Source organism: Zingiber officinale, chromosome 10B (assembly GCF_018446385.1).
Source record: "Zingiber officinale cultivar Zhangliang chromosome 10B, Zo_v1.1, whole genome shotgun sequence".
Classification (NCBI taxonomy): domain Eukaryota; kingdom Viridiplantae; phylum Streptophyta; class Magnoliopsida; order Zingiberales; family Zingiberaceae; genus Zingiber; species Zingiber officinale.
Window position 1 is genome coordinate 25,056,549 of NC_056005.1, and position 72,089 is coordinate 25,128,637.

The 72,089-nt window shown below is 36.6% G+C and overlaps 2 protein-coding genes and 1 long non-coding RNA gene across 10 annotated transcripts; 1 reads left to right on the forward strand and 2 right to left on the reverse strand.

The window, feature by feature from the left end:
* Positions 1-11,832: 11,832 nt before the first annotated feature.
* LOC122029779 lies at positions 11,833-36,662 on the reverse strand. Of its 8 annotated transcripts, none has more exons than XR_006125185.1 (10): positions 35,975-36,662; positions 35,793-35,902; positions 35,406-35,473; positions 13,621-13,769; positions 13,278-13,535; positions 12,691-13,153; positions 12,435-12,542; positions 12,288-12,351; positions 12,099-12,197; positions 11,833-12,017 (listed from the first exon to the last, which is right to left on the reverse strand). It is a non-coding gene; the product is annotated as an uncharacterized LOC122029779 (long non-coding RNA). The 8 variants fall into 8 exon arrangements; XR_006125182.1 differs by having other exon boundaries at positions 12,691-13,187; XR_006125184.1 differs by having other exon boundaries at positions 12,691-12,785; positions 12,924-13,535.
* A 3,449-nt stretch (positions 36,663-40,111) lies between these two features.
* Positions 40,112-41,496, reverse strand: LOC122029020 (pentatricopeptide repeat-containing protein At2g29760, chloroplastic-like). Its single transcript, XM_042587983.1, has 3 exons — positions 40,571-41,496; positions 40,364-40,471; positions 40,112-40,133 (listed from the first exon to the last, which is right to left on the reverse strand). The coding sequence occupies exons 1-3, from the start codon at positions 41,494-41,496 to the stop codon at positions 40,112-40,114; spliced, it is 1,056 nt and encodes a 351-aa protein (XP_042443917.1).
* A 15,417-nt stretch (positions 41,497-56,913) lies between these two features.
* Positions 56,914-59,059, forward strand: LOC122028689 (pentatricopeptide repeat-containing protein At5g66520-like). The gene has a single exon (XM_042587535.1). It carries the CDS (start codon positions 57,050-57,052, stop codon positions 58,997-58,999), a length of 1,950 nt encoding a protein of 649 aa, XP_042443469.1. The 5' UTR covers positions 56,914-57,049; the 3' UTR covers positions 59,000-59,059.
* Positions 59,060-72,089: the final 13,030 nt, after the last annotated feature.

The following is a 72,089-nucleotide window of genomic DNA, read 5'->3' on the forward strand; positions in this document are numbered from 1 at the left end:
CTGCAAATGCCTCTTTGCTATAAACACCAAGGAGACGAAGGGGCGCCCTTTCCCTTTCGTCTTCCTCAACCTTCCTATAAAAGGAGCACCCAAGCAATGAAAAAAATGCAGCAGAAGGTGATGCGAAGGTGATCAAAGAGGGGCAAGCGAAGTTGTGAGGTGATTTGGTCGAGCAAAGGAGAACGACCAGAGGCTGGGATTCGTGAACCTTGAAACACTTTCCGGTTACTCGTGATCGTGTTTCCGACAGCAGCGACGTCCGTCGGTTTTCTGCGATTTCTTCGGGAGATCACTGTGAGTGGTTACCGCTTTGTTTGTTTCTATTTCATTCTCTCAAAAATACAACAATGGTATCAGAGCATAGTTTTGAAAGCATGAAAATCCCTACGGCTGAGAAATCAAGATCGCTTATAAAGAAATCGCGAAGTTGCGATTTCTGGGATCTGCTAGATCTCGTTTTTGCGATTTCCACCCGGAATCGCGTAGTCCACAACGACATTGAGTCTCGGCAGAGGAGTGCCGACGACCGTGTTTTAGTACTGGTGAAAATCGGCGTGAGAAAATCTTGCATTTTTTTTGTCGCGAAGAAGATGAACAGTGAGCATTGTTCATCAATTAAATCGATTAACCAATCGATTCAATTGAATTGAATCGATTGAAGTTTCATTTGAATCGATTCGATCGATTGAAGAGAAATTCAAAAACACAAATAGTGTAGTTTTTGACGAAACATAGTGAATCAAAGTTACGTTTTTTTTCTTACATGCGAAACAAAAAACGTGAACAGTTGTTAAAATTTAATTAATAATACATTTTTTTTCTTGCATGCGGGGAAAAAATGTGAAATTTTGTTAAAATTTAATTAAATATATTTATTAATTAATTAAATACATAATGAAATGTATTATTAATTAATAAATAAATATTTAATTAATTTATGGTTCAATTTACTGAAAATGGAACCATACCAACTTGTCCGATCAAACTCAGGTCTGGTTTAAATTATTAATTGATTTAAGTAGACCAGTTTGATTCAATGATACCTAGATCTGGTTCAAATTATTTGTTGGTTTAACCAATTTGATTTATTATTTAATCAATTGGGGTGATTTTGATCACAGAAGTTGGGTTGATCAAATATGATCAGATTAGTTCTATTGTGTCAGATTTGATAATAAAGATTAGATTTGTTCTAATCAGTCAAACTTAATCCAATGGGTAATTGGACGAATCAAACGGACCTAAATTTGATAAATAAGTCTGAGATTGACTCAAATAGGCTTAAACAATAATAGAACATAGGTTAGAAATCCCTATCCAATTAGATTAGTTCTAACGAGGACGATAGACTAAGTTTAAGATCCGGACTCCTGATTGATCGGTCCAATGGGTCAGTCGACTTAAACTCCTGAAAATCAAGAAGATTTATTTTTCTTGATTTATAATGATGGTTTTATGCTTGTATAAATTGAATTAAACTGGTTTTGTACTGGTTAGTCGGTTTTGTACTGACTTATTTAAATTCAATTTTTCAGATGGAACGAACTACTACCACATTGACTCATCGCGAAGTGCGGCGAAACTAGCTCCGAGAGGAGATTCAGGAGATAGAGTATAAGTTTGCTTATGGAGTCGACGGACATGTTAGATGGCTTGATAGACTATTTTGGAATCTTGAGCAAGAAGAGTTTCCAGTCCTGGATAGTTATAGGATATGGGAATTGATGCATTCATTGCCAGAGTATCCTAGGGTAATAGCAGACTATGTATGGGGACGTCATGAAGGGCACGCCACATATTCAGAATTGTGTTAGGAACTGCTTCACCATATGGGTGAAGAAGAGCCTGAAGAGGACCAGGAAATATTTAAGAAAGATCTAGAAATGGATCCGATGGAGAATCCTGAAGCTGCCCCATCTGAGATTATCCCAAATGAGTCAGGTTAATAGGGATAATGTTGGCCGCTACACTAGTATTTGTCCTAGTGGGAGCAGTATTGACCTATCTAGTTTATTAGTGTTTTGTTTACTATCATTATGGATGAACTGTGTTAACTCATTTAGTGTTTGAGTCATGTAATAATTTCTGTCGTTATGTACGAATAGAATTATATAATGAAAAGTTATGTTATATGTTAACAAACTTGGAAATGATTAGTTCATTTCATGATATGATTAGTTCATATATATATGATTCGTTTATATTAATTGATTCGTTCATTAGATGGGATGTGTAATAAAAATTGATCAATGTTGATTAGATTAGAACATACAAATAATGAGTAAAAATAAAGTTATCACTTGATTTTGTAAAATAATTCTAATTTACACTAAGTCAATAATTAATTGTACATATATGAATTACACTGAAATAATAAATAATGTGTTTATTTATGTAGATCATGGCAACTAAAAACATCATAGCTGAACTCAATAAGGATGAGAAATTATATGTGGATAACTACAAAATCTAGCACCTCAAGATACAATACGTTCTTGAGGAACAAGAAGTTCTAGAAGCTATAAATCAAATCATGGAAGAACCAGCTGATGGTTCTACAGCACAACACAGACGTGACCTTGATGCCTATAAGGCATGGAAAAGGAAGGACTCCATTGCTAAGGGAATATTGATTAGTTCAATGGTGGATGACCTGGTATTTGAGTATGAGCCATTACCATTGGCTCATGCTGTCTGGGTAGCCCTTAGAGAAAAGTACAGTGGAGTTAGTCTCAGTAAGCTCCGTTAGCTAATAATTAAGTTTGATAGCTATAAAAAAATGCTCGAATGTTACCATGGCCCAACATCTCAGGGAGATGGGTAACATGAGTCGAGAGCTTAAGACTGCTGGTCATGCGTTGACCGATGAACAACAGGTTCAAGCAGTCATCCATTCCCTTCCCGATTCTTGGGAAAAGATGAAACACAATCTGACCCACAGTGAGAGTATCAAGATTTTCACCGATGTCTCATGCCATGTTGAACTTGAGGCGGAGAGGATTTAATCCGTAAGGATTTCTGGTCAAGCTTTTGTAGCTGAAGGTTCTAGTTCCAAGAATAAGAAAATATGGTTTAAGAAAGGAAAGGGAAAAGGAAAGGAGGCTAGTGTTGTTGCTGTTAAAAACCAAATCAAGAAGAAAGGAAAGAGATATGGACAGAGACCTATGAGCAAGTTGACTTGTTTCAACTGTGGCAAGAAGGACCATTTTGCTCGGGATTGTACTGAACCTAAAAAGGTAGATCCACTGTTATCCTCTTTCCATGAGCAATATGTTGCAAGTACAGTGTTGTTAGCTGATTCATATCCTTTATGGATTGTAGATTCAGGAGCAACGAACCATGTAGCACGTGATCGAGCTACATATGTGGAGTATTGTCGGGTACCAGGTGGCAACAAATGGATATATGTAGGAAACAATGCAAGAATTGAATTCAAAGGAATTGACACTTGCAAGCTCAACCTACATGGTGGGCGTACCTTGTTTTTGCATGATGTCCTGTATGCTCCTGAGATTCGACAGAATCTGGTTTTCGTCATTTGTCTTCTTGATTTAGGTTATAATGTAAATATTTATAGTTGTTGTGTGGAACTTCGAATTAACTCCGTGTTAATTGGGTATGGTTATGTAACAAATGGTTTTACGGTTCTTGATGTAGAACCAAATAATAATTATGATTGTTTTTCAAACATTGCTCTTACTAATAATGCTGATGTTAATGATGAAATTTGACATACTAGGCTAGGACATATAGGACAAGAACGAATGAATAGATTAGCTAAGGAGGGCCTTTTAGGCACTCATGCTAAGATTAACTTGTCTATATGTGAGCATTGTCTTGCTGGAAAGACGAGTAGAAAACCATTTGGTAAGGTTATTAGGGCTGAATCACCATTGCAATTAATTCATTCAAATATTTGTGGTCTGATGAATATGAAGACTAGAAATGGGAGTTCTTATTTCATTACATTTATTGATGACTTCACACGTTTTGGTCATGTGTATTTGATTTCTCACAAATATGAAGCATTGGATTGCTTTATTCGTTACTTGAACAAAGTTGAGAATCAATTGGAACATAAGGTTAAAACCGTGCGCACTGACCATGAAGGTGAATATTTGTCTGATTAGTTCAAGACAATATGTTATGAGAAAGGGATTATTAGACAGCTAACTATCCCTAGAACTCCACAACAAAATGGGGTTGCTGAAAGAAGAAATAGGACTCTTCTTGAAATGGTTAGGTCTATGATGACGCAGGCTAATTTGCTAATCTCTTATTGGAGAGATGCATTATCAGTTGCAGCCTATATACTTAACAAAGTGCCTTCAAAGTCAGTTCCATCTACCTCACATGAATGTTAGACTAGCAGAAAGTCAGATTTGAGTAATCTAAGACCTTGGGGGTCAACTGCCTACGTTCATGATAAGACTCACGAATATGGAAAATTAGGATCCAGAGATAAGAAGTGTATCTTTATAAGGTATTCTAAGAATTCTAAGGGATAAGTTTTTATTGGTGAGCGACAAGATGGAACCATCTCTGAAATAGAGTCAAGAGATGCTACTTTTCTTGAAACTGAGTTCCCAACATGAGGTGAAGTTGATAAGACAATTCCTCTATATGAGATATAGGAGGAGGATAATGTTCCTTTATCAACAAATCAAGAGATGCCTGAATCTAGTCAACCTAGTGGGAGTAATTTGTTACTGAATGAGTCAGTTTCTCTACAGTCTAACCTTCAAAGAAGTAGTCGTCAGATTATTCCTCGAAGAAGGTTTGATATTGAGAATGAGGCATTGATGATTCTCCTAGTTGATGATGAGGAATCTCGAATAGTTGAGGAAGCTTTGAGAAGCTCAGTTAGAAAAGAATGGAAAATTACAATGGATGAAGAAATGGAGTCAATGAGAAAGAATCAAGTTTGGGATTTAGTCGATCTTCCTCCGGGCCGAAGGACTATTGGGAATAAGTGGATTCTCAAAGTAAAGAGGAAAGCAGATGGATTGATTAATCGATACAAAGCTCGATTAGTTGCAAAAGGATATACCCAAATGGAGGGTATTGACTTTGAAGAGACATTCTCCCCAATTGTGAAGTTTGTGTCAATATGTGTCATCCTAGCTATAGTAGCACAATTTGACATGGAATTACATCAGATGGATGTAAAAACGACTTTCCTTAATGGTAATCTTGACGAAGAAATCTATATGGTACAACCAGAAGGTTATGTTGTTGAAGGCCAAGAAAAAAGAGTATGTAGACTTAGGAAGTCTATATATGGGCTAAGTAAGCGTCAAGACAATGGAACATAAGATTCAATGAAGTCATTTTGTTTTATAGTTTCGAAATGATCAATGAGGATCATTGTGTTACCTAAGAAAGGAAAAAAGGAAAGTTTATCATTTTATCATTATATGTTGATGATATGCTAATAGATGGAAGCAACATAAAGTGTGCGATAGAAGTCAAAAGTTGGTTTTCATCACAATTTGACATAATAGATATGGGAGAAGCAGAGTACATCTTAGGAGTGAAGATCGTTAGAGACCGATTAAAAAGGCTTTTGGGTTTGTCTCAAGAAGCTTATATCACTAAGATGCTACAATACTTCAATATGTCATATTGCAACATTGAACAGACGCCTATAGTGAAAGGTACTGTTTTGAGCAAAAGTATGTATCCCAAGACTCTTGAGGAAATAGCCGAAATGAAGAAGAAACCATATACCAGTGCTATTAGTAGTTTGATGTACACTATGTTGTGTACTCGTCCTGATATAAGATATGTTGTTGGCTTAGTCGTTTCCAGTCAAACCTAAGATCGAGACACTGGAAAGCGGTGAAGAGGATATTCAGATATCTCAAAGGAACATCGGATTATTGCCTTTGCTTCCAAGGATCAAATATGAGTCTAAGTGGCTACACAGATGCAGATTGGGCAGGGGACCTTGATGATAGAAAATCCACATCTAGCTATGCCTTCTTGCTGAATGGTGGCGCTATCTCATGGAACAGTAAGAAGCAGGCTTGTGTATCCTTGTCGACAATGGAAGCTGAGTATGTGGCGTGTGTAATGGTTATGCAAGAGATTGTCTAGCTAAGAAGGTTCCTGAAGCATCTGAAGATTGCTGATGACAGTGGGAATCATGTTACAGTGTACTGTGACAGTCAAGCTGCAATAGCTTTTTCTAAGGATCTCAAATATCACAACAAAGACAAGCATATAGAAATTAAGTGTAATTTTGTAAGGGAAATTGTTGACAAGAAAAAGGTGATTCTTGAGTACATCCCTACACGAAATATGCTTGCTAATCCTTTTACTAAGCCATTGACTAAAGAATCATTTCATGGACATGTGAAGTCTTTGGGACTTCGAAGAATGTAACTAATTGTAAAGACATTTTGATAAATGAAAAATGCTATGATCTATTAAGTGTATATGTCTTTGTTACATTCGAATAAAAGTCTCGATAAGCATGTTGGTAGATTGAGATTGGTCCACTCACATAGACAATCATCTCTATTTGTTAAGTACAAATAGAGGTAAGACTGTTGCTTATGGGACAACTTATGTAGCTGTGAATAGAGACATACTCATAAGTTAAGGTCACCTTGATAAGTGTGTCAAGATGAGATCATTTGTGTAATGATTAGAGTAAATGCACCCACCATTTACTGAATCTGCTTAAAGGCCAGATTAGTCCCCTCGGGGCGGTGCGATGGTTAAGGTATGGGGTGTTGCCACATGAGGTCTTGGGGGTCGAAACTCGGCGTGACCGATCATAACCTCCCCCATGTCTTGGTCATTTGCACTAATGGCTAGTAGCCACCCATGATTTACCTCCTCCGTGTTGGCCTAGGGACGGGTTGGCGGGGGCGCTGGGGGCGAGCGAATCACCTTTTTTTTTGCCACATGCTTAAAGGCTAGATTAGAATTCATATATTGAATTCAGGATTAGACATTAGGTATGTCTAGATCAAAATCTGTACGATGTTAAATTTGGGGAAAACATGTGCTCTTTTTAGTAAAGAGAATAACATCGTAGCATGTGATTCATACCACACGTGCTATGGCGACAAGAAGGGTAGTAGAAGAAAGGATCCCTGCTTCTCTACTATGTGAGACCCTTGAGATTATAAGTTAATCTTGATCTTACCCTAAGTGACTATTTAGCTGCCTACTTGAAGTTATGATCAGTGCCCGCTACTTTAGCATGTTTCCTATTGGCTTTGGATGATTCGGTCTATGAAACATAACTAGGAAAGCGACTGATTAGAATGAATATATTCTAGCTAAAAAGGAAGATTAAGATTGATTTACATCTGTGACATTTATTCACTGGTATCAGTTACATTTTTAGTTCAGTACATAAAATGTAATTGTGAATAATTTATTTGATTGGAGATGTTGAACATGCTCTTGACATATAGTCAATATGAGGGATTAGATATGTTCATAATGATGTAAAAAATTTAATCTGGGGTAAAGGAAAGTATTTATGTCCCTGATTCTTTCTATAGACATTTATGTCTCTGATTCGTTCTATGGAGTAGCTAAGTAAGATGTGACAATCTTCTTAGCAGTTGAATGCTCAATGTGCTTACTGTCGCAAGAACTATTTTCCCTAATGTATGGAATGAATGTTCTTACTTGGTCTTTGTGACTAATTAATTTTACTTTGGTCTTCGTGACTTGATCCTCATAAAGTCTACGTGACTTATTTGATCTTTGTGACTAATTTTGCTCTGGTCTTTGTGACATGATCACCTTGAAGTGTATGTGACTGACATGATCTATATGACCTTATGGATTGACTTGGACGAGTGGGAGATGTTGGGCATTACAGGAGACGAAGGGGTTCGTCTCTCTCGTTGCTGCAAATACCTCTTTGCTGCAAACGCCAAGGAGACAAAGGGGTGTCCTTTCCCTTTCTTCTTCCTCAACCTTCCTATAAAAGGAGCGTCCAAGCAATGAAAAAAACGTAGTAGAAGGTGATGTGAAGGTGATCAAAGAGGGGCAAGAGAAGCTGTGAGGTGATTTGGTCGAGCAAAGGAGAACGCCCAAAGGCTGGGATTTGGCTCGTGAACCTTGAAACACTTTCCGATTACTCGTGATTATGTTTCCGACAGCAGCAACGCCCAGTGGTTCTTCTATGATTTTTTCGAGAGATCATTGTGAGTGGTTACCGCTTTGTTTTGTTTATGTTTCATGCTCTCAAAAATACAACAGTGCCGACAAGTTGTATCTCTAATCTTCTGTCGGTATATTTTTATTAGCTTGCATTGTACTTATAATTTACTTGTAAGATAGTAAGTTGTTACTATCTTACTCATCTATTTGTATGCACTACTTCTTTCCGAGAATTTTGGAAAGAATAGTTATAGTGAATTGCCCAACGGTGTGATCAAGGATCGCGAGTCTTAGAGTAGGAGTCAACGTAGGCTCCGAACCAAGTAACCACTTGAGTCTTTTGTATTGTTTTCCGCTGTCACTTTGTTACTTGTTTTACGACCGTTACAAAAAGAAAAAAGTTTTTAAAATAGCGATATTTACTCTCTCCCTCTCTATCGTACTCTTTCGATCCTACATTACCAAGTCCAATTTATAAATTTGAGATACTAATTTACATATATTTATGTATTATATTACACATGACGTGTGTCCGTGATGATTAGTTTAAATTATAAACAAAGTGTATTTTGATATAAAAATATAAATAAATTTTAGTAATTTAATTAAAATCAATTTAAATCATATTGACTATTATATATTATAGGGTAAAAATGAGCATTTTTTTATCATCCTTCTAATTGTTTTATGAAATGGCGTCTTATTCCACATTAGCTCCTCGTATAAATTTCTCCTGTCACAAATATTGAATCCATCGGTTCAATTTAACTGGTTCAATAATATGTAAATTGTAGCTGTTATGTCTTTAGAGTTGCTACAATTAATATGGTAGCCGTTACAATTTTATAATTATTATAATACAGAATTATCTCATTCAATAATTATGAATTATAATTCTTATAATTACATATGAAAACCTAACTAATATAATATTATAATAATTATGATTTAGTAGTTACTTCATATAATTGAAGATAATAATGATAAATAATATACATGAGGGTAAGGGTCGTACGGGACGTTCTTTTATGAAAATTAAAAAATAAAAGATGATCAGCGTTCAAGTCCTCTTTTAAATTTTGCCTTCCATTGTATCAGTTAAATTGACTAATAAATATTATATATTATATATATATTGTTGGATGCGACATGGAACAGATTCACTGGTTAAAGTGAAGTTGTGGCAGGAATCCCATTTTTAAAAGCTTCGATCGCATGTATACAAAGGATAATTCTTCTCAACTTCCTATGATTTTACCTCCCGACGCGCATGATCACCAGTAACTATGGCTCGATGAACAAACAGAATTACAGCTTAATCGATTACAATCAACTGCAACTTAATTACTTAAAGTGGCGCTCCCTGAATCGCAATGTGCATTATTATGAGCCCGGAGAGCACCATCCCAGCACAACTCCGGTGAGCATTCGATGGGTAGAACGCTGGGCCATATGAGTACAAGTTATTCGCCAGCGTGCCTTTTACGAAAAAGAATGGCGCCGGGGGCAAAGGATAGTATGGCTTAGGTGGGGCGGTGACAGAGGCGGTGGGCTATGCACACACCCGCATAGATTGCAGTCGCACTTGATTTGAGAAACGTCGACAAGAGGTGACATGTACAACGGCCAAGCGGCGTTAACATATGCCGGTGCTATAGAAGCTGCCAGTAGCAGCATAAAAGAACAGATCTGATCAGTAATCACAGAAGAATCTTTTTTTATGCCTTAATTATCAGTGTTGTATGGTCTTAAGGTCCATCTCTAAAACATGAAATACAGAAATAAAATATGCTAAATACTATGGCAGATTTAACATTCTTCATGCTTATTATCAGAAGAGCATGCACTTACAAGTTCGAAGAGCCCTTCAAATTTCCACAAGTCAAATTCTTTGTCGTGAACTTGAATGTTCTTCTACTATAAAATTTTCATCAACCTCTTTTTCTTTATTTGAACGTCAGAATATATATCGATGAAGGTTGCACGTAGCAACGGTTGTGGGCAATCTTCGTATACAGTTGCAAGGCAACTACAAGCCCCGTGCACGCCTTGCGCATGCCCCATGCATGCCCTATGCACGCTCCACTACTAGTATCTTTCACTTGTCCAAGTCAGTTCAAAAGATCAAATTAGAATTAGGTCACAAAGATCATATCATAACATCCAATCCATATTTAAGGAAAAATAATTTGTGCGATAACAAGCTGTTGACGGGTGACTCATATTTGGATGAGGTCAACGCGATGGATATTATGAAAGAAAAATTTGTTAAAAATTTTCGTAATAAAATTCTGTTACGATTTTATATAACAGAATTTTGTTACGAGTTTTCATAACAGAATTCTGTTGTGATTTTTTATAGCAAAATTCTGTTATGATTTTACTGGGTCTGGAATTTATGCATTATTTATAGGGATTATTGTAAATCTATTATACAACAATAATCATAAGAATCATGTAATGTAATTCTCATATGTAGAGAGAATTTTAATAAAGTTTCAGCCGTTTTTGTGGAGTAGGCACACTGCCGAACTACGATAACTCTTCTTCTTTCTCTTATTCTCCTTCCTCGTGTTTGCTCTCCTTTTGTGAGTCTTTGTCTTGTTGCTCCGCGCGATCTTTTCTCTCTTTCTCTTCTTCCACGTTTTAGAGATTGAGAGGTGTTGCCCTCTCTTTGCGTAACAATTGATATCAGAACTACAGATTTTTGGTGGATTTCTTCAACATGTCGGGGACGACTTCTACAAAGTTTGATATGGTGAAGTTTGACGGAACCGGAAACTTTGGATTATGGCAGAGAAGGGTCAAGGACTTGTTGGTGCAACAAGGCATAGTGAAGGCGCTAGGAGAAAGAAAATCAGAAAACATTGAGAGATTAGATTGGGAAGAACTTCAGACGAAGGTAGTAGCAACAATCAGACTTTATCTTATGGATGACGTGATATACCATGTCATGGACGAGGAGTCACCGGTGGCAGTTTAGCAAAAGCTAGAAAGCCGGTACATGGACTATGTGAAAATCGATAATAGACTTCGGATATTATCCGAAGTAATATGTAGCTAATTACCGAAGTAGACGCATGTGAAGTAAAAGAGTCAAATTTTTACTTCGCCATAAGATTACTGAAGTCTATCACCGGTTCAAAACCGGTTCAAAATCGAACCGTTTTTGAAGTAAAAAAGCTCTATTACTTCATCGAGACCAGTAGAAATACCGAAGTAGTTGATGATTTATTACTTCATAGATTATGTTGTTTGACGAAGTAAAATATTTATATGACTTCACAATTTTTGAATTTTGATGTAGTAAATGTTTAATTTTACTTTTGCATATTTGGTTTGGTCGATGTATTTATTATTGTATTATTTCATCGCAGTATAGAAGTAATAGAACATATTTTATTACAACAAAAAATTTAATGTAGCGAAGTAATTAATACGATCTACTTCACAAATTTGATCATTAGTAAAGTAAATAATTTCTTTAACTACATCACTATTTAAATTTATCGAAGTATTTTGTGTTGTATTACTCCATCATTTATTTATAGTGTCGAAGTAATTGACCATATTTTACTACAATACAATTTTAATTGACAAAAATATATATTATAATATTTTCCTACAACACAATAATTTTCACCATCAAAATTGAACAAATATATCATAAATATGTATCAAATACAATCCAGAAGTGTATTAATAAAAGACATATTTAATCATAACCAAAAAGATTTTGTATCTGTAAATCTTTAAATACAATCCAAAATTTATATCACATGCACTTAAGCAACTATATAGAAGTAGACGAATTCGCTCCATTCACTTTTGACTTCATCATACTGAGATTGATTGTAATATGTTTTATTCTTTGATATTGCAAACTGAAACATTAACAGAAGTTTGAGGGTCAGTGCAAAATAACTCAATATTTCATAAAATAAATATTTCATAAAGAAATTCACCTTCATCTCCAATTGTGAATATTCATCCAAGACTATCTTTTTCATGTACCGCATTACATGATATCTACGTTCAACACTACCATTTTGTTTTAGATTACCCTAATGAAATTGAAAATGTCATGCAATAAGTTATAATTCAAATAATAAGAATTATTAATTAATGTCTAAATACATAGTCATAGTACATACCGTCAATTGTTTAAAACCAGGTCATTTTGAAATACCTCTTGATGCATTGTATACTTTAACCCCACTACATTGTAAAAAATAGAAAGTTATTTTTTTCAACCTCTAATGAATTGAATGCATTCACAATCAACATAATCTACTACTTACTTGGTCACAATAGTTTGCCAAGCATGATCTCAGTTCCTATTAGTCAAAGAATCCAATAAATATATCATATTCTTATCTTCATTAATTATAGTCAGGATCTAATGGTACCTGCACAAATGAAAATATAATATTGACTAATATGTAGCAGAAATTGATAAATAATTAAATTCTTATCCATTGTTGTATGGGATGAAGCAGATACTATCTCTGTTCGATGCTCTCAACTGAGCAGCAATATATTGTGACAATTTACTACCTTCTTCGCCCATACCACATGTAGGTATGTGACTAGGATCCCCAAATGAGACATACTCAGCTCTATTTTCTTTCTTCTAATATTTGTAAAGGTAACTGCATGGTAATTGCAAAGTAATGACAAAGTAATGATAAATCTAAATATACCCGATGTAAACCAAAGTGAAAACATGAACAAATATTGCAAACAAATCATACCATTTGAACAAATATTATATTTAAGACATAACATACCCCATGTAAACCAAAATTTGCCTAGCACCCATCTCTTTCATCTCCATAAAATGTAAGATATCTTCTCTTAGCAACTATGTACTTTTAAGACATCCAAACATAGCTTCATCAAATTTTGTGTATGCTCTCATCTTTAGACATCAATCTCACAACATAAGAATAGATATATTTGCATGCCATCGGCAATGTTTTTTCAATTTCCTTATACTTGTCTTGATGAACATGAACATCTGAAAGAGCAAATGATTGAGGTTGCACATTCTTCTACAATATTTTAAAATATTCATATGAGTATTCAAATGATAATTAAGTTTTTTTTTTCAAATACCAACTTTTGATAGAAATTGAAGGTACCTTCTTCATTGGTAAAATTACTAACTCTTTAGGCCAAGGAACAATTGTTCCAATAGCATCATTAATAATTGTTGTTCTAGACCGAATTGGGATTGGAAGCTCTGCTCCATCATCTATGACAACATCAATAGATACCTTGAAATTCCCTCTCCCAAGTGGAACATGATGTATCAATATATTTGGTCCTCCTTCTGACAATATTGTGTCGTACGACACCACATTTTCACGTTGTTTCATGGCCAAGTAACATTTTCCCCCCTTTAAGAACAATATGAAATTGTATATAAATATCTGAATTTGAAAAAAAAGAATCAATTTGACATAAAATTGAGAAAAATAAAACCTCCAAGTTTGAAGTGCCGCATTCATAAACCTCCACATCATCTCTCCATTTTGGGTCGTTCATGTTTGAGAACTTGTTCGATATCGCAGCCTCACAAGTTTGATCATTCGATAATGCAGCGTACATTCTTTTTGCTTTTCATGAATAACCTACATCATTATATTCTTGAATTAAGTATAAAAATAATCTTGAAAGTAATAGATTAAGACCATTATATAAATCATGACAAAAGAATACCGATAGCAAAAGATATCAAAGAAAAAACATATCTTAGCTTGCTAAATCATGCACAAAGACACTTCAATGAACAACTAGTAGACAAAACTCAGTGTATTCGTCTAAAGCAACCATAAAATTAACAATCAATGGTTAATTTATATTTTCATCTAGGAAAAACTTTCAAAAGGATTTTGACTATACTCCCTACAAGTGCATCCAATTATTAATTTTAAAAATCATAATTTCTAATGTTGCAATTCTATCAAATTATTCAAGTTATCAGGATATTTTTAAATCCTGTAATGGTCACCAATTATTAATGTTACAAGATAATTTGATGTAATTGTTTCTATAAAAACTGATGTAATTGGATATACAAATGCAAGTGACCGATGAATGATTAGCATATGACCCACACAGCTATATGTTACTCATTAGTAGATAGGAAGAAAACTAACAAGAAAATATATAAGACTTGCAATTTAATAGGCATTTTAAAGGGATGTCTTTGCTAGATTTTGACACCTTAATAAATCACTAATAGTTTCAGTTTCCAAGCCAATTAAATGCAACAACATGTAAATACAAACATGCTGTAAAGTTGCAAATGTTGTAAGGGTTAAGATAAAGTGACTTACAAATGTTGTAAGGGTTAAGATAAAGATGTAAAAGCTAAAACTTATATAATCCAGAAACTTGCTATATGATGCAAACACGTTGTAAGGATGCTAAGACTTACAAATGTTGTAAGGGTTAAGATAAAGATGTAAAAGCTAAGACTTATATATTCCAGAAACTTGATATATAATGCAAACACGCTGTAAGGATGCTAAAGACATAAAAAGATAAAGATATATAAATGTTGTAAGAGTTAAGATAAAGAGACGTTTAAGTAATACATATTGGTAGGATGGGGATAGAGTAAAGTTTTTTTGCTCTACCTAACCTTGCCTATCCCACTTTGGTTGTCTTGCTTAAATAGATAACTTGTTACAATTATCAACTTCAAGTCACTAGAAAAATAAGAGATGCCAGAAACTAACCTAGTTGATGAGTTGTTAGGGTTGTAGGACCAGATCTTTTAGGGACAACGATCTCTAGCTCAAACTTCTTAAAAGCACTTGCCTTCTTCCCATGGCCAGGAAACCTCAAAGAGGGCGACCTATCGAAGGCCAATTCCCTATGACAGTGCTGCAGAGATGAAGAACACTAAGGCACAATAGAAAGTAAAGGAAACAAGGGGGTGGAGAGGGAAGAAACCTACCGTCGGTAGAAAATGTGAAGGAGAATCCTTCCGTCAGGGGGAAAGGGGAAGGAGAAGCTACCGTCAAGGGGGGATGGGAAGGAGAATCTACCGTTGGCTACCGTCGTTGGAGGGAAACGCAAAGAAAAAAACCTGAGTTTTCTTTCGGCGGAACAACGCCGAAGGAGAAGGCTACCGTTGCGATTCAGGGAGAAAACACCAAAGGAGAAGGCTATCATCAGGGGTGAACACGAGAGAGAAGGTTGTCGTTGAGTGGTCGTCGCACGTTGAGGAGAAAATGTGAGGTTGTCGTCGGGGAGAAAACACGAAGGAGAAAAATGAGATGGGATCGGTAGAATTAGGTTTTAGCTGCAGTGTTGGAAAAAAAAAGTAAACTGGTTCAAGTCATACCATAAATTTTAACACATTCACTTATTACTTCAACATTTAGACATATAAATTTTATTTTATAACTTATTACTATATTGAATATAAATTATGAAGTCAAATATCAGATAAAATTAAAAGTGAGACCCGTATTTTTAAACCTACGAAGTCTAAAATTAAATTTACTACATCAAATTTATTATAGTTAACTATCATATATTACTTAGTAATTACTAATTGCCGAAGTAAATAGTAGTGAAGTCTATTTCATATTTTGACATAGTATGTCAAAGTCATTGACAAACAAACTATATCTCAAGCAGAAATTATTCGGACCGAAGATGACAGAAGGAACCGATCTGAGCCAGCACATCAACATATTCAACTAGATTGTAAGTGATCTGAAGCGAGTTGATGTGAAGATTGAAGATGAAGACAAGGGGCTGATGTTATTGAATTTTCTACCTTCATCTCCTACGTACGAGAATTTGGTCACTACTTTAATGTGGGGTAAGGAAACTCTCAAATTGGAGGAGATTACAAGTGCATTGATAAGTTTTCACCAAAGGAAGAAAACAAGCGATGAAGTTTCTCAAAGAGAAGAACTTGTGGTAAATAGCAACTAAGAGTGTGGTAGGAGTAAATCTCGACATGGATCGGGTAATAACAACAAGGCTCGTTCAAAATCGAGAAGGAAGAAGGTGATCATGTGCTACAAATGTGGAGGCAAAGGTCATATCAAGAGAGAGACAAAGAAATATATTGTAGAGAACAAAGGTAGTTCGACAAAGATTGCAAACATAGTTGAAGAAGAAAATTCAGAGAGCAGATGGAGATATGCTATCAGTTATGTCAAGTTCAGAGCAGTTGACGGATACATGGATTTTAGACTCTACATGTTCATATCACATGACTCCAAACAAGGATTGGTTTGATACCTATAGGGAAGTGGATTCTGGTTCAGTGTTGATGGGAAACGATGCGTCATGCAAAGTTATCGGCATAGGGAATGTTAGAATCAAGATATTTGATGGTGTGATCAGAACTTTGTGTGATGTCAGATATACACAAGAGCTAAGGAAGAACTTGATCTCACTAGACACACTAGATGATATTGGTTGCAATTACAAATCAGTGAGTGGGGTGATGAAGGTCAGTAAGGGAGCTCTAATAGTAATGAAAGGGCAAAAGGTAGCAGGAAACATCTACAAGTTGATAGGAACTACAGTTGTAGGTGTAGTCTGAATCAGACAGTACAGTCTTGTGGTATATGCGGCTAGGGCATATCGATGAACGTGCGATGCTAGAACTTCACAAGAGAGATCTATTGAAGGGTATTAAGATATGCAAGCTTGAATTATGCAAATTTTGTGTTCTTGGGAAACAAAGCAAAGTGCAATTCAAGATGGCAACAAACAAGATGGAGGGAATTCTGGACTACGAATATACGGATCTCTGGGGACCAGCCAATGTAGCATCACGTGGAGGGCACTTGTATTTTATGAATTTTACTGATGATTTCTCATGAAAGGTCTAGGTATACTTTATGCGTCACAAGTCAGAAACTTTTGCAAAGTTTAAATTGTGGAAAACTGAAGTAGAGAACTAGATTGAAAGAAAGATCAAATGCCTTAGGTCAGATAATGAGATTGAGTACACAGATTCAAAGTTTTAGGAATTTTGTGAGCAGCATGGGATAATGAGATATTTCTCGATTCGCAAGACACCTCAACAGAATGGGGTAGCGGAAAGGTCGAATAGGACAATCATTGAGAAGGAAAGATGTCTTAGGTTGAATGCATGGCTTGCAAAGAATTTCTGGGTGGAAGCAGTTAACATGACATGTTATCTCATTAATAGATCACCAAGGGCAACATTAGAAGGCAAAGTATCAGAGGAAATATGGACAGGGAATCAAGTAGATTACTCCCATCTTCGAGTTTTTGAATGTCCAACCTATATGCAGATATCTAGTGAGGAAAGATCAAAGCTAGATGCAAAGTCAAAGCAGTGCATATTTCTGGGGTATCATAAAGGAGTTAAAGGCTTCAAGGTTTGGGAACCTAAGGCAAACAAGGTGGTGATTAGCAGAGATGTGGTGTTTGACGAGAAAGCTATGTTACAACGTACTCAGAAAGAAGGAAAGGAAACACCATAGAGAAACATGAAAAAAGATATTATACAGGTGGAGCTAGAGACTCATAACTCCGATGATTCTAGCTCAGAGCACACAGACCATCGCACTATAGCTGGTGGCAGAATGAGACAAGTTGTAAAACTACCCACCAGATACAGATTCGAAGACTTGGTATCTTATGCACTTATCACTAGTAGCAAAGACACTACATCTTTTCAGGAGGCAATACACAACTCTGAGAATGACAAGTGGACCGATGCTATGGCAGAGGAGATGGAGTTGTTGTATAAGAACCAAACGTGGGATCTAGTGGAAATTCCTGAAGGAGAGAAAGTTGTAGGGTGCAAGTGGATATTCAAGAAGAAAGAAGCAATATCAAAGGGAGAAGAAGCGAAGCTCAAGGCTCAGTTGGTAGCAAAGGGGTATTCATAGAGAAAGGGGATTGACTATGAAGAAATTTTCTCTCCAGTGGTAAGGCATACATCAATTAAAGTGGTGTTGGCTTTGGTGGCACATCATGATTTGTAGTTGGAGTAAATGGATGTGAAGACGATTTCTTCATAAAAATTTGGAGGAGCAGATTTTTATGTCACAATTTGAGGGATTTAGTTAGCCCGGACAAGAGCGGTTGGTTTGTAAGTTGAAGAAATCACTCTATAAATTAAAACAATCTCCTAGGCAATGGTACAAACGTTTTGATTCATGCATGATTCAAAATGGATATAGGAGATGTGAGTATGACTGCTACATATATGTGAAAAGCCTTGAAGATGAATCATTGATTTTCTTACTACTATGCATAGATGATATGCTCATTATTGCGGAGAAAATGAAATAGGTTGATAAATTAAAGAGGCTACTGAGCAAGGAATTTGACATGAAAGATTTGGGAGAGGCCAAGAAGATTCTTAGGATCGAGATTCACAAGGATAGAGCTATAGGGACATTATGGTTGTCTCAACGTAGCTATGTGGAGAAGGTGCTGGATAGGTTCAACATGAATAATGCTAAGTCAGTGAGCACACCCTGTCATATCACTTCAAGTTATCCAGTACACAGTACCAAAGATGGATGATGAGATCTAAGAGATGTCAAAGGTCTTTATGCCAGTGTAGTTGGTTGTCTAATGTATGTCATGGTTTGCATGAGACCAGATTTAGCTCAAGCAGTTAGTATGGTAAGTAAGTTTCTCTCAAATCCTAGTTGACCACATTGGGATACAATGAAATGGATTTTCATATATTTGAGAAATACAACTGATTATGACATTATGTTCAGTAGACAATCGGAAGATCCTTCAGTTGCTGGGTACGTAGATACAAACTATGCAAGAGATTTAGATAACAGGAGGTCTACTACAGGATACGTGTTCACTATGGTAGGAGGACCTATTTGTTAGAAATCTATGATTCAATCTATTGTTGCATTGTCTACTACAAAGTCTGAGTATATGGCAGCAGTTGAAGCAGCAAAGCAAGCTTTATGGCTTACAAGGTTGGTCAAAGAACTGGGTGTTCAACAAGGTGGAGTCAAGTTGTTATGCGATAGTCAGAGTGCTATCTATTTGGAAAAGAATCAAGTGTATCATGCGAGAACCAAGCACATTGATGTGAGGTTTCACAAGATCAGAGAGTTGATTGCTTCTGAGGAATTCAACTTGAGAAGGTTCACACTGTAGATAATGCTACAGATATGCTGACAAAGCTAGTGACCACAAAGAAGTTTAAGCATTGCTTGAACTTGATCCATATCTCTAGATGTTAGAGGAAGGAAGTCTAAACCTAGAGATCCAAGTGGAGCTTTATTCAGATACTCATGTTCTTCGAAGGGGTGAATATTCGCCAAGGTGAAGATTGTTGACGGGTGGCTCATATTTGGATGAGGTTAATGTGATGGATGTTATGAAAGAAAAATCTATTAAGATTTTTCATAATAAAATTCTGTTACGATTTTATATAATAGAATTTTATTACATTTTTTCATAACAATTTTCTTTTACGATTTTTCATAACAAAATTCTGTTATGATTTTACTGGGTCTGGGGTTTATGCATTATTTATAGGGATCATTGTAAACCTATTGTACAACAACAATTATAAGAATCATGTAATGTAATTCTCATGTGTAGAGAGAATTCTAATAAAGCTTCGGCCGTTTTTGTGGAGTAGGCACACCACCGAACCACGGTAACTCTTCTTCTCCTTTCTCGTATTTGCTCTCATTTTCTGCGTCTTTGTCTTATTGCTCCGCGCGATCTCTTTTCTCTCTTCCTCTTCTTCCGCATTTTAGAGGTTGAGAGGTGTTGCCCTCTTTTTGCGCAACACAAACATACTGAACAATTAATTCTAAGAAGATTATTATGCATTACGTAGTTGCTCTATAGAATGAATCAGGCCTCTAGGGCGTAGCACAAAATGGTGGACGTATAACATCTCTGGTGTAATGATCAGGAGTCGATTCTGAGGAACTGACGAACTGAAATTTACTCCACCATGCGCTTATGGCCTATGTATATGTATTTACCTCCCTGCATATCCGTGGGGTCGACACTAGAGGGGCCACTAAGGTAGCGAATCATAGACATCAATATATTACCTTTACCCTAGATTAATCATTTACATCAATATAAACATCTCTAATCTCTTAAAATAACTATCATGTCAAGATATGTTTAGTATCTTCAATTAATATAATCCAATTTTATGTACTCAATAAAAAATATATTTTGTTGACCAGTGAATAAACATTAAAGATATAAATCTATCTAAATCTTCCTTTTTAGCTAAAATCTATTCATTCTAATAAATTACTTTCCTAGTTATGCTCCATAAACCAAATCATCCATAGTCATAAGATACATGCTAGAGTAATAGTCACTAATTAAAACTTCAAGTAAACGGCTAAATAATTACTTAGGATAAAACTGAGATTAATTTACAATTTCAAAGGTCTCACATTGTAGACAAACAAGAATTAATTCTCCTACTACCCTTATTATCGCTATAGCAAATGTAGTATGAATCACATATTATGATGTTATTCTGTCTACCAATAAAGAGTGTATGTTTTTTGTAAATTTAGCATTGTACAAATTTTGATTTAGACATACATAATGTCTAATCATGAATTCAACTCATGAATTTCAATATGGCTTTTAACATGCTTAGTAAATGATGGATGCATTTACTCTGATTATTATAAATACATAAATTTTCTCATCTTGATACAACTATTAAGACGATTTCAACTTATAGGTATGTCTCTATTCACAGCTACATAAGTTATCCCATAAGTAATGCTCTTATCTCTATTTATACTTAACAAATAGAGATTATTATCCATGTAAGCGGGTCAATTTCCACCTGCCAACATGCTTATCAAGACTTTATCCAAAAATGTAACAATAATATATACACTGAATAGATCATGACATTTTCATATATCCAATTGTCTTTACAAAGTGTTACATTTTATGAAGTCCCAAAAACTTCACATATTCTTAAAAGGACTCTTTAGTCAATGACTTAGTAAAAGTATCTGCAAGTATAGCATGTGTAGAAATATACTTAGGAATTATCTTTTTCTTATCAACAATATCCCTTATAAAATTATACTTAATTTTTATGTGATTATCTTTACTGTGATATTTAGGATCCTTGGAAAAAGCTATAGGAGCTTGATTGCCACAGTACATTGCAACTGGACTCCCACTATTCTCATTAATCTTTAGATACTTCAGGAACCTTCTCAACCAGACAACTTCTTACACAGTCACTACGCAAGCCATATACTCAACTTCCATTATTGACAGTGCTACATAAGTCTGTTTCTTGTTGTTCCATGAGATAATGCCACCATTCAGTAAGAAGATATAGCCAGATGTGAATTTTCTATCATCAAGTTCTCTTTCCTAATCTGTATCTATGTAGCTTTTTAGGCTCATATTTGATCCTTGGTAATAGAGACAATAATCTATTATCCCTTTGAGATATCTAAATATTCTTTTCACCACTTTCTAGTGTCTCGATTCTTGATTTGATTAGAAACGACTAACTAAGCCAACAATATATCTAATATCAAGATGAGTACACAATATAATGTACATTAAATTACTAATAACACTGCATATAGTTTTTGCTTCATTTCAGCTATTTCTTCAAGAGTCTTGAAATACATACTTTTGCTCAGAACAATACCTCTCGCAAAAGGTGTTTGTTCAATATTACAATCAGACATATTGAAGTGTTGTAGCATCTTAGTGATATAAGCCTCTTAGGACAAACACAAAAGTCTTTTTGATCGATCTCTAATGATCTTTACTCCTAAGATGTACTCAACTTCTCTCATATCTATTATGTCAAATTATGATGAAAGCTATGATGTGACTTCTATTACAAATTTCATGTCATTTCTAGCTATTATCATATCATCAACATATAATGATAAGATAACCAACTTTCCTTTCTCCTTTCTTAGGGAAACACAATGATCCTCATTGTTCATTTTGAAACTATAAGATAAAATAACTTTATTAAATCTTATGTTCCATTGTCTTAACACTTTCTTTAGCTCATATATAAGTTTTTTAAGTCTACATATTTTATTCTTTTGGCCTTCAGCAATATAACCTTCTAGCTATGTCATATAGACTTTCCCGTTAAGATTACCATTAAGGAAAGCCATTTTTACATCTATATGATGTAATTCTAAATCAAAATGTGCTACTAGAGCCAAGATAACACGTATTGATAAAAACTTCACAACAGGAGAAAATGTTTCTTCAAAATTAATACTCTCTATTTGGGTATATCCGTTTGAAACCAATTAATCTTTGTATCGATTAATCAATCTATCTACTTTCTTCTTGATTTTGAGAATCCACTTATTCCTAATAGTCATTCGGCCCGGAGAAAAATCGACTAAATCTCAAACTTGATTCTTTCTCATAAACTCCATTTCCTTATCCATTGGAATTTTTTATTTTTCTTTAATTAAGCATCTCAATGGTTCCTTAAATGTTCGAGATTCCTCAACTGTTCGAGATTCCACAACTGGGAGAATCATTAACGCCTCATTCTCAATATCAAACCTTCTTCGAGAAATAATCTCATGACTACTTCTTTGTAGGTTAGACTATTGAGAAACTAACTAATTCATTAGAAAATCACTCCTACTAGATTGACTACATTCAGGCATCTCTCATGATACCTCATCCATTGATAAAGTAACATTATCCTCATCCTCTATTATAAATAAAGGGATTGTTTTATCAACTACACCTTTTGTTGGGAACTCAATTTTTAAAAAAGTAGCATTTCTTGACTCTATTTCAAAGATAGTTTTATCTTATTGTCACCAATGAAGATATAACCCTTAGAAATATCAGAATACCCTATAAAGATACACTTTTTATCTCTGGGTCCTAATTTTTCATATTTGTGAGTCTTATTATGAAAATAAGCAGCTAACCCGCAAGGTTTCAGATTACTTTAATCTAGCTTTTTGCCTATCTAACGTTCATATGAAATAGATGGAATAAATTTAGAAGGTACTCAGTTAAGTATATAGATTGCATCTAATAATGCATCTTCCCAATAGAAAATTAGCAAATTAGCTTAAACCATCATAAATCTAACCATATATAGAAGAGTTTTTTGACACAATTTGTACTAATGGTCTAACTCAGATTTTGATGAATGACAAGTGAGTTAAATTAGGTGTTATTATGATCTAATGAATTTATCGAGTGTGTAGGGTTGACTAACCTGACTGGTTAAGAGGACCTGACACCAGGCAAGAAAACTAATTGGGATGTGTGATTTCCGATTGGTGAAGTCCAGTTGTGGGATTCTAGCAAGAGGTCAGGATGTTTGATTTCCGACAAGAAGAAGTTCAGATGTGTGATTCCGGCAGGAAGACTTGGTGGGTCAAAATAACATCAAGGAGCTAACTTGACACATAGTAAGTGAAGGTAAGTCACTGGAGGAGAGAGACTAAGTGAGGACGCACCTCGATTGAGGGGACAGTAGGTGTCGGTCCAATTTAGGTCCATTTCGAAAATCTAAATTGAGACTCTGACTAGATTCTGGTCTAGAGGACAGGGTCTAAGTCATAAATTAATTATATTATTATTGTGATAATTTTATTTTATAGGTTAGATATTGTCGTATTAGACTAACCTAACTTACAGGAAAAAAGGAGCAAAAAAGGCCTCGGGTGAACAGTGCATGAGGCTCCTTCAAGCATTGGAAGGTGCATTCGGTACTGTTCATAGAAGGCGCCTTCAATGATATGGAAGGCGCCTTCCAATATATAAAATTCAGACTTTATTAATGATAATGAGTAGTGAATTTAGGATGAAGTTTTGCCTATGGAAGGCACCTTTAAAGCTATAGAAGGCACCTTCCACACTCTTTATAAGGGTGTCTCAACCAAGCATTCTTCAACAACTTTATGCAAGCTTCTACCGTCCAATTATCTTTTCCACTACTCTGGCTTATTGCTGTTGCCTTGCTATGAGTCTACTACACCCAACTATCACTGAGAAGCCATCCAAACACTAAGCTTAAGCCAACAATCTACAAACATGTTTGGTAACAAAAGCTTAAAGTTCTGTACTTAATTTTTGCAAACAGAAAGTGTATCTTGTTATACTATTCTAATTCTTTTTGTACTCGATCCCCTCTTCCAGCAGTTCTAGAAGAGGTAATTAGTGGATTACTCATCGATAGGTCCATAGGACCTGAGTCTTGGAGTAAGAGTTTTGGAAGGCTTTAAACCAAGTAAAACTAAACTTGTTCCTTTACTTTTTTTTGTTTATGTTTATGTTTTTTCGCTGTGTACTTAAGTTTGATTCCAAAACTCAAAAGAAAAGTTTCTCAAAACCACATGATTCACCCCCTCTCACGTGGATCCATCAAGTGGTATTAGAGTCAAGTTCTGCTCTGAATTGGTGCAACCACTACTTAAGTCGAGGGAACCGTTCTTTTTCGGATTTCAGTTTTTTGTATTCTATTTGAATTGGTAAAATTTATCTCTTCATATAATCATTTCTTGTTTGGTTTTTATTCAAAATTGGTGTAACACCACTCGAGTCATTAACTTTTTTTTTAAAGGCACTACTAATCCAAGACCAAGTCTTGGTATCTTCTTATAGTTTTCTATTTCAGTGATCAATAGCCCAACTTGAGGGATTTAACACTGCTCATCCCCTCTCTTTAATAGAAACAATTTTCCATATTGGAAGAAGAGGATGGAGGTTTACTTAAAGATGGGCATCAAGCAATGGTTCCCCAACCGACGAGGGTACCGGGCACCTGTAGACGAAGCAACTAAAGTACCCCTCGATCCAGAAAGATGGAGTCCAGAGGAAAAGAAGAAAGCCCAGATCGACTCAAAAGCGTTGAACATGATCTAGTGAGGACTCACGAAAGAAGAACTCAACTGAGTCGGTCAGCATAAGAACACAAAAGAGCTTTGGGACAAGCTCATCGGACTACACAAAGGAACTACCAACTCAAGGGTAACGAAGAGTGGTATACTATTGAATTCTTTATTTAACATTAAAATGCAGGACGGATTGGAAGTTGATGAACCAAAGCAAACTAGCTACCTCATGGCAACCAGAGGTGAATCAAACCAAGAAGAAGAGCTTGAATATGAGTCGAGCAATGGATCTGCATCCGGTTTAGACAAACCAACTAGGGGTAACATTTAATTATACTATAATTTTTTTCAAAATTATTTCTTGCTTAAATAAAAAATTAACAAAAATTGAGGAAAACACTAAACTCCTCCTTAAGGAACAACTGAGCTTAATCTCTTTAACTGACCAAGTTCAAGACAGAAAATCAACTCAAGTTACAAATCTTAAGGAAGAAAATTCTGTCTTGAAAAGTCAAGTTGAAGAGTTAAAGGAACAGTTGGAAAAATTTAACTCAGGATCCAAGTATCTAAATATGATACTTGGATCCCAAAGAGCTATGTACAATAAAATCTGACTTGGATACACGTCCAAATCTACATTTAAATCATTTCTAACTCTAACTCAATATAAAAAAATTAACTAAAGCTTGTATTCCGAAAGCGTGCCTAACCACAGAAATAGGACTCAATCAATACTATGTACCAAAAAATAAAATTCACTACATAAATAAAAATAAATCAAATAACTTAATCTCAATCTCAAAAATTAAACCTTTAAAAATAAATTCAAACCAAAAGAATAAAATCAAATCAAATAAACCTAAATTAAATAAAAATAAAATTAATCTAAACTTAAACTATAACTAAATCTATTATAACTATAAAGTAAATTGACACAAACCTAAAACCTAAACTCAAAGTTTAATAATTCAGGGGAGGCTCCCAATTAGTTGGCACTTCCAAAATAATAATTTACCTAACTGGGTAATTAGGAATAGGATAAATAGGGACAAAAGTTTAACTTAATAAATGATACTGCAGAAGTTTTGGATGATAGTAGGTTAGGGAAGCTCTATCTATGCATATTTAGAAAGATATGACTTCGACCTGGTGCATTTGACTTAGTGGAACTAACTGAAGTTACCCCTTACTAATCATAATTGGTTAAATCAAAGTTTTGTATTAAGTTAAGTGGATAGAACTATTTAAAAAATTTTAAAGGCATGGTTATTGTAATAACGCCGAGGTGGCTCACTACAGCTTAGACATTTATCCAAAGAATGTTTGTTTGTTGAACTTAAAGCTAAACTTGAATCTAACACAAGTTAAACTAAACCATAAAAGTCAACTTTGTTGGAGTGTATACTAAAAGTCTAGCTTTTGTAAACATTTATTTTTGAAATAAAAGAATCACATTGGTCAAATGTCTATATTTATTTGTTAAATATAGTTGTTCAATTAATTTATAAAGTAGATAACATGGTGTGTGGTGTCACACACAGAAGATCATGTTATCAGCTCTTTATAAATTATAAACAGTTGCTCACGACTAAGATGAAAAGGAACAAACCATTGGTATAGTCGTAGTGTAATTAGGTATTAGTTTATCTTGACTAATAAATTACACTAGTACACTCTAAGTGTATTGAGTAGGACCATTTTAGGTAAGTTCTTTTTATACTGTCTTAATAAAAGAACTAGACCTTAGTTATTATGGAAGTGTGTACTCCTAATCCTAATATAATAACAAGTATTTATATTTAGTATCTATTTCTTTAACTTATCAAATAGTGAGATTTAGCTTGATATATCAATAGGCCCGATAAGTTGGGAAATGATATTACTTATAGTGTGTGTTGTTGATTATAGAAGGAAACTGTGTCCTAGTAATCTAGGTTGAGAATGCCCCCAAGAGGAGCTCATAAGGATTGTCGTAAACCCTGCAGTCCGACATGACAATGAGGTTGAGTGGTACTACTCTTGGACTTAGATATTAATTAAGTGAGTTGTCAGTAACTTACTTAATTAGTGAGCATTCGTTATCTTAAACACAGGGAAACTAACACACTCATGATAAGAAGGAGCCCATAAATGTAATTTGAGATTGGTGCGGTAGTGCAACAATAACTCTCTAGTGGAATGAGTTATTGTTGATGAACTTGAGTTGTGTGTTCGGGGCGAACACGGGATATTCAAGCTCATCGGAAGGCCAAAACTAATTTATCCTCTAGGTCCCTGTCGTAGCTTCATTAAAACCTCAAGTCCATCCAAATATAAGTTCATCTTAGTGTCCAAGAAAGGGGTCGGTCCAATGCTTAGTGACCAAGCAAGGGTCGGCCACAACCTCCTCTATGGGGGTCGGCCCTATTGCTAGGTCTCTAGAGCTACTCAGTGGTCAGTTTTTGACAACACTACCTTCAGGAGAAATCATAGCATCCACGCACTGGCTCCGAGCAGTGTCAATTATTATAGCAGACAGAGAGCTTTTCGGTGATCTGATAGTGCTAGATATGACTGACTACAACGTCATCTTGGGAATGGACTTTCTGATCAAGTACGGTGCCTCCATAGAGTGCAGTTTGGGTACATAGGAGAACCAAAGAGAAAAGCCAAGAAGTTTCTCTCAGCTCGGAAAGCAGAGAAACTACTTGATTCAGGATGTACGGGATTCTTAGCACATGTAGTCAGTACCAGTCAGGACAAGGACCAAAAGCTAGAGGAGATCCGAGTTGTATGTGACTACCAGCCTTCCCGAGGAGTTACGGTGCTAGCACCGGGAGATTGAATTTGAGATGTAACTTATTCCCTGACAAATCTCGTCTCCAAAGCACCCTACCGCGTGGCTCCAGTGACTGAAGGAACTCGTGAGCAACTCAAGAGTCGCCGATAAGGGCTTATCGCCTAGTCACTCACCACGGGAGCCTGTATTGTTTGTGAAGAAGAAGGGCGGGAGCATGCCTGTGTATAGATTACCGAGCATTAAACCAAGTCACGATTAAACGGTACCCTCCTTGTAGATGACACCCGATCGGCTAAAGGAGCGGCGGTGTTACGTAAAATAGATCTCAGATCGGGATATCACCGAGTTAGAGTTAAAGAAGGTGATATACCCAAGACGACTTTCAAGACCAGATACGGACATTATGAGTTCGTAGTCACGCCCTTTGGCATAACGAATGCTCCATACTTTCATGGACCTCGTGAGCAGAGTATTTGGAGAATACTTAGATAAGTTTGTTATCGTGTTCATCGACGACATTCTTATCTATTCCAAATCGGGAGGAACACGCAGAGCACCAGAAGATAGTAGAACCAGCTGAACGCCAAGTTCACGAAATGTGAATTCTGCTCGATCAGGTATCCTTTCCGGGTCACATCATCTCCAAGGATGGTATTATGGTAGACCCAGAAGATAGAGGTCGTGAGTAATCGAAAAGATCTAAGAATGCCGTGAGATCAAGCTTTACGGGACTAGCAGACTATTACGTAAAATTTTAGAGGATTTCTCAGATAGCCTCCCACCAATGACCTCACCGAAAAGAAAAAATTTCAGGACGGAGGAGAGAAGCCATGGAGCTCAAAAGAAGATTGACCAACAGACCCATTCGACCGCCGGAAAACACATGACTTTGATATTTACGATGCTCTAAATTGGGACTAGAGCGACTTGATGCAAATGGTAAAATGATCGCCTATGCCTCCAGACAACTCAAGGACTATGAGAGGAACTACCCTACTGATAACCTTGAGCTTGCAGCAGTTGTCTTCGCCCTCAAAATTTGGAGACAATACTTATATGGAGCTCAATGCAGAGTGTATACAGATCATCAGAGTCTGAAGTACTTCTTCACTCAGAAGGATCTGAATATACGACAGCGTAGATGGCTCGAGCTGGTCAAAGACTATGACAAAGACATCCTCTACCACCCAGGAAAGGCTAATAAGGTGGCAGATGCACTTAGCAGGAAGTCCAGTGCCACCTTACTATCCCTAGCAACCATGTTACTGCCCTTACAAAAGGAGATTGCAGATTTCGGTCTCGAACTAATAGTTGGGCAACTCTCTACTATGACATTAGCATCTACCCTACTTGGTGACATCCAGACAGCTCAGAACCAGGACCCTGAAATTCATAAAATCAAGCAAGGGTTAGCAGAATCAAAAAGTGGAGAGTTCAGAGTATCCGATAGTGGGGTATTGTATTTTGGTGACAGACTATGTGTTCTGGATCAGGAGGAACTACGAAGGAAGATTCTAGACAAGGCTCACAGGACTCCTTATGCGATGCATCCTGGTTCCACCAAGATGTACCAAGACCTAAAGAGACATTTTTGGTGGCCTGGGATGAAAAGAGACATCGCTAGATATGTTAGTACCTGTCTAACCTGCCAGAGAGTCAAGGCAGAACACCAGAGGCCAGGAGGAGTTCTGCAGCCTATTCAGATCCCAGAATGGAAGTGGGGGGATGTTTCTATGGATTTTATAGTGGGACTACCCAAAACCACTAATGGTTTTGATGCCATTTGGGTAATAGTCGATAGATTAACTAAATCAACACACTTCTTAGCTATCAGGATATCCTACTCCATGGAGCAACTAGCTCAGTTGTATCTCAAAGAGCACCCTATGACTACACGGACCGATCATTTTGCATGGACAAGAGATCACATCATTCTAGAACCGGCACAAGGCGACGAAAGAGTACGAGGGGGCTTTACAGTCGCCGAGGGTGTCCGGTGCGCCGACGGCGGCCTTCACGCAGACCTCGACGGCTTTATCAGAGACGACGGCTGCCATTGTTCGGCGAGGCGGAGGGTACTGAGCTCCGGATCGTGCGCACGCGACGGATGTGAGACAGCAACTAGAACTCGATGATGGTCTAGAGAATTCTAGTCGATGCATTTTAAACAGACCAATTTGCGTGGTGTGCTACTCCTCGGAGTTTGGTTCGAGGATACAGTATTCCTCCGAGTGGCTCCCATGAAGGGAGTAATGCGTTTTTGGAAGAAGGGCAAATTAAGTCCCAGATATGTGGGACCATACCTTATCATTAGAAGAGTTGACAAGGTGGCATATGAGCTAGAGCTACCCCAGGAGATGTCAGCTATCCATAATGTATTTCATGTCTCTATGCTGAAGAAGCATACCCCAGATGTCACCCAAGTGATTGAGCCCCAATCGGTACAAATCGGTGAAGACCTCAGCTATGACAGTCAGCCTATTCAGATAATAGACCGAGCAGTTAAGAAATTACGGAATAAGGAGGTACCATTAGTAAAAGTTTTTAAATGGTAAAATCACACAACAGAAGAGGCAACGTGGGAGACAGAAGCTAGTATGAGACGGAAGTACCCAGAGTTATTCTAAGTTCGAGGATGAACTTTTTATAAGGTATGGGGGATTGTAACGCTCGAAAATTCTCAAATTAATTTCAGAAATATTCTATTAATTTTCTAGAATTTTAGGATATTTTTATGGAATTTTTAGAATAACCGAAGTAGCAAAATTAAACAAAAACGTAAAACAGCCTAAGCGGGAATTGAACCCGCGACCTATGGACTCTATGACATATAGGGTGATTTTAATAACCAAGGGGCCCCAGCAGAGGTGTGCTGAAAGAAGAGGAGAGAAATTATATTTATAATCTAGTTGGGGCGTATTTACCACTTAATATAAATAGGGAAATTAAGTGGAGAGTTATTATTTTGGATCGGAAACTCTCTTCCCTCACCCACACACGCCGCCCCCTCCTTCTCCTTCACCCTCTCGGCGCACAAGTCCAAGGAAAACCTAGGGTTCCATCCCTAGGGCCATAGGAGCACCGTCCGGTGACAACTCTGGCACAAGGACGCTCCCCTCCGCGAGAAGAAAGCGTAGACGTAAGAGGATCGCTGAAAAGATCATCTTCTCCGGAAACCTAGCGATCGGATTGTAAGGAAACTTAGCGCAGGATGTAAGTAACCCTTCACCTGCAGTATAAGTAGCTAATTGTATGTTTTTATGCCTTAGTTCGCATTTATGTGCTCAGTTTAGCCATATGCAGAATTAGAGCACACTAAGTGCTCGATAAAATGCCTAGTATAGTTAAATGCTACAGTAAGCATTTTAATAGCTTAGTTAAATGCCCTAGATGCATTTTAAATAGCATACATAGCCTTGCTTCAGTTGATATAGGACTACAGTCCAATGGGTGGGCTCCCATAGTCGCCTCTAGGTTCAGATAACCTAGTAAAAGCAAGATAAGATAAATCAGTTTATAACCAATATTTTACTTTTATCAGTGGCACTGTACTGGGCTTCAGTTGTCCTTGGGTTGGGCTCCCACAGTCGTCCCTAGGTTTAGATAACCTAGTAACTCTACTAGATTCGGGACTTGCTACCCCAGACCTAGTTAGGGATGCGCGCATAGCAAGTACAGTTGTCGGGCCCATCAGCAGCATGTTTATTATTTTTATCTATCTATGAAAATAGTTTTCAAACTTCACAACCCAGATATGTGAATACAGCTTAGCTTCAGTTTAGTTTTCTTGTTGTTATAACAAATAGCTTAGCTTATGTATTGATTTAGTTAGCTTGTTGATACAATGAATAGCTTTTTGTTCAGTATTTGTTTAGTATGACTTAATTGTCGATATGCCATGTTTTAGCATTTTCAGCATGATCATCAGCATTATTTCAAATAGCATCCTTGAAAGCATAATTTCTTCGAATGCATGTTTTGTGAGGTAGATGGTTTCTTACTAAGTTCCCAAGCTTATAGTTTCATTTTCCTTATACTGCAGATAAAGGTAAAGGGAAGATAGATTAGAGGAGGCTGGAGGGCAATGCAACCAGATGTGTGTGGAAAGGAACTTGGAATAAAGATTCTTGAGGATTAGCCCATCTAAAGACTTAGTATTTCGGATCTTGTTACTTTTCTGCATTTTTAGGATATTAAGTATTGTGAAATATGAAAGTATGTACCATGCCATACCTAGACTTCTAGTTACCTTGACGTTAGTAATAAACCATGAACAATGACAGTAGTGGCATACTTAGAACTCTTGTGATTAGTTTCTAGTTGATACATTCACATCTTATTTGGATTAGTAGTGAAATGCAGTAGGAATTGCAGAGATCAGAGCTCCAATCGATCGGTTGATCGATTGGAGGGTCCCCAATCGATCAGCCGATCGATTGGGAGGTGATCTGCTGCGTACAGAGAGCTGATGAATCGATCAGCTGATCGATCGACCATGGATCGATCAGCCAATCGATCGGGAATTGAAATTCCGCGAACAGAGAGCTTCTTAATCGATCTCTGGATCGATTGGCCAGGCTAGATCGATCAGTCGATCGATCCAGACGGAACCTCCATGCACAGTAGCACGTTGAATCGATCAGTGGATCGATCAAACCAATTCAATCGATCAGCCGATCGATTGGAATGTCTGATTTCAGCTTTTTGAACAAATAGAAAGTTTATGTTCCATTCTTTAGCATATGTATAACTTCAGAAGTGTATTCTGAATGTAAACCCCCGATTTTATGGTAAACAATAGAATTGTTTAAATTAGCTCAACTTTTCCGCACAAAATAGTTTAGCATAATGTAACCCCGGCCTTACAGCCTAGACAGTAGGAGGCAGGGCGTTACAATAGTAGCCTTTTACTTATTTCTTTTAAGTTGTTAATTCTGTTTTAATTGCTTTATTAATCTGAGTTGAAAGTCGAGAAAGATGCTTGTTTTAGTATTTCAGGCAACATAACCCTCTCCAACCGGCCTACCTGGACCAACAAGTGGTATCAGAGCCTAACAGCTTCAGGAGGACTAACCGCCAAATGAAGCACACGAGATGGTCGGATCAAGCATCCACCCACCAAAGTTCGAGGGGGATTTCACCAATTGGAAAAAGAAGATGGCGATATTTTTCAAAACTGATTTCGATTTACTTTTAATAATAGAATTTGATTTTGTAGCACCCAAAGGTAAAGAAAAATACCACTGGACCAAAAGGGAGCAGGTTGATTTCGTGGTAAACGACAAAGCAGAGTTCCATCTACTAAGCATTCTACCGCCATAAGAATTCAACTGGATCAGAGCCTACGAGTTTGCGAAGGAGCTCTGGGAGAAATTCTTGGAACTACACGAAGAAACCTCAGAGGTGAAACTCGTGAGATGGGATCTGCTTAGAAACCAGATCAACAACATCAAACTGGAACAAGGTAAAACCGTTACACACCTTCATTCAAGGATCACGGAGCTCATCACTGGACTCACGAATCTAAAAAAAAAATGTAAGTAACTGAGATTCGCTAAGATACGCGCTTAACGCATTCCTTAGAAATACTAAATGTGCATCATTAGTAGATGCTTATTACATATCTAAGGATTTAGATTCAACTACTTTAGAAGAATTATTTTCTACTTTTGAAATCCATGAAACAAGATGTGTAGATCCGAAGAATGAGCTAAAGCACAACATTGCCTTTAAGGCAACGATGGACGTACAAGATTCAGAATCCTCTTTTGATAATAACAAAATGGTAATGATGGTAAGATAATTTAAAAAGTTATTTAAATCTAGAAAATCTAACCATCTACAGGGTAGAAAAAAAAGAACAATCAGATGCTACCACTGCAATGAAGAAGATCATGTAAAAGACAACTGCCCTAAATTGAAGAACAAGGACAAAGGCAAGGACAAGAAGCATGCCCAAACAAACAAATACAAGACCCTTAAGGTGACGTGGGATGAAACGTCGTCTAAATCAGAGGTTGAAGCCTTTTCCGGACTTGCGTTGATGGCAAGTCATCAAGAAGACTAACACAAAGCAAGCTCGTCCGAAATGAGCATCGATGAAGGGGGAGCTACATTAGAAGAAAGTATCGTATACCTTGGCTCTGATACTAAAATTATTATCACGCCCCAGGTAGTTCCTGCCAGAAGAAATTTCGACAACATCTCCCCTATACGGGTGACAATATGAAACCATACTACATGGCCTCAGGGCCATATATATCTAGGCCAACACGACCGGAACAATAATAATAAAAATAACAAGCAAACCACGCAGTTGATATATTTTAACCTCTGGCTGACACAATCATGCAGTTTATATTAACTAAAACCTACTCCACTACAACGATGGAAAACTTAAAACCACAACAGAGAAACCAACGCAACAGAAAAATAAGTGCAGTAGACCAAAACTCGATAAAAACCCTCGAGTACAATCACACATCACAAGTATATAGAAAAATACATAACAAGTAAATCAACACAAAAACAAGGAACCAAGTCCGTAAGCATAAAATCATCGCGATACGAAGTGGGGACTAGTGACTAGAACCTCCTAATGGCCTCAACCTGAATTAGATATAATCAACAGGCTGAGTCCAGCGGGTATCGGGCTGACATGCATAATAAGAAATAAGTAATAGTAATAAATATGTGTACAGTCTCTTGGAGTAATGGGAAAATGTAAAACTGTAAGAAAATGAGAAGTTGTACTCACCAGGACCTTCTATCAGAATAATAAGGTCGTCAGACCAAAGGTAACATATCCCTATATGCATGTCAGACATGTGCATCCATCCAATATGCAGCAAACAAAAGCAATAAATGCAATCATGCATATGATGCCAATGACATGTCCTGGTCACCCCTGACGTCAGTCAGCCATCTCACACACGATGGTAAGATCGAGTGGGTAAGGCTATGACAACTGTGCACTCTGCCATCACTGCTCCTGATGAGTGACCGAGTGGACAGGATGTTGTCGGAATACACCTATCCTCCTACCCCAAATCATAAGTGGGGGAGCTCAATACTCTCATCTCCCTGAGACAATCCAGAGGAGGGATCCCTGATGTGCTACCACGCTGCATCACGCTACCCATGAGTGGACCAGCGGAGCACTGACAGAGCAAACTGCCACACACCCTGCCTGATATACCACTAACCCATGAGTGGTTGTGTGTGCAGATCCATGTAACTGGCGATGAGCTCAATAATAATTGGGCTACCAATCGCACAAAATACAATCATGCAAGATGGTGCATGACACTAAGCATGCAAATCCTGACCATATCTACCTCCATAAAACATGTACCAAAAATAAATGGATCAAATAAACAGGTCTATGTACACGGGTCAGATATGGTAAATGTCTAGTCCGTTGTATCATAAGGCACGGTATGTCACTACCTCTATGAGCATAAATAATCATGGCAATAAACAAGAGGGTATAAAACATAAATGCAGAACAGATAAAAGCATGCAACAGGTATCATGTAGTGACATACCAAAGCAAAGATAACATAATTATTACTAGAGGCTTAACCGACTACATATATCAACATGATATTATCAAAAGAGATAAGTCAAGGTACCTGCCTCAAAAAGTGAAGATTGTCTCCAAAATAGACCCCACGTCGAGACACTGTCTCGAATCAAAGTCCTGTAATATCAAACATATACGAATTTAGCTACTCCCACATATAACAAATAGCTAAATCAAATTCTAATTTACCTAGAATCCTAATTAATTATAACCCCATGTTCAATTAGGGTTAGTTTCCCTAACCCTAATTATCATATCCATCTAATATCAATTTCTTGATTAAATTGGGTTCAACCCTAATTATCCCATTAGATTTAAATCTATATTTAAATCAACTAAATCTCACCTAATATAAATCTATCATCGAACCATATAATCCAATTAATCATAACCAGAATAACCTCATTCTGACATTAACCAATTCATAAGAACTCACCCAAATCCAAGATGGTCGCTGATAGCTCACGATCGAAGGGGTTCCTTGCCCAAAACAGAATAATTGATGCTGTGGATCACCAGCGAACAGTGTTGGCTAAGCTACAAAGGCTGCAGACAAACAATCACAACCTCCAACTATAAATTAAACTCGCATCACTACCAATCTGATATCATACTTACATTACTCCAACTCGAAATCCTCAGCCAGTGATCCACAGCTAGAGAACCCATTGCCGAAATTGATTGTTGCAGCGAGATGGAGTTGCAGATTTCCAGAACAAACACCCCTAACTGGTAGTTTCCCTCTCTAGAGGAAATCAGCGCAGTGAAGAGAGGAGAGGCGTCGGCTCCACCAGGAGGTGCCGGGCGGTTCTGGGCGGTGTCGGTCGATTGGCGATGGCAGTAGCCAGAGGCAAGCGGGAGATGGCTAGGGCATGGCTCGCTGCCCTTGGTTGAAGATCGTACCGTGGAGAGGTGCCGCAGCTGGCGACCGGTGTTGATCGTTGCAACCAGGGTGATGCGAGAGTTGGACGGATCTAGGGCTCAGCGGTGATCAGCTCTAGGGCCCGAACAGCCGGTATCGAGCCACGAGGATCAGGGACGACGAGTAGAGGCGGAGGAGATGAGCCGAGAAGGGGGCTAGGGCACGGAAGAAGGGGAAGAGGAAGAAGGGGAAGAGGAAAAGGGGAGGACTTGAAGCTTCCGTCGGCAGTGGCTCACGCGTCGTCAGCGCTTGGGTAGGGACGGAAGAGAAGAGAGGAAGAGGAAGGGGGAAATGATCAGATTCGTCGCCACGTGAGGGAGAAGGAGAGAAAGGGTCGCGAGAGGGGAGAAGGAGAGGGGATTGGGCGTTTAGGGCACGGGTGAGAACGAAGGGAAAGAGGAAAAGAAAAAGAAAAGAAAAAGAAAATTTCAACTTTTCCTCGTTAAATTGGGGTACCTTAAACAGACTTTCCCGTGGCTCATTATTTATCCCCATAACCTACACCATACAGTCTCCAAAAAATTCTTAGAAAATTTCTAAAAATTCCAAAAATTCCGTTAAGCTTATTCCTCAATTTAACCTTATTATTTAATTAATATTTGTTGTCGTATTTTACAATTTTGATCAAACACTAATTGGATCCATCTACTTAACCTGACTAACAAAGTAAACACTGTTATCTTCTAATAGTTAATTAGTAACTGTAATTAACTAACAGTTAAATATTTAAGGGTCAAATCTTTTAGATGAATAATTTTTTTATATATCCGATTTAGGGGAGGATAATCAAAAAATAATTTTCAAATATATTTATTTCCTTTCTCTTTTTGAAACATACTTTCAAAATTAATTTTATGATACTTGCTTTCCAAAATTCTTATACCTTTTCAAACTATCTAGTTCGAAAATTATAAGTTGAAAAATATTTTGAATAATATGGCGAGAAAGCACTTTGAAAATTGTAAGTTGAAAAAAAATAATAAAGGATATTTTCAGAACACACTATCCCTTTCACTTGGAAAAACCTTTTCAAAACTATTTTGTAAAGTAAATATTTTCAAAATAATTATTTTGCTTGACAACTAGTTTGCAAATATTTAAAATGTTAAAAATCTTTGGAACTCTTTAAAACTTATTTTGAAACTGCTGCAAAAGCTACTTAAAATTATTTTACAAAAGTCCTTTGCAAACCCCTCTTAAAATATTTTATTTGAAAAATACTTTTATATATATATATATATATATATATATATACTACAACAAAAATGGCAAATGACAACGAATATTTTTCATTGTTGTAGGATAAAAAAAATCATTGTAACTGATGCCATTATAAAATACATTGCCCTACGATAACGGTTTTGAATCCATTGTCTTGGTAGACATTCGACCATGGTTTTAATCTGTTGTTGTTTATATGTTCAAAAAAAATTTTACCCTATACCACAACAGATATAAACCATTGTGATAGACTCTATTTACAACAGATATAAATCGTTGTGGTAGATAATGTTAACTGTTGTTTTAAATTTTGACAATAATTATAAACCATTGTGGTATATAATTTTAATATGTTTTACAACAGATAAAATCATTGTCTTTTATCACTTTTCACAAAAAAAAATCCGCTGTGGTTACGTACTGTTTTACAATGTTTCTAACCGTTGTCTTTAATTGTTCATGTTATAGCATGATAATAACAAACAACTAATCTTTATTTAATATAAACAAACCATCAATACCAACCTAAATATTTACTACAATCAATCCATAAAAATGTTATCTTTAAATTTCAAAAATTAACTACACACATCAAAATGAGAAAATAATAGTTGTGTAATCGAAATCCAAAATATGTTAGCTAAAATATACAAAAAGAGTTGTACACTCATCAAACTTAGTAGTATCAAACCATAAATCACATGTTTTCCGGTTCACCAAATGGCTTCTTCGCATTAGCAAGGCAATCTAGAAACTAAACAAAGCTCACTCCTTGCACAAAAAATCCAAATCCTCATGAATTTCCCTTGAGTTACGTACTTGCAAGAGAAAAGTCAATTAATCGATACTTAAAACTTAAACCATTGATTTAATGCAAACAAAGTCAGTCAGAAAGAGAGAAAAATTAAATAAAACTTATCAAAGAAAAATATAAAATATAAGAGAAAAGAAAATTATAGTAACTGCATAAATTGTAACCAGAAAAAATGAGGAGGTTTCTTCTCTTCTCATCCAAAATTAGTATAGTGTCATTTTCTAAGTACTTAGGAAGGAAAATATCAAAATATAGTAGCATTTAATAGACATATAATCAGTAACAAAATTGTTAAACTATTCTTGGAACTCAAAAATCAATACCTTGATAGTTTTAGAGGAATTGGAAGAAATAATCAATCATGGCATTAGAAATCAACAAGAATAGTAAATCATCAAGATAGCCAATACCTTGTAGGTAACATAACATAGAGAACATTGGTTTGGTTAAGCAAACAAATATTACATACTTGTCCATGACTAGTTCTGTAGGAAGTATTTGGCATCTGGTATCCCACATTGTGTAAGAGGAAAACTAATGTAACTAGTAGCATTTATTGTCCAACACTGAGGAAAAAAGATGTGGTGTATAGCAAGCAACCAGGAGTAAAAACTCATCATCACAATATGGTATCAATCATTGTTCAAATCTCTTTCCATATTGGTTGGTATATTAAAATTTACTTACAAGAAGTTAGAAGAAAGCATAAATAAACTACATAAGAAGATGTCGTTAGAAGAAATACCACCTAATTATATGGTTTGACTATTCAAAGACAATCCTTTAACCGACACAATAGACATTTCAATTGAATTATTGCATTATGGGAGTGAAGTAATAATCCTTTAACATGACATACATAATAGGTCTTTATAATAAATATGTTAGCAGCAGCAAATAAACACAATATAAAAATGAGAAGTAATACAAGAAGATTCAATTTATGAAGAAGAATACAAGAAGACACAATAGGGCTTTATAACAATGCAATTTATCTTTCATCTCAAGTTAAACAAATTCTTAGTGCATAGCTCAAAATAGAAGTAATACAAGAAGAAATGAGAAGAACCACATAAAAGCAAATTCAGCAGGGAGACGCATGATAAGTAGTACACAAGACTTAAAATAAATAAATAAGCAAACAAAGACTCCTTAGCTGGTGCTGCCTACCTGCTATCATTTTTTGGAGAAATATATGTTTGTTTACCTACAAAATCAGAAAAATTTCTAAGGACCTAATTTAGGCTTCCAAATTTATTTAACAATCATTATCCAGCTTGCTTGAGTGTTTCCCTACCATCATCCATACACTAGTGTGGTACAACAACAACAATTAATACAATAGAGGTGAAGCTAATAATTTAACTATTTCAAATTCATGACTTGAATGGTTCCCATGTTTGTCGTATCAAAGCTGATTATTTGTGTGTAATCAATATACTTTACTAAATCAAAGATCTCCAATAAACATTGTTATAGAAGATAATTCGGTGAATGAATAAAAAAATCAATTATAAAGTCTAGAAATTTATACCTAGTAATGAATATAGTCTTGTACGCATTGCGCCCATTCGGATCGTACTTCATCAATTTCTTCACTAGAGTAAATTATTTTTATGAACTATTAACAAAACCAGATTATATTAGTAAAAAAATCAGTAATGAAGAAGAAAAATCAAATAAAGAAAATTATTTGAGAAAATTGAGAATATGTCAGAGAAAAGTGAATCCTTCTTGCTGGTAGCATTTCCTTCAATAATTTCTCTCATAAATTTCATCACATAAAACTCACATTGTTTCACATCAGGTTGACAAGGACCCTATATTAACAAAAAATTATCAACGAATAATGCACATATAACTATTTTTTAATTAATCACAAGTAGACATATGTGTGTATATATAATATAGAAACGTTTACGACTTCCCACGTAGGCTTCTTTTTCCCTTTCCTTTCCTTATTCGAATTGAACAATTTCAAGCTCTTTTGTACAACAAGATTTGACATATGAGTAATAAATTAAATACTTAATTAAAAAAATATACTCACATATCCACTGGATATTTCCAATCATCATGACGATTGCGATGATTAAGTGAATCGAGCAAATAAATCACCTCCGCATAAGGGTCGATGACAGTCAAAATCCAATGACATCTATGCACAAAACAGATAGTCAATGCATAAATTTCATAAAATTGTCAAAAAATATCTATTAAAAATAAAATTGTAATATTTATGAGAATCCCAAGATACACATCCTGCTTTACGAAACACTCTTCGATGTGAGCATGCAAGATCTTGCCTTGGCTTAGTGCACCTAAACTAGCACAAGCTGTGAGCAAGCTGACTACCGTGAACTTATCAGGTTGCAAGCCAGATGCTTGTAACTTTGAAAATAACTGCAATGCTTCCTTAAGTCTACCTCCATGTATATATCCGGTGATCATTGAGTTAAATGAGATGATATTAGAAGCATTCATTTTCTCAAATAAGGATCGAGCTATGTCGATATCGCCAATATTACAGTACCCATCGATGATGGCATTCCATGCTGGTGCAATCTTGTTGTTCATTGAGTTGAAGATTTGACGAGCAGACTTGATGCTTCCACCTTTTGCATACATATTGATTAGTGCAATAGCAAGATTGCTGCTCACACCAATTCTCTTGTCGATGACAATCTGATGAAGCCATTTGCCCAATTTTAGATCCCGCAACTGTGTGCATGCGGATAAGATTGCAACCATTGCAACGGTATCTGGCTCGACATTCTCAGACATCATCTCTTTAAACACCCCAATGACTTCTGAAGCCCTTCCATCTTTAGCATGGTCGGCTATCAAACTCGTCCAAGAAACTGCATTTCTCACAGGTATTTCATTGAACAGCTTCTGAGCATCATCCACGAATTGAGATTTCACAAGTCCCCCCATTATCGTCATCCAGGATACAACATCTTTCATGTTGATCAATCTAAACACTGTCACGGCATCGTCAATGCAGTCAAGTTGTACATACATATACATCAAAGAATTCACTACAAACGCGTCGCAATTAGGAAAATGCTTGACAAACAGAGCATGCACCATTTGCCCTTCCAAGGCCGAGCCTGCAAGGCCGCAGGACTTGAACATGAATTGAAATGTGTAAGCGTCGTGCACCGTGCTCTTCTGACGCATTTTATGGAACAAATTGAGGGACTCTCGGGGAAAATGATGGAAAGGTGGAGGGATCTAGAATTCAGGAGAAGAAGCCGAGAGCATAGGAGTGCGGGGTAGAGGAGACTTCTGTGAGGCATTCCAGCGAACAAGTGGTGGACGGGGAGTGGGAGAGCGATCTGGTGATGAGAAGCTGGGCATGGAGCTATGCAACGTACTTTTGCCATGAAAGAACAAGAATCTACTCCAGATAAGAACAAGGTTTCAGAAACCAGAACAAATATGTTGTAGTCCCTCCAGAATCACAAGCAACAGACACATTGTTGCAACCTTCTTGAAGAACTTCCCTTTCCTGATCAAGCGTAATCAAGAATCATTAGGATCAAAAATACTCAATGACATTCTTGATCATGTTATACCCATTTCAGAGAGAGTGTAATCGCTCACCGGCTTGCTGTTGAGAGGGGATCGTCCATTAGCAATAGCCTTTGCGTTCTTTACGCCGCGAGGGGAAGGGAAACGCTATGGTGTCGGAGGATTTGCTCTGACGTCCTTCGGAAATGTTGATTTCTCGATCAAAATTTTCAGTTTGTTGCATAATTATTTATGATGATGAGGAGAAAAATGATGAAGAAAAGAAAATTAGAGTTTTGGTGTGTGATTAATTTGGGATCAGAAGCTTGCTATCTTGTTGAGGGCTTTCAGCTACATTGTTGACCTCCTTCTTCTCGGCCTCTTCTCCGATGGGAGTCTTACTTTCGACCGCCATTCTCTTGAGCTCGTGGTAGAACTCGAAGATCTGGCTCAATAGGTCCTTCCCGGAGAACAAATTCCTGGCCGACATCGTGCTCTTTAGACGAGGTGGTAGCTTCTCCAGCTTCGGTTCCTTCCTCTCCTCTTCTACCTTTTTCCTGGCGCTCGACTTGATCATCTCTTTCACGGCGTTCCACATCTTTGTCGGGCAGGGGAGATGAGAGGGCGTTGATTGGTTCGGGTCTTGGTTCTCAAGATCCTCTTTGAAATCCTTCGAGGCCTTTGGCTTGAGTGGAGGCGTCGGGGGGAGTGGAGTAGCGACGAGGCCTCCTCTTCTCTTCAGCTTGTTCTCATCTCTAAATCACCACAATCAAGAAGGAAAATTACACCGTCGTGGAGAGGAGAGCACACCATCGTGGAGGAAGATCCAGCGGAGGCGACACCCCTTTCCTGTCGCGCGGTTGACAGGATGGTGTGAAGAGATTGTATGAGGAGAGAGAAAGAAAAATGGCTTAGGGTTCAGGAACGCGAAGGGGAAAACAAGGCGCCAAAAGATTTACAGAGAGGGGGCAAAGCAAAATTGCGAGAGGGAAAATGATGAAATGAATTAAGTCAAAGACAATGATTTTATGAAAACTATTGTCGTAGCCCCTAAAAAAGTACTTAAAGACAACGATTTTAGATAACCATTGTAAAATGCATTGTTGATTTAAAAAAAGTTGCTCAACGACAACGTTTTTCATAAAACTATTGTCTTTTATATTTTATGGGAGCTCAAATACAATGATTTTATCTAAAACCATTGTCTTTTACCAAATTTACAATAATTTCATCTAAAATCGTTGTCTTTGTAGTGTTGTCGTTTAACATTTTTGTTGTAGTGTCTTTTTAGAAAAAGTTAGCTTTCCAAACTTGTTATAAATTTTAAATACCTCTTTCAAAATGAGTAGTATTTTTTTATAATTTGGTTCATTTATCTACGTATTTTTTTATGAATATCAAAGGAGGAGGGTTTAGGGTTTAAGTAAGAAAATAAAAAAACTTAACCATAAAATGATACAGAGAACAAAAATTTACATGTTTATCTTTATTCTCTTAAAGTCGTTTTGTTTTGCATATTGTTTCCTAATTTTAACCCAAGTTATCATTGCATCAAAAAGGAAAAGATTATTAGTATAATTTACACTAACGATCTAGCTCAAGTTTTGATGAATAATAAGTGAATTAAGTTAAGTGTTATTGTGGTCTAATTATTTTACCAAATGAGTAGGAATTGACAGGTTTAGAGGAACTGATACCAAGATGAAACTCAACTAGGTCTGAGGACCCGATAGTTGATATGAAGCCCAAATAGGTCAAAGGTGTAATGCCCCAAATTTCCTCAATTAGAGTATGAAAAGTAATTTAAAAATATTTAAAAATATTTAAAAATATTTAAAAATGCTATAGAAATATTCTAGGGATTTTTAGAAATTTTTAGAGTATTTTTATGTAATTTTTGGAGGTCGTTTGGTATTTTTACTAAACGAAGAAAGTTTCGACAAAAAAATGTCCAACCGAGAATTGAACCCATGAACTTTGACTCAGTCAAAACCCAGCTGACCAGGTGTGGAAACAGATTTTTCTATTTAGAAAATGTAGCGAATTTATTTAAGATAGTTAACAGAATATTGGATTATAAAAGGGATAAGTTGATCTTGGATTTATCTGTTTAGAAAAGGTAGCGAATTTATTTAAGATAGTTAACAGAATATTATAAAAGGGATAAGTTGATGTTGGATTTGTCTATTTAGAAAAAGTAGCGAATTTATTTAAGATAATTAACAGAATATTGGATTATAAAAGGGATAAGTTGATGTTGGATTTGTCTGTTTAGAAAAGATAGCGAATTTATTTAAGGAGTTAACAAAAATATTAAATTATAAAAAGGGATAAGTTGATGCTATGTTTTCCCGTGACTTAAACCATTCTCTCCTTCTCTTCTGCGAACGATGGCAGAGCTCGGGCAGAAAATGAAAGGGAGTTAGGGCATCATCTCCGGCGGCCGGCCAAGGTCCTAGAAGCCCTTTTTGTTCGGTTGTGAGTCCAAGAAGCAAAGTAAGTGCTTCTCACCTGCATTAGGAGTAGTTTCGAACCTTTATTCTTCTTGAATTCGAAGCATGAGAAGCGTTTATAGTGCAGATTTTTAATTAAGCCTACAGTGCAGATTTTAATTAAGTTTATAGTGCAAATTTTTATGTAGGCTTATAGTGTAGATTTTAATTAAGCTCGTAGTGCAAATTTTAATTAAGCCTATAGTGCAGATTTTAATTAAGCTTATAGGTGCAGATTTTAATTAAGCCTATAGTGCAGATTTTAATTAAGTTTATAGGTGCAGATTTTTACTTAAGCTTATAGTGCAGATTTTAATTAAGCTTATAGTGCAGATTTTAATTAAGCTCATAGAGCAGATTTTAATTAAGCTTATAGTGCAGATTTTAATTAAGCCTATAGTGTAGATTTTAATTAAGCTCATAGTGCAGATTTTTATTTAGGCTTATAGTGTAGATTTTTAATTAAGCCTATAGTGCAGATTTTAATTAAGCTTATAGTGCAGATTTTTATTTAACCTTATAGTACAGATTTTAATTAAGCCTATAGTGCAGATTTTAATTAAACTTATAAGTGCAGATTTTTATGTAAGCTTATAATACAGATTTTAATTAAGCTTGTAGTGCAGATTTCTTAGAGCTTAAAATGCAGATTTCTTTAGAGCAGATTTTTTAAAGCTTGTAGTGCAGATTTCTTAAGAGCTTATGGTACAGATTTTTTTAAAGTTTATAGAGCAGATTTTTTGTGGAACTTGTAGTGCATATTTTTGGTGGAATTTATAGTGCAGATTTTTGGTGGAACTTGTAGTGCAGATTTTTGGTGGAACTTATAGTGCAGTTTTTAAAGAAAAAGATTATAATGTAGTTTGATTAAGTATTATAGTGCAAAATTTATGTTTGCATAGTATGCAGAAATAGTGTAGTATAGAATGCAGAATCTTGATTAGTATAATATGCAGAATTTTAATTAGCATAGTATGCAGATTTTTGTTTATGCATTTCAAAGTTAGAATTTGTTTAAACATTTCAGTTTCTTTTTAAAGAAGCATTCTTTTATTAGAGGTATTAACAAGTATAAGAAAGATAAAGAAAAGAAAGAAAAAGGCCAAGGCTTTAAGTAGATCCCAAAGTCAAGACTTTAGGGATTTTGGCACACAAAGTGCTTGTTAAAATGCCGAAGCATTTAAAGAAGAAGTAATTAAGATAATAAGATATTTTACTTTGAAGAGGCTAGTACCCGACTTCCGAGGTTGTCGTTAAACAAATCCAGGTGTCCAATTCCGAGGTCTTGGCCCTGGTAGACCGAGGTCTGCTCTTTTAGGATTGGTGACTCGCTACCCCAACTTATTAGGGAACGCGCATAAGATGGTACTATGCCTGGGCCCAAGAGAAGTTGATTACTATTTTGAAGTATTATAAGTATAAGTTTTTGAACAAGTAAAGTAAGTTTTACATAAGTATAAAAGTATTAAAGAAGAAGTTTTTAAACAAGTGAAATAAAAGAATAAGTTTAGAACAAAAGAAATAAGTTTCATTTTGTTTTAAAAGAAGCAAGTTGAGTTTTCTTTTATGCTAGCATGTTATTTAGATTAGCTTATTGTTCTTTGCTATTTTCTGAGCATGAGTAGCTTTACATGTTTAGCATTTCAGCCTGTTTGATTCCTTTATTATTAGATGAGCATGAGTAGTCTTCAGTAAGTAATCAGTTAAATCATGTTATAGATATATGTACATGCATATCGAGATTTTGAATCGGTCTAATATAGGTCCATTTTGGATCTCTAAACACTACAAAAAAAACTGCAAACGACAACGGATATTATCCGTTGTCGTAGGGTCAAAAAACCGTTGTAACTGAGGGTGTTGTAGAATGTATTGCCCTACGACAACGGTTTTAAATCCGTTGTCTTTGTAGACATTTGACAACGGTTTTTATCCGTTGTTGTTTATATGCTCAAAATTTGTTTACGAAGGATACGACAACGTTTTAAAACCGTTGTGGTAGATAATTTCAACAACAGAAATAAACCGTTGTGGTAGACTCTTTTTACAACAGATTAATTTTAAAACTGTTGTGGTAGATAATTTTAATATGTTTTACAATAGATAAAATCATTGTCTTTTATTACTTTTTATAAAAAAAAATCCGTTGTGGTTATGTACTTTTTACAATATTTCTAACCGTTGTCTTTAATGTTCATGTTGTAACATGATAATAACAAACAACCAATCTTTATTTAAGATAAACAAACCACCAATGCAAAACTAAATATTTACTACATTCAATCCATGAAAATGTTATCTTCAAATTTCAAAAATTAACTACACAAGAAAATTAACAAACAACCAAGCTTTAAGCTTCTACTTCCATTTCAAGGGGGCATCTTTATGATCCAGAATTCTCTTCTTCTTCTCTTTAATGAATTGCAGGAACTTCTTGCAGTCCATTTGATACTATACAAGAACAACTTGAAACCTGCATATCCATGAAATGTATGTGTTTGAGAGGTTTTGAATACTACAAGATTCATTAGAAAGAAAATTACACACTAAGGAAGAAACATAGGGTCAAATTTTTACCTTATACAGATGTGAGAAGGCACACTTGAACAAATAGCCAATTCACTTCTTGGAACAGAACAATAGGAATCTCTGTCACATAGATGCAAAATATGCTTAAAACCTGTAGACTTTTAACACTATCAAGTGCAAACTAAATGGATGAAGAAAAGGCATGTAAATGTAACAAAATCCAGCAAATTTGTAAGTGTATTTAAAGGAAAGAACTGTCATATATCTACAAATGAAAATTTGAAAGAACTTCCAGAGTCAAATATAGAGCAGAATAAGACTAAGGGGCCTAGCTATTATAATAGTGGATCTCCCCAACATGAGAACATCCAGAGCCTCTTGAACAACCTTTTCGGCCTCAAAATCAAGTCCACTTGTGACCTCATCCAGTAGAAGAATAGAAGGATTTGAAAGCACAACACGAGCTATTGAGATTTTTATTTTCTGTTCTTCAGTCAATGTTAAACCAGTCCTACCAACCTATATTGCATCATGTTCAATAAGTGTAATGCAAAATAGAATATCAAATGAGACTCAACCCAAAATTAAACATGATCAAAAGACAAGCTCAAAATTAAACATGTGCAAGATCAACCTGAGTTTCGTATCTCATTTCAAGAGAAGTTATGAAATCATGTGCATGAATTGTTTTAGCAACTTCTTCAATCTGATCAAATATAGCAGATCTTCCATAAGCTATATTATCCTTGATGCTCAAACTTAACAAAGTTGGTTCCTGGGTAACTAGTCCAATTTGGCTTCTCAACCATTCCAACTTCAGATGTTTTATATCTCCCCATCCAATAGAACTTCACCTGCATCAAGAAATCAAGACGAAACTGTCAAGCATCAATGAAACGTACATTAGTGTATGATAGGAAAACATAGTCAAACAAGACAAACCTAAGGTAAGATCATAGAAACGCTCCATAAGAGGAATTATACTACTTTTTCTAGAATCATTCCTACCAACAAGGGCCACAGTTTTTCTAGCAGGTACATTTTGGTAAAAGCCACTCAGTATGAGAATTTCTGGACGTGAAAGATAGTTGAAGTAAACATTCCTGAACTCAATATTTCCTTGCATTGTAACTAAGGTACTTCCATCCTGATTAAGAGAAGAATTTGAACAGCTTATCATCTCAAAAAGTTTGTAAGCATCAATTCTCCCTTGCTCAAATGAATAGAAATTGATAGCCGCTTGATTAAGTCCACTGAAAATGTCAGACTTAATGAGAACAAAAGATATCCTAGAGAGAAAATGAACAGATATACTAGAGATGAATGTATGTTTCATAACAAAGCTTACTTACATGCTACTTAAAATTACAACAAACAAAGCTGTAATAATTTCTCCACCATTAGCCTTTCCATTCGAAATCAGGAACCTCCCAACCCAAAGTTGTAAAGCACAAGAACATATAGCAAGACCATATGTGAAGTCAAGACCAAGGCCTTGCACTAGACTAATCGGTATTCCATACCTTAGTGTAGCTTGAAGTGAGGTTGCATAAGAATACATAGCAAGAGTATCATTTGTAAAGGCATACAATGTTCTAATGTATGAAATCACTTGCAAAATCAAAAAGTGTGTAAAAAGAACCAAATTGTACGGCTGAACTACAAAATAGAGATCGTTGTTCACCATTGAAATTATATTGCTATAAATAGGACAAAGCACTGTCAGATTGATAATTTTAAAGATAAATCAACAAACTTTTTCAAATCAGTTTAGGTTTTAGTTTAAATAGCATAAAAAAGAATGAGTATGAATGTGCCCCTCATCCATAAACTAGGAACACTTCACAAGAGAGTTAGCAAGAGGTATCCGCTGAGCAAATAAAAGATGAACAACATCAAAGTGTAGCTCATCTATAATGCACATATTTATGGATAATCAAATGCAACATTAGAAGGGCCTAAGATTCCATGAAACATGGAATGATCTCAAAGAAAAACTCTCTGAAACCAAAAAAAATCATATTGCATGGCTATGACTCGAAACGCTTCCACAAGGTACAACCATATAAGGAAGGTGATCTTAAGAGCCATGCTTCAGAAACTGGAAAATAAGAGCGTAGTCATTGACCAAATTGTTGGGCTCAACCATGCACAAATGGAGTAACAACAATATAATACGTAAACAGACAACTTGTTCCAACCAAAATCAAGTCTAATAGCATTAAGTACAGCCACTAAAAAGCCTATTTTATTACCATCAAACATGTTCATGCTGCTTGCTAATGTCAACTGAAGCAAAGAATTCACAGCCATATGCAAAGCAAGAAAAAAGAAATATATATTAACTTAATACCTGTAATACGAACAAGTGTTTCCCTCCTAGACAAATCTGTAACATGCTGCAAGCCCAAAACAAGTGAGAAAAATCAAAGCTTTAATTCCCCTTCTAAACCAACAGATCAGAAAGTGGACTTATTTGACTCATAATAAAAGTATCATTAAAACAACTGGTGCTAAGGCTTCCTTCTGGTGTAGTCTGATCACTTTAACGCATATAAGTTTGAGTTATGACATAGAAATCCTTTTTCATACGTTTGTGTTGCTACTCCTATAGGCCTTCAAGTTAAAAGTAAGTCTTCTTTTTCCACATCTATTTAGGTCAACTTGATCACTTTAACGCATATAAGTTTGAGTTATGACATAGAAATCCTTTTTCATGTGTTTGTGTTGCTACTCCTATAGGCCTTCAAGTTAAAAGTAAGTCTTCTTTTTCCACATCTATTTAGATCAACTGAATTTGGACATTGCATGATACTGTTATTTCCACATAGTATATCTTGTATTTTTAATGATTGATCTTTATTGCTAGCTTGAAACTTTGTCCGATGTGTTTGTGGTTGTAAATAGAAGTCAGGCATAGAGCAAATTGCTCATACTCGACCAGAGTAACATCAACATTGGTTCTAGGATGAGTTAATTTGAAATATAAAAGAGTTTTTAACTTTAAAATCTTGAAAATAAGCTAATTAATTTTTTTTTCAATAAAAATAAGGAGTTCCTACTTGGAATTGTAGGAAAGAAGGGAGAACCTCTTCTCTGTCTGTATCTGGACTCGCCTCCTCCTCGCCAGTGACGTGGCGGCTCTGTACGCCAACAGCTGCTGCTGTCGGTGTTTCCACCACCGCACCTGATCTTGCTGCTGCTCCTCCTCCTCCACTGCGCACACGCTGAGATCCGGAAGGCCGATGACAGCCCCCACAAATTGCTGCTCCCGGTGGCCGCCGCCGCCGGTGGGTTGAACCCGTGCCTACTGGAAACATAATATTTTCTAATGAAGGAATATTGAGAAAATACATAGACGGAGTCGATTTTGAAGCACACCTGGTGGGATTGGTAGGAAAAGATCGATGAGGAGGTGTTGGAGAAGGATTTGTGATCCTCTCTCGCCATTAACTGGATCATTTTCATAGAATAAAAGGGAAATTATTCGAGGTTGCAACACCATATTCTGTGCAAACTGACGAATAACTCACCTTGGTGGTAGTGAGACGAGAGAGCAGTAACAACGAAGAGGAAGACGACGACGACGACAGCGAGAGACAGATCTAGCTTTGGCTGCGACAGGTCGAAGGGAGGATCCCATGGCTTGGGGCCGTGCTTCGAAAGGCTGTCGCAATGGCAGAGGAGGAAGTCGACTAGGGTTTTGAGCCACTTGCCGATCTCGCGCAAATGCTCCATTTGGTGTTATGGCGTGAAGAGATAGTCGAGGAGAGGAAAGAAAAATGGCTTAGGGTTTGGAAACGCTAAGGGGAAAACACGGCGCGAAAAGGTTTTTGCAGAGAGGGAAAGAAAAATTGCGAGGGGAAATGACGAAACAAATAAAGCCAAAGACAACGGTTTTATCAAAACTGTTGTTGTAACCCCTAAAAACGCGAATAAAGACAACGGTTTATAAAACCGATGTAAAAAGTGTTGTCGTTTTAAAAATAAGTCGCTAAAAGACAACAGTTTTCACAAAACCGTTGTCTTTTATATTTAATGGGGAGTTCAAAGACAACGGTTTTGGCAAAAACCGTTGTCTTTGAGCAAATACGCAACGCTTTCTCTTAAAACTGTTGCCGTAGGGGTGTTGTCGTTTGCAGTTTTTGTTGTAGTGAAACTAAGACTTTGACTAGTTCCTATGTCACGCCCCGAGGGAGTCTCTGTCCGAAGAAATTTCTGCAGCACCTCCCCTGTTTGGGTGACAATCTGAAGCACTTCTACAGGCATAATATACCTCAGCCACATGCGGCTGGAATCATAACAATAAAAGAAAACAAACACTACGCAGTTAATATCAAATTCAGCCTCTGGCTGACACAACCACGCAGTTAAAAGTAAAGCAGCCCACTCGGCTGTACCAAAACCAAAACACAACAAAAACTGACAGAAACTAAATACAACCAAACACAAAACTGCTAGCCGGCTAGGCTTACACAACCAACAACATAACACCCGGAAACAAAATCAGAACACAAATCAAAATACAGAAATTTCATATACCAAGATAAAACAACAAAAAGGCAGCGATATGTCTTCTGATGTGACGCGGGGACCAGCAGACAGGATGCTCCAAGCGACACCATAAATAACCTGGTACCTGAAAAGATAGTGTCCACGGGGGTGAGTTCAACAACTCAATGAATACCAATAGACATGCCTAGTAAGATATATCTAACGATAATAAATATTCCGAATAATATATAGGAAATATACAAAACTGAAAAGTAACCAAGGAAGTTGTACTCACCAGAACTCCTATCCTGAACTAAAGGGTCATCAAACCGATACGCAGTATGTATGCATGTCAAACAAATGCATCCACCAAAATGCAGCATATAAGTGCAGCAAACACAAACAAATAAAGGCAATCAATGCATGTGATGACCGTGCACTCTAACATCACTGCTCCTGAGCGTGGCCGAGTGGCGGAATCCGGAGTACTCTGTCTTGTGACCCCAAATCATAAATGGGGAGCTAAATGCTCTCATCTCCCGAGACACGATGACGGGAGGACATCCTTGCCGGCTACCACTAAGTCACCCGACCAACGGAGCCAAACGAGTCCACCATCTGCGGCTACCACTGCTACACTAAATGCAGAGAGCAGGCCGCCGGCTACCACTGAGTCATATTACCACGGAGAACAATGAGAACCGCCACACACGCATGATATACCACTAAACCATGAGTGGGGTGTGTGCGGTACATGTAACTGGCGATATGCTCAACATCACACAACATGCAATCATGATGCATGTCACTATGCATAACAAAAACTGATCAACATAACCATATCCATATATAAAAAAAAATGGGTACTGTAAAAGCGATGGTCACATACCAAAATCTAGAGTACACAGGTCAGATAGAATATCAAAAACCTATGTCCTGAACATAATAAGTATGGAATATCCTGATCAGCATAGAAAAATCCATATATACATAATATGGGTACCACAGTATCAGTAGGTCAAATCCACGGATTTAGGGTATACAGGTCCTCTTTGGTATAACAACCTAGATCCTAAACATATCCCTCTTCCATAGCATATGTACCAACAATATGCACAGATCAAAGCCACAAGGTTTAGGTACACGAATCATATATGATATACCAATAGAAATACACAATCCAGGCATGGCATAAAAACCTAAGTATCAGATAATTTGGATACACATGCCAGAAACAAAAATCCAGAATCTAATCCTAACCTCAGTAAAGCATGGTATGTCACTCTAGAAACTAAGATACTCATGGCAATAAGATACTCATGGCAACAAATCACGAGATATAAGCACGGACACATCACAGGCGACAAACCTAACATGCTATGGATATCAAACAGTGACATACCAAAGGCAAACATGTTCATTGCTTGTAGTTATAAAATACTATGCATATCCAATGACAATATCATAAAAGATAAGTCAAGAGGTACCCGCCTCAAATGTAGATCGTGTGTCCTCTAACCAGAACTCTAGTCTCAAATCAGAACCTGAAATAAATATACAATCAATCACTTAGGTTTATCGTAGATCAGATAATGCAAGCCAAAACCTCAATAAATCCAATCTAACAATCTCATCATTTTCTTCCAAAAATCCACCCAACACTTGATAATCATTTTCTGTTAATATAATCCACCTTAACAATTCCTCAAGTAAATGATTACCAATGAATCTAAATCTGTAACTAAACTACAATCATACAGCAACAGATTTGCTGAAACCCTAATCCTCAGTACAAAACTCACCTCAACAGATGAATTGTGGTTGATCCACAATTGAAGAGCTGCAACTGTATGCTGGACAAGAACACCTCAGCGCGAAAACCACCTTGCTGGATTCTCCCCTTCTGGTCAAAAATCAACCATAAGATCACGAATGGAGATCACGGATCATATCAAGGAATGAAAATCACTAGTCCAACCATAACCTAATTCCAACCAAATCTATTCATCTTACCTTTTCAATCGTCAGTGCTGATCACAGACCCAGCGAAGGAGAACCAATCTCACCTACTGCCTCCCAACCAAAATGCCCAGATCAACACTACACCGAAAAGATTGAGGAGGAGATCGAAGAATCAGTAACAGGTCTACGCCGGTGAGGAAATGAAACATGAATCCAGTGGAGAGGGGAAATTGATGTACCTCCCTGATGGCAACCACCTCTACCCTCTTCAAATCCGTGAGTGAGAGGGAGAGTTTGCCCTAATTACATCCAGCGACTCCTCCCTACCAGCGACGACAACACCCAACAGCAGTTGCTTTCGCAACAATAGAGTGGAGGAAGGAGTGGTGTCTCACTCGCTAGCCGGCAATGTCAGCGACAGGGCTCGGACAGCCGGCGTCGGCTGCGATGACTGTGGCGTCGGGAGTGGGCCGTCGACGCTAGGGTAGAGGGAAGTCTCGGCTGCCTCTTGCTCAGGTGTCTGCGGCGTCGAGAAGGAGAGAAGGAGACGGGGCCGAGTAGAGAGGCTAGGGCACGGAAGCAGGGGAAGTGGATCGGCTCGGCGCCAGCACCTAGGGCAGAATCGGTGAGAAGAGGGGAGACTTCCCTTGGCCACGGCATGTACTCGAGGGAGAAGGAAACCGCCTTTGCGGTTAGGGCAGATTGGCCACGAGGGGGGGGGGGGGGGGAGAAGGCGCGGGGAAGAAGACTCGGGCACAAACAAACGGCATTCGACTGAGGAAAAAGGAAAAATAGAAATAAAAGAAAAAGAGAATAAGAAAGGAAAAGAAAAATAACTTTTCCTCGCTTAAATGGGGTAGCTTAAACAGGCTTTCCCCGGGGTCCAGTTTTCATCCCCGTAAACTCGTCCATACGAGCTCCGAAAAATTCCAGAAAAATTTCTAAAAATTCCGGAAGATTCCCTTGTCATTATTCGCCATTTTCCCGGTATTTTACATCCTAATCCTAAAAGGATAGAACTAATTAATACTCCTTATTATGATTGTACTAAAACTCATTTTGTAGGTTAGATATTGTCGTATTAGACTAACCTAACTTGCATGACAAAAGGAGCAAAAAAGGGTCTCTAGTGAACAGTACTCGATGTGCCTTCAAGTATTGGAAGGTACCTTCGTACTGTTCATTGCAGGCGCCTTCGGGTCTATGGAAAGCGCCTTCCGCAGGATAAAATTCTGACTTCATCGCAGAAAATGATCAGACTATTCGGGATCAGATTTCTTAGGTTAGAGGCGCCTTCAAGGCTATGTAAGGCGTCTTCCATACCCTTTAAAAAAGTATCTCAATGAGCACTCAAGACAAAACTTCGATATAAGCTTCTACACATTTGTTCAACTTTCTGACTACTCCGGCTTGCTGCTGCTACCCTGCTACAACTCTGCTACACCCGACTACCATTAAGAAGCCATCCAAACAGCGAGCTCGAGCTAACCATCTACAAGAGTGTTTGGTAGTGATAATTTAATTACCGTACTTAATTTTTTACAAATAGAAAGTGTAGCTTGTTACACTCTTCCCATTCTCGTGTACTCAATTCTCTCTTCCGGTGGTCCCGGAGGAGATTTTTAGTGGACTATCTATCGATAGGTCTGCGAGACCTGTGTCTTGGAGTAGGAGTCGATGAAAACTCCGAACCAAGTAAAACTGAATCTGTCTTTTTACTTGCTTTTAATTTTTCATGTTTTTTCACTGTGTATATTTTGATTTCAAAATGAAAATAAAAGTTTTTAAAACCACGTTATTCACCACTCCCCTTCTCTCACATACATCTCGATCCAACAAGACATACTTTTCTAGTCATATAACTATCCAATTTTAATTCTTATCCAAAAGATCATTCCTTTCTTATGCATGTGGTTAATATAAGATGTTGTTTTGTTGATATCCTAACATGATCAATTATATGATAAGTCTAATTAGCCCTAGGGTAATGATGCAATAGTTAGGCCAACCAGCGAATAATCAAGAAATCTAAAATTCGAATCTCAGCTACATCGCACTGCAAGGTATTTTCCCTCCAGTGAGAAATGAGCCTAAGAAAGCTAGCCGTTTGGATAGGTATTCATGAGTACTTCCCGATTTATCCTAGTGGCCGGTGAAAAATTTTCGTGGAGCTGGACTAGTCATCCTAGGATTAATCGGTTCGAAAAGCTAAATACCTAATGTCAACTAAAAAATGATGTGATTTAATTGATCAAATGGTCATCAATGAAACTAACCTCCTTTATATAACAAATCAAACATCAAATGCATGAAATATCTCAATATTTGTAAACACTTGACATACATGACAGGCAAATAAAACTATGAATATCTAAAAAATTAATATTATATGTTTTCCAATACTCACCTCAATTAAAAGGCGTTTGTTATGAGCGTTGGCGAAGCAACGATGGTGGCACTGGCAATAATAGCTTGCGACAACAGCAACGTGCGATGATAGTGACGTGGGCGGCAATGACAATAACATACGACAGAGGATTTTGAGTGCAAAATTAGAGTTAGGGAAAGAATAAGAAAGGGATTAGGGGTAGAAGAAGAAAACACGGGAAAGAGAAAAAAAAAAAGGTTTGGCTCGAGAAAGAGAAAAAATGTTCAACGTGTTGGTTTTAATTGAACTTTTTGTAAAAAAAAATGTCCAAAAAGTTTTACAATTTATAACTAGGCCCTCTTAATTTTTTTTCCAAATTCCAAGGGGTGTGATGGCACCCCCACCCAACCCCCACATAGTTATGCCCCTAGCTATAACATGTAATAGCTACCAACTAGCTATTACAACGTATAATAGCTACCACAATTTTATTGTAGTACCTACTTAGTAGATCTTATAATTATGTAGCATCTACTTAATCATTTGTTTTAAAGTGATTTTGATCCATTTAAAATAATTTTAATAAAATTTAAATAATTTTGATAAAGTTGGTAAAGAGTATTTAAATATAATAGTATTTAAAATTTAGAATTTAATATTTAAAATTTTAGAGTTTTGGATTTAGGGTTTATCTATAATTATGTAGTAGCTATTTAGTAGCTTCTAAAATTATTTTAAAATAATTTTGATTAATTTAAATTGATTTTGATAAAATTTAAATAATTTTGACGAAATTGATATAAAATATTATGATATAATAGTATTAAGGTTTATGGTTGAAGATTTTAAATTTTAAATTTTAAATTTTAAAATTTAATTATTACTATGTAACAACTACTTAATAGCTTTTATAATTATATAATGATTATTTAGTAGCTTCTATAACTATTTAAAATGATTTTATTCTTGATAAAATTTAAGTAATGTTGACAATCTTTAATAAAGATTATTTTAACATAATAGTATTATATATATATATATATATATATATAGTAATTTTGATTAAATTAAATTAAATAAAATTAATTAATTATTTTTACACTATAATAGTTATTCGATAGTTGCTATATTATAATAGGTACAACAACGTTATATATATATATATATATTATATTATATTAAAAACGTTCATTTTGAAGATTTAATAAATCTAAAGGCGCCCATATTATTTTTGGGAAGGAGATGAATTGAACTTTCGTGAACAACAAATGTCACATTGATAGATCCTTTTTAAATTGGGTGCGTGATATCTTGAAATAGCTATCTCGGCTTTTGCATTTTCCCTCCTCTCGCTCGCTTGAGCATTCATTCGTTCATGGTGTCTATAAAGCCGCAGCCTCCAACTTTGCTCCAGAAGGCCATGACCTTGATCCAAGACTCCACTAGCCTCTCCCACCTCCTCCAGATCCTCCCGCTTCTCTCCAAGACCTCTCTCGACCGCCACCCCTTCGTCGCCGCCAAGTTCCTTCGCCGATGCTTCTCCCTCCCTTCCCCTGATTCCTTCTACATCGCCCGCTCCATCTTCGATCACGTTCCTGCGCCCGACGCCTTTCTCTGGAACACCTTCATCCGCTTTCACTTGCAGAGGGGGAACCACGCGGAGTCCCTCGGCTTACTCCGGAGAATGAGGCTCTGTGAAAGCGTAGCACTCGATACCTTCGGCCTTTCGTTGGCTCTCCAGGCGTGTGGTGGGTTGGGCTCTTTTACAATCGGTGAGACGCTGCACTCCCTCGTCGTTAAGCTGGGATTTGTGCTCGATGTGTTTGTCCAGACTGCTCTGGTCGATATGTATGGAAAAGTTGGCGCCGTCGTCCACGCGAGGAATGTGTTCGATGAAATGGACGTCCGAGATTTGGTTTCTTACAACGTCATGCTGGGGATGTATGTTGCCGGTAGCTATATTAATGAAGCCCGTAAACTGTTTGATGAAATGCCCATGAGAGACCTGGTCACCATGAATACCATGATACATGGCTATGCTAAGACCGGCGACCTTGTGGCTGCACAAGAGATCTTTGATGGAACTAGTGAGAGGGATTTATTGTCATGGAGCTCAATGATTTCCGGGTACGCGCAAAGCAGGCAGTCTAGCAATGCATTGAGGTTATTCCATGAGATGCAGCTTGCAAATGTGGTGCCGGATGAGGTGACAATGGGGAGCGTCCTGTCTGCTTGTGGGGACACAGGAGCATTAAGCATGGGCAGGGCAATGCACAGGCTTATTGACAAGAAGAGACTGAGTCTAGATCTAAGACTTGGGACTGCTCTAGTTGATATGTATGCCAAGTGTGGAGACATTGAGACTTCTCGAAACATTTTCAGTGAGTTGAATGAGAAGGATGTTATTACATGGAGTTCAATGATTTTAGGTCTTGCAAATCATGGACACGGAAAGGTCGCCATCGATCTATTTTCAGACATGATATCACAAGGAATTCAACCAAATGAGATAACTTTTGTTGGGGTTTTAAGCGCATGTGGACACATTGGTCTTGTGACTGAAGGTTGGGCTCATTTTAACTCTATGGAGGGTGTGTATTGTGTTTTGCCTAAGATTGAACACTACGGATGCATGGTTGACCTACTGGGAAGGGCAGGACAACTCGAGGAAGCCATAGGAGTCATAAAAGACATGCCATTCAAACCAGATGCTGTCATTTGGAGGGCACTTCTCAATGCATGTCGAATTCACAAAAATGTGGAACTAGCTGAAGAAGCTACCAAGAACCTTGTGCTTTTGGATCCATATGTGGATGGACATTATGTGCTTCTATCAAACATATATGCACAGGCCAATATGTGGGATGGCGTCAGTAGGATTAGAAAATTGCTGCGAAGCAAATGCATCAAAAGGATTCCTGGGAGCAGTTCGATCGAGGTTGACAACACAGTTTTTGAGTTTGTATCTGGTGATGCGTCTCACCCACAGTCTAAAGAAATTAATGAAATGGTTGATGAAATGATGAATAAGCTGAAAATGGCTGGTTACTGTCCCATTACATCCTTGGTTTTGCAAGACATCGATGAACCTTTGAAAGAGTCTTCACTGGCTCGGCACAGTGAGAAGCTAGCAATAGCATTTGGCCTTCTGAGCTTGCCGCCTAAGTCCACAATTCGAATATTTAAGAATCTCCGTGTGTGTGAAGATTGCCATTTGGCGATCAAGTTTGTTTCCTTGGTATATGATAGGCAATTGATTGTAAGGGACCGAAATAGATTCCACCATTTTTGGGGAGGGGAGTGCTCTTGCAAGGACTACTGGTGAAACTTTTTCAAGTTTTTAGGTTCTTCCAATGTACATTGTAATATGTACTATAATCCTTGTACCTTGGTAAAATAGAGTTCTTATCGAAATCCACTTGTCGACCAAACTACTAACTTTTTAGATTATGTAGTTGGCTAGGATGGTCTTAACTAAGAGTGTAAATTAATCGAATTGAGCCGAATATATAGAAGAATCTAAAGTTCAAATTTGGCTCGAAATAGGCATATTCGAGTCGGATCTCAATTCGAAGCTCGAAAAATTTTAAATTTTTAGTTCGAGTTCGGTTCGAATTAGGACTCGGGTTCGAATTTGACTTGAAAGATTTGAGCATATTCACGAACCTCAAATTATTGCTCGAAAATGGATACTCAAAAGGTTCAAAATTTATTTATTTAATATATATTTAACTTATATTAATAAAATATTAAGACTCGCGATAGCTCGTGAACTATCAGCAGTATAATTTGGGCTCGAATTAGGCTCGAAAAAAAGTTTAAATATGTTTGAGTTCGAATCGAATTCGATAAATTCGAATACAAATCAAATATTTTCCGAGTCGGTTCGAAAAGCTCGTGAGCCAGCTTGATTCATTTACACCCCTAGTCTTAACTTGGTCTTGTGTTTAAAACCTCATCTGAATGGTTAATTGTGGATGATATATATTTTATGTTGTATGGTTTTTATATATAAGTTTTTATATATTCTTTTATATATACTTCGTGGCCTTTCGTTATATATAGCTGCCCTCACCACTCATTCTTGCATGTTTTAAGTGCGCTCGACATACTTCTCAATGATGGGAATCATTTCTAGGGCAGTAAACAAGCAAGCCGAGCCAAGCTTTGTATTAATAAGGTAATTAAGCTGAGTCTAAAATGAATCAAACTATTGAAATATGTTCATGTCAGAGATCGTCATTGGATGAGTCACTAGAAAGCAACTACGATAGAGAGAAATCTTGATGATCCGATGACGAAGAAAGCTCCTAAGGTTTCTACAACACTCAACATAAGGTTAGAATGGGGCCAAGACAAATCTTGTTGCGATCACTTTGACACTCAAGTTAGAATCAGACTGGTTGGAGGAGAAAACATAGTGTTTGTATTAACATTTTGACTTAAGATCTTCTTGTTTGTCTTATATTATTATCTTTATTTAGAATATTAATATTATTCCTTTCATGTATATCAAACCCAACTATAATCTTCAACTCTTTCTTCATTTACACTAAACAAAATGTTACTCTACATTTTCAAGCAATAATAAATCATATCAATGTTAGTTTTTTATTTAGATAAAATAAATGAGCTTCTACACATTATATTAGTTAATGTATAAATAGAAGTTGTTACACGTTGTAGCAGCTACTGCAGCACATTGAAGCAGCTAGTCGTCAGAAGCTGCTATAACGTGTAGCAACTTCTTAAGAGTAGCTGCTACACTGTGTAGCAATTACTATAGATTAGCTGTTACACATTATAGCAGCTACTCCAGAGACGTGAGCTACCACACGTGCAGTAGTTAATGCAAATTAGCTGCTACACATTGTAGCAGTTACTCTAGAGACGTAACTGCTACAAGGTGTAGCAGCTACTGGTGATGCAACTAATAAGCCCTAATCTCTATTAATAATTCAATGGTCAATTAGATAATTTAAAATTAATAAATTTATGGAGACATATCAATTAATTAATGGTGACCTACCACATCTGGTCCATTGAACCATGACCTCCATAGAATGACCACTCATAGCTGTCATTTGTTTCTTAAGTATGTTATGATATCATGATGCGGTAAACTAAAGTGGACTCATGAGTTATGATCCAACTCACGAACAATGAATATAAGGTCCACGTTGTAGCAGCTAGTGTGTGGTAGCTGCTATACCCTTATAGCAACTCAAACATCATTTCTAGATAATGCATTAAATGCAACGGGAGGGGTCGGTAAAATTTAATTTAATTGATGTTGTAGCAGTTACAGGTCAGTAACTGCTACAGCATATGACTTCATGTTGTAGCAGCTATCTATCCGTAGCTGTTACAACACAGAGGGAGGTATTATATAAGACATCTCATATTATTAATAGAATAATAGTGTAGAAATCATAGTAGAATGAGAAATTCTACCAATCCTAGTTATTTTAGGAAAAAGGTGACGGTTTGAATAAATCTTACCTTGTGTAAAAGATAAAAAGAGGAAGCCTTAAGAATAGAAAAGGAACGAAAAAGTTTGTGATTTCTCTATTATAATAGTGAATCTCTCATTATAGCCAAGGGAGCATACATACCCCGCTCTACATACTAAATGTCACTTTTTGGCTATTATCGACAATATCACAGAAGTTTGTCAAATTGATCTGTAATACCCAACAAGATTGTCAAATTCATCTATATTAACTATTAATCGCTCACCGGGATTTTGGTAAACCTAGCTTCATAACTCAAAGGTCGTGTTGTTAGAACTTGCAACAACAAAGATAATTATTATAAGTCGAAATTTATCAAGGTCCAATAATAAAGTGATCTGCTACAAATTATAACAGTTTCTCAAGAGTAGCTGCTACAATCTGTAGCAGTTAGTGGGATTAGCTACTACAAATTATAGCAGCTTTTTAAGAGTAACTATTACAATGTGTAGTAGCTTCTGAATATTAGTAGCTACACTCTGTAGCAGTTAGTGCGGATTAGCTGATATATATTATAGTAGCTACTTCAGAGATGTGATCTTCTACAAAGTGTAGCAGCTACTGTCGATGCAGCTAACAAGCCTTAATTTCTATTAATAATTCAATAATCACTTATATAATTTGAAATTATTTAATTTATAGAGACACTCAGACCCATCAATTAATTAATGGCAGAAAGAGGGATGGTGATGAAAGCAAGTTCAATGGAAAAATGAATTTGTTATAACAAAAAGTTAGATTTATGTAATACATCTCAGATTATTAATAGAATAACAGTGTAAAATTTAGAGTAGAAGGAAAATAGTCTATAATAAGTAATAACCGCTCACCGAGAGTTTGGTAAACCTAGCCTCATAACGCAAATGGCAAGTTGTTAGAACCTACAACAACACAGATAATTATATGCTAAAATTTATCAAGATTTAGTAATATAGTTAAATAAAAACTAGAATGTACCAGCTATAAATGTCAAATCTTCTTTATATGATTCGTCATCATTGGTATTATCTTTCTCTGTAGCAGTTGATCTGGCAATCGACTCGTCATCAAATTTACTATTAATGGAAAAAACTTATTGATTCGGGAATAAAATTGTACTACAAATGTATAATTAATAGATGCATACCCTTGCTGCAATACTGGACAGTTGCACTTGTCGTGTGACATACCTCGATGACCGCATCCACGACATAGCATGGACTTTGAGGTTGACGTCTCTTTTGAAGATTTCAATATTTTCCCACAACCCTTTACCCTTACTAAAGAATGATCAACAATAGAGGGGGCCCCATCGATGACATTCTTCCTTTGACTTTGATTTTCACATTTTCTGCTAATGTTCATCTCTTAAATTTTATTGTAGATACAATCAAATTGTTCATCCAAGAAGTGTGTCCTCTCATCAGTCAAAGATGTTGGAACCCAAAGGTTGTTTTTGGTGTGATCAACCAAGTTAGGATAGGTCCTGTTTTGGTTTGATCCCTGTGTCTAAGTGTGCAAGAGCTTAGGAGCACAGGAAGTCGAGCGGAAGACGCGACTAGTGAGAAGGACGGCACGGGAGAGAGCCGACGGGCTCGGTGCGTCCAAGGGACAAGGTGCCGTGAAAGAGTACACCGGTGGATGAGAAGATTGTATGCGACATTCGAGGGATGAGAAGTCAAAGCGGAAGCCTGCTCAAGGAGAATGCCAAAAATTGGGTTTAGGTAAGCCCTATTTCAGTGGCTGAAATCACCCAAGTGAGCGAAGTCGAAGCGAAAGACCTGGACCAAGGCGAGCAGAACCGGAGCAGAGGGCCTGGACCTAAAAAAGTCAACCATTTTGACTTTGGTGGTCTGGGCACCCGGATCCATTCCGGGCGCCCGACACTCAACTTTTATCAAAATCGACGTATACATTGACCGACGCATCGAGGATAGAATTCTATCCCACTTCAGGCGTCCGGAACAGAACTATAAATATAGCACTGATTTCATTAGTTCAGATAATAATTTATAATTCTTTTCTTTCTGTTCTACTATTAATTGTGAGTTGTTAATGTTGTAAGAGGCTACTCCGCCCGAAGGATATCTTCATAAAGTGCACTTCATTTTCCTTGGATTAGCAATCTTCTGATTGCAAATCAAGTAATTCTCCTTGTGTCTTTGTCTATTTAATTAGTCTTTTAACTTTTATTACAAGTGTTCTTAATTAAGTTATAAGTCGAGAAAGGGTTGAGTTTGTTTATACAGGACAATTCACCCCTCCTCTCTTGTCAGCCTCCAAGGGACCAATAAGTGGTATCGAAGCCAGGATGCTTCAGAAGGACTAACCGTCACTGAAGCAAAGAAACCAATGGTCGGACCAAGCATCATTCCACCAAAATTTGAGGGAGAATTCACACACTAGAAACATCGAGTGGAGGTATTTCTAAAAACTGACTTTGAGATTCGTTTAATAATCAAGTATAGTTTTGTAGTTCCTATGAATCAAAACGGAGAAAAGAAGGAGGAGAGTCTTTGGATGAAGAAAGAACAAAATGATTCCGTAGTAAATAATAGAGTGGAATATCACTTGCTGAGTGTACTGCCTCCTCAAGAAGTCAATTGCATTGGAAGCTACTCGTCGGCCAAAGAACTCTGGGAAAAATTCCTAGAACTCCACAAAGGCACATCCGAAGCCAAGCTCACAAAATGAGACATACTTCAGAACAAACTAACGAATATTTGTCTAGAAAGAGGTGAGAAGGTAGCCAACCTACACGCGAAGGTAAAAGAACTAATCACCGGACTCGAAAACCTCAGTGAAACGTGTAACGACCCAATTTTCCCTATTTTGAGTTCCAAATATCCATAAAATATTTGGAAATGCTTTTAAAATATTCTAGAGATTTTTAGAAATTTTTAGAGTATTTTTATACAATTTTTGGAGTTCGTTTGGTATTTTTACGAAGAGGAAGAAGTTTAAAAAAAAAAAAAGAGAAAAGGAATATGTTGAAGCCAGGTTTTGAACCCACGACCTCGACTCGAACCGAACCTCAGCTGAACCCAGCCAGCCAAACTGGTCTACAAACGTTTTGTTAATTATATATGGAATAAAATGTATATAAGGTAGAAGTTAGTAACAGAGAATAAGAGGAAAAAGGGGTGCAGCGAGGATCGAACCTGCTATCTGTGGCTTCGAGCAAAACCCGCTTGACCAGCTGCGCTCGCGGGCTGTGTTAACCTAAGAGGGAGAGAAAAATATTTAAGTTATAATTGGAACCGAGAATAACTTAAGGGATAAGTTTATATTTCCTTTTCCGGTGACCTAATCTCGCAATCCCTCTCCTCTTCTCCTCACACGCGACGTCGCGCGACTCTTCTGCTCGGGCGAAATAGAGCCATGTTAGGGCTTCGTCTCCGGCGCCGGAAAAAGGGTTCTTTCCGGCCGGCCTTCACCCGTACGTGGTCACCGCGACGAAGGGAGCTCGGGAACTCAAGGGAGCCGCCGAGATCTTCAAGCTTCACCCGAAACCCTAGAATTTGCTCCTCTCCGGTTGTAAGTCCAAGAACAGTGAGGTGAGTTGCTACTCACCTGCAGTAGGATAGCTCCGCGACATTGATCTTCTTTTCCTTTTGGTTTCGGAATTTGGTTTCACTCCTTATCATCCACAACATGCTCCTATGTTTTGGATTGAGTTTGAGCCGAATTTATGCTTGCTAGGGATTTAATTCTTTTTGTGTTTCGGATCATGTTGCACAGAATCTGTATGTTAGAGGGTTAAGGGTAGATTTAAGATTCTTTTTCCTTCTTCCTTGCATATATATACTGTAACATGCTTAAGGGTCTTGTTGCTGCCGTGAGTTTCCAAGAGAAGAACAGGAAAAGGATTAAGTAAGTGGAGTGTTTTGCTCTTATTGGTTTCTTCCGTGGCACTAAACAGGGAAATGGACTATGGTTCTGGGTTGTTTTGAAGTAGACTTGAAGAATTCTGTTGCTTTATGTTGTGAACATGTTTGCAAAGATTTTAGTTACAGCAGTACTTTCTGGTTGGTTTGTGCCGGGGAACATAACAAGAAGAACAAGCATGTTTTGGATCCATATTAGTTATAGACCTTTTATTGAATTGTTAGAGCATGAAATGCTGTAGATTTATAGCTCTTGTTGGATTTTCTCCTTGCTGCAATGAAAAGAACAGCTTTGAAATTAGCATATCAATCTTAGACTCCTTTGTTACCTTAATTAGCATCTCAGCCTTAGCATCCTAGTTTTATTTGCATTTCTGCAAGCATGAACAGCTCTGTTTAGAGCTTAGAACAGCTTCTCTTTAATCGCATATTCGCAAGCAAGAACAATTTCATTTAGGGCCTAGAACAACCTTTCTTTATTTGCATTTCTGTTTGTGTAGCAATAGATATACATGAACAGATCTTCTAGTTTTAAGTTGCATTCTTTTGCCCTATCTTACAGCATGTTTAGTAAGTTCAAAGTTGCTTTCTTTTGCTCTATTTTAAAGCATGATTAGTAAGTTCAAACTTGCTTTCTTTTGCTCTATTTTAAAGCATGATTAGTAAGTTCAAAGTTATTTTCTTTTGCTCTATTTTAAAGCATGATTAGTAAGTTTAAAGTTGCTTTGTTTTGCTCTATTTTATAGCATGATTAGTAAGTTCAAAGTTTCTTTCTTTTGCTCTATTTTATAGTATGATTAGTAAGTTCAGATTTGTTTTCCTTTGCTTTGTTTTATAACATGCTTAGAGAGTTCAGATCTGCTTTCCTTATGTTATTTTTATATAGCATGCTTGGTTAGTTGTAATCCTACACTTGACAGATATATCTACAGGATTCTAATAAGATCTAATCAAGGAGTATGAGAAGTATGAGTAAAGAAAATAAAGAAAAAGGTCAAGGCCTTAAATAGATCCCAAAGTCAAGACTTTAGGGATTTTAGCACACAAGGTGCTTATTAAAATGCCAAGGCATTTAATGAAGTAATTAAGATAATAAGTATTTTACTTTTAAGAAGAGGCTAGTACCCGACTTCCAAGGTTGTCGTTAAACAAATCCAGGTGTCCAATTCCAAGGTCTTGGCCCTGGTAGACCAAGGTCTGCTCTTTTAGGATTGACGGCTCGCTACCCCAACCTATTAGGGAACGCACATAAAATGGTACTATGCCTGGGCCCAAGAGAAGTTGATTATTATTTTCAAGTATTAAAGTATAAATTTTAAACAAGTGAAATAAAAGAATAAGTTTAGAGTAAATGAAGTAAATTTCACTTTATTTTAAAGATCAGCAAGTTTAGCTTTCTTTTATGCTAGCAGCTTTTACATGTTTAGTTTCTTACATGTTATTTATTTGCTAGTTGATGAGCATGTTTAGCTTTATATGTTAGCTTTTCAGTTAGTTGATTTCTTTGCTATTTATGAGCATGAGTAGCTTTACATGTTAGCATTCCGTTTTAGCATATTTTTTTTATTTATATACATGCATATCGAGATTTTGTGAGTTAGATAGCGCTCACTAAGTATTTTACTTATAATCTGCATTCCTCCTACTGCAGATAAAAGATAAAGGAAAAGGAAAAGTATAAGAAGGAAGGCGACAAGGAGATGCTGTGACGGTGTGTGATGCCAGGACTATGGAGAGATCTTGGGACTTAGCTTTAAAAAAAAATTATTAAGATTGCTTCCGTCGAATTGTTAAAAGAATTTAGAACTTGTATATGCTATTTTCATAGGAGTGTTTTTATCATGCATTGATAGAGTTATTTGTTTTAGTATTTTGATTCTTTTTCATATATATAAACTCCGTGGTTGTCTAATATATGTTCCAGCCGCATGTGGCTGATGTATACAGTGTTTGTATATCAGTTTAAGGTCACCGGGGGAGATTTTGCCGAAATTTTTCGGTAGAGTTTCCATGTGGTTTTTAATCACACCGGTTAAGTAGAGTTAGCAGTTAAGTAGCGTCCACCTTTAGAGAGTAGTAGTAGAGTAGAAGGTGGGTCGTTACAAAACGGTAACCAATTGGGACTCGGTACACAACACACTCAATGTCTTTCCCAAGACTCCAGAATGGACCTCGATAATCAATGCCTACAACATCTCAAAGGACCTGGAGGTAAGTACCCTAGAGGAACTTTTTCTACTTTAGAATTACATGAAACCAGATGTGCAGGTACAACAAAAGAGTCAAGCTAAACTCTGGCGCTAAATGCAACCAAGAAGGATGAACCTTCGTCAGACTCAGAAGAATATCAAGAAGCTTACATGGTAAGGAAATTCAAAAAATTCTTTAGATCTAACAAATTTAAAGAAATACAGAACAAGAAAAATCCAAGAAATAGAAGAAGGGTTTGATACTACTAGTGTCAAAATGAAAGGCACATAAAAGAGGATTGCTTAGAACTTAAGGAAAAAAACAAGATGCCCAAGCAAAACAAGTACAAGACACTAAAGGCTACTTGGGACGAGAGCTCATCATCTGAGTCAGAAATAAAAGAATATGTTGGACTAGCACTAATGGCAAACCATGAAGAGCAAAGCACCTCAGAAGCCAGCATCGATAAAGGAATAGTGACTTCAGATGAATACAGCGAAGCAGGGGGAGAATCAGGCTTCAAGTCTGATATGGTAAGTGAGGTATGTCTCTTATCTCCCGATCAACTCTATTTTAATATTAAATCTATGGCAAAATTAATGTTTAAGTTAAAAAGTAAAAATGATAAATTAAAAAATGAAAACTTAGAAATAAAAAGAATTTTGGCAAAATTATGTCTAATAGAAGATTTAGAAAAAGTAAGACTTGAAAATGCTAAATTAAAGGAACAAATAGAAAACTTAAAAAAATCTGCATGTTCAAATGTTAGAAACTATAAAGGATTAAACTGGTACTATAGATTTCACAAAGGTCAAATCAGAAAAGTAGCAAAATCTTATATCCCTAGAAAATACCTAATTAACCTTGTAGGAAGGAACCTATATTGGGTTCCAAAATTTTGTATAAATTAAAAGTGAAATTAGACTTAGGGCTTTTAGATAAAAGATTAAATATTTGAATTCATTAAAAGGCTTTGTCTAGAAGTGGTTGATGACCCAATAACTAAGAATGCCTAGTGCCTCGCCAAAGCCTGGAAGCCAATTTCTGAATTAAATATTTAATTAACAAACTGATAATCATGAAATATTTAAATGTTTTCAATTTTTGTCAATGGTTTAACATTTATTAAAATATATTTACTTGACCTGCAAATTTCACTTGGATTTTTTTTAATTGTAAGTTTCGTTTAAAACTTGTTTTGTTTACCCTTAGATTTTATTGAGTACCCTAGTTTTTTTTGTGATCAAAGAATGAGAATGGAATAGAAGATTAAGTCTAGGGGGAAGTAGTTCAAATTTAAATTATGAAAAAATTTTATTATTGCATAATTGCAACTTTACTTGGCATCGCAATTTTATTATCTTTACTTTATGATTGTTTTACCCTAACTTAACTTGGGTTGCTCACATCAAAAAAGGGAGAGATTGTTAGAACCCCAAGGTTGTTTTTGGTGTGATCAACTAAGTTAGGATAGGTCATGTTTTGGTTTGGTCCCTATGTCTAAGTGTGCAGGAGCTTAGGAGCACAATAAGTCGAGCAGAAGATACGGCTAGCGAGAAAAACGACACGGGAGAGAGCCGACGGGCTTGGTGCGTCCGAGGGATGAGGTGTCGTGGAAGAGTACATCGGTGGATGAGAAGAACATACGCAACGTTCAAGAGACAAGAAGCCGGAGCGGAAGCTTGCTCGAGGAGAAGACCAAAAATTGGGTTCAGGTGAGCCCTATTTTAGTGGCTGAAATCACTCAAGCGAGCGGAGTCGAAGCAGAAGACCCGGACCGAGGTGAGCAGAATCGAAGCAAAGGGCCTGGACCAAAAAAATTCAACCATGTTGACTTTGGTGGTTCGAGCGTCCGGAACTCAACTTTTATCAAGATCGACGTGTACGTTGATCGATGTGTCGATGATAGAATTCTATCCCACTCCAGGCGCTCGAAACCCTTCCAGACCCTCGGAACCCTTCTAGGCGCCCGAAATAGAGTTATAAATATAGCCCTGATTTTAGTAGTTCAAATAATAATTTGTAATTCCTTTCTTTCTATTCTACTATTAATTGTGAGATGTTAACGTTGTAAGAGGCTACTCCACCTGAAGGAGATTTTCATAAAGTGCGCTTCATTTTCCTTGGATTAGCAATCTTCTAATTGCAAACCAAGTAATTCTCCTTGTGTCTTTGTCTGTTTAATTAGTCTCTTAACTTTTATTACAAGTGTTCTTAATTAAGTTATAAGTCGAGAAAGGGTTGAGTTTGTCTGTACAGGACAATTCACCCCCAATTCACCCCTCCCCTCTTGTCGACCTCCAAGGGACCAACAAAAGATGCATCATCGATCGCTACTGAAGCTTTATAGGATAACCTTGAGGGTGCGTTTGGTTGAGGGTTATTCTTGATAACCTTGGTTATCCATCCAAGATTATCAACAAAAATCCTGTTTGGTTTAGGTAATAGATGATTCCCCGAGTAATGTCCCATGTCCTACACGTCAGCAAAAGAGACATGCAACCAGGAATCGGAAAACTTCAGAAAATTGAGGTTTTTCTTGATTCCCGAGTTAACGAATTTTTTTTACCCAAAATACCCTCGGATAAGAGAAATTTGACAAAAAAAAGAGGAAAATGTAAAGAAAAAAATGAAAAATATAAAAAAAAATTTTAAAAATAAAAAAATATGTAAAAAAATAAAAAAACCATAAAAAATAATAAAAAATTGTAAAAAAACTTTTAAAAAATTAAAAATAGAAAAATAAATAAAAAATAAATAAAAATGAGAAAAAAAACGTAAAAATTTTTAAAAAGTAAAAAATAATAAAAAATGTTAAAAACATTAAAAAAATTAAAAAACGTTAAAAAAAATAATAAAAAAATTTAAAAAATAATTAAAAAATTAAAAAATGAAAAAAATTGAAAAAAAAAATAAAAAACCTCAAAAAAAACAAAAAAATAAAAAATATATAAAAATAAAGAAAGATGTGAAAATATAGTAAAATATAGTAGAGTTTAAATAATAATAATAATAATATTATTATTATTATGTATAGTTGATTTTGTAACTGAGGGTAATATAGTAAAATATTAAACTAGGTTATTTATTAAAACCTTCAAACAAACAAGTTTTTATTGCATTATCTAGATTGAATCAAACAACATTTGGTTATGTTTTATTCCCCATAACCTTGGTTATGTGATTACCCGGTAATCACATAACCAAAGTTATACATAATAACTTGAACCAAACGCACCCTGAGTGTCTTGACATCAAATTCACATCTGGACTGCTGATGAAGGTCTACTCACCAAAAGCATAGATTTCCCTAACCTTGACATTTCTTGTCCATCTATTGAGTATGTACTTATCAAGTAGTAGAAATACTTGGTTGATATAGAAAAAAACTAACATATGCCTACATAGAATGCCCTCGAACTCAAATTTACTACAACTATAGGATATGTACTCTATATGTTTGTCATGCGTGAGGAACCCTTGGTTTTGTGGATGAACCACTTTAAAAATTCATGACATAGTAACCCACTAAATCACCACCTATAGATGCTTGTTACACATAATAACCACAACCGAACCAGGGGTGCTCTGATTATGACGTTGTACCCTTTGACTGAGGTGCCAGGTTCGAGCACCCCCTTGCATAGGCTCTTATCAATTAAGTGGTACCGTTCACCCAAAAATCCCTTCGGGGGTTTCTGATAAGGGGTCATTTCGGCGGTGATGTCGATCACTATAAAAAGTTTACCCATATAATTTTTTGCCGGTCACCCCCAGAGATAGTCAATGAAGCTAACTGGGATTATCATTTTGTTCGTCACATGCTCGCTCGGATGCTGTGATTTACCTCCCTCGTGATGGCCTTGGGTTGGGTACGGCGGGGGCGCTGGGAGCGAGCATTTCGCCTTTTGCCACAATTGTTACACATAATAACCATGGCTCAGACTCATTTCACTTTGAAAATTTAACCATTTCTTTTTTGTGTACACCTTAATAATTTGATATTCCATGGGCCAGTTTGTCTTAATCTTTGGTTGCTCGACCATATCAATATGGTCAGTAATTAACTCATTGTATCTTTGGTGTCGCAATGCCTTATTGAAACGCGTGATAAAATCCATCAATGAGTTCTTATGTGATACAAACTTCTTGAAAAATGAATGTGAGCTTTCAGATCACTGACTACTTGCCATTCCAGTAGAAAAAATATAGGTAAAATATAATGAGACTCACCTTTATCATAATTCATACATCAATGATAACCAATCATTTTTCTCCAAGCTAGAAAACCTGATAACTTCTTTCCATGACTTCTCACATTTATCAAGGGTTAAGAAGTTCACAATGACATCCTTTATGGTTTGATAGTAGTTGTGAAAAGTCAAAGGGGGATAATTTATCTGAAAATTTATTGAGTATGTGCCACAAACAATATCGATGCACTGTTTGAAGAAAAACTTGGGCAATGGCCTTCGTCAAGGCTAGATCCTAATTAGTGATGATCACAGTTGGTGGACCTTTAGGCATCGCTTCTATAAACTTCTTAAGCAACTAAATAAAAGACTTAGTTTTCTCATCACTTAGAAAGGCACAACCAAATACAATGCTCTGAAGATGATGATTAACTCCTACGAAGGGTGTAAAAATCAACTCATATTTGTTGGTGTTATATGTGGTATCAAATACAACTACATTACCAAAGACGTTGTATGCCCTCCTTGATACATGATCCACCCAAAAATATCTAGTGAATCATTTAGTTGAATCAGTCTCATAATCATAGAAAGGGCTGAATTCTTTTCTTTCTCAGTTGCAAATAATTCAATCAGTGTTTCAACATCAATAC

Excerpts from the sequence above, each read along its gene's own strand:
- LOC122028689 (XM_042587535.1), top strand. The coding sequence starts at position 57,050 with ATGGTGTCTATAAAGCCGCAGCCTCCAACTTTGCTCCAGAAGGCCATG.
- LOC122029020 (XM_042587983.1), bottom strand. The coding sequence starts at position 41,496 with ATGCGTCAGAAGAGCACGGTGCACGACGCTTACACATTTCAATTCATG. Across the intron at positions 40,472-40,570 it reads TGTTTCGTAAAGCAGGATGT|ATGTCATTGGATTTTGACTG; the intron begins GTATCTTGGGAT and ends TTTTGTGCATAG. Across the intron at positions 40,134-40,363 it reads TGGAAATATCCAGTGGATAT|GGTCCTTGTCAACCTGATGT; the intron begins GTGAGTATATTT and ends TTGTTAATATAG.